The sequence below is a fragment of the Helianthus annuus genome, chromosome 12 (genome assembly GCF_002127325.2).
Source record: "Helianthus annuus cultivar XRQ/B chromosome 12, HanXRQr2.0-SUNRISE, whole genome shotgun sequence".
Classification (NCBI taxonomy): Eukaryota; Viridiplantae; Streptophyta; class Magnoliopsida; order Asterales; family Asteraceae; genus Helianthus; species Helianthus annuus.
Window position 1 is genome coordinate 52,671,967 of NC_035444.2, and position 72,089 is coordinate 52,744,055.

Sequence of the window (72,089 nt, forward strand, 5' to 3'; positions counted from 1 at the left end):
ATCGCCCCGTGTCCACTGAGCACAGCCCCGTGGTGGGCGATGGAAGCTTCTACAACTTTGTCTTTTCTGCTGACACTTGGGCACGCCCCCGTGCTCACTGAGCACGGGGCGTGTTCAGTCTTCTGTCTTCTTGTTTTGCTTGGGAAGATGCTGTCGGGAGGTCAGGCATGCCACGTTTGTTCCTTTTCTTGTATTTATGTTAGATTTAGTTGCCTTTTTTGCTTCTTTTCTCTATTTGGGCTCATTTAATCCTGAAAATACAAAAGGAAGGCAAAAGCACATTTTTTCCAACATTAGTACTATAAAAGGGTTAGTTTTATGCCACAATTGATGTAATTTATATGTTGCATTTTGTGCACATCAATGCCCTTCCTTCTCTATGAAGAATATCAACCCGGTAACCATCTTCACCAAAATGGAAAAGCAATGGATACTGAAGCGCGAGATACGAAGGATGAAGCTCGCTAATACGTTGTAAACAATCTTTCTTTGACTCAACAACTACATCACGATTATCAAGAGCTTCCTCAATTTTTCCAACAATAAGCGCAACAACTTCGGACGACGTCGGTAGGTTGTATGTACGACCATCTTTAGACCTATTTGCCTTAAGACGTAATTTTAAGTCAACTTGAGGATTATCAACAAACCGATCTCGTACACGTCTATATGTTTTCACAAGCTCATTATTTGAATCTAAAATCACCTTAAGGTACTCTATGAGTTCAGTGTCAAGCAAATCAAAAGTTGCGGAAGCTGGTTTGTTTGAGTTACTGTAAAGCAATTGTAAGACAAAAGCGAAAGTATCAGTAAGTGTTTATATAACACAAAACCAAAAATAAATAAAAAAATAAATAAAGAAATGGTTTCCAGGGATACCTAAATACGGTTTTGTGATTACAAACTTCATTATCTGTGTCGTATATATAAAGCTGCGCAAACTTTGGTTCACCACCTTCTTTAGGAAGAAGACTTCCCAGTGTATGATAATTCTCACCACTAATTCGGTATACATACGGAGCATTTCCTCTATTAATTTTCGAATCAACTTTACCACCCATTGAAGTGAACGAAAACATAGAATTAAAACGACGAATATTCAGTAAGAAATGCTTGCTCTTGTCGTCTAAACTCTTAAAAAGACTTTGATATTCCAGACACGTCTCTTTAAAATTAGGAAGATGTACTTTTCCATAAGCACAACAAAGCATATAAGTTGTTCTTCCTGAGTAAACCTTTCCTTTTCCAGCCTCAACTTTCCACAACTTAGCATTACATATGTCGCATACAACTACTTGATCACCATGATCCAAATAATCTATTATTGAAAATAAAAAAAATATATCATTTTGTGCTATTGGATATGAAATTAATATAATGACGTTCTTCAAGTAGAACTTAAAGTAGTAAGTGTGTAAGGTACTTACTGTTAGAAACTCCTTTATATGGATCTTCAGCTAATTGTTCTAATTGTTGAGGAATAATATGATCGTCGGAAGATAAGTCAACCATTGGAATAGGATATACATTTCTACCCTGATTAGTAGAAAACCTTTGTTTACCTCTTTGTTTCCTCTTTACACCTATATGTTGATACCAACGAAAAATAATAAAAATGTCAAAATCAAAATAAAGAAATGTGAAATACATAAATACATACCACCAACCTGAAGTAGATGCTTCAGACGGAGTTGTTAAAGGTGTGGTTGCGCAAAAACGTGGATCGATGATATTGATATAAGACAATGAACGCATTGGTGTTACGATCCGGCATTCATTTGTATTAGATGCTGAAACATTGAATGACCGATTAACTTCCTTTGAAATGGAAGATTGCTTACTCACATTATTTCTTTTATTATCCAAATGTAATTTCCTATATTTTCTTCGTTCAGCTGATTGTTGATGCTCAACATCATTAGAAGGAACTGAAAAAAATATGGATATCCATAAAATATCAAATTATACAATAAAATTTGTATTTTTGTCTAAAAAACCAAAGAATTTACCATTTGTAATGTTACACAAATTATAAATGAAAAAATGTATTCATATGTAAAAAATTATAGAATTTACCATTTGTAATATTACCCAATGGACTTCTTCCAGTTTCAACTGCAACAAAAAAGTCTAAGTTACCGTATGAAACATGTTTATGTATTACATATTTGTGTATTTAAAAAAACTCATAATCATAATAAATAAAATTAAATATGTAAGTAAATAACACCAACCTGATGTATACGCCTCGTACCTTAAAGGTGTGGTTGGCAAGATACGTCGATCAATGTTATTGATATAAGAGGATGAACGAATTGGTGTTACAACACGACAATCATTTGTATCGGATACTGAAACATTGGATGATCGAATAATGCTTTATCTTGTGTTTAATTTGTTAGTCACATTATGTCTCTTATTATCTTCATGTAGTTTCTTTAATCTTCTTCGTTCAGCTGATTTTTGATGCTCATTATAAGCAACTGAAAAAAAAAATTGATATCCATAAATTATCAAATTATACATTAACAAACAAATTCCTTTCTAAAAAAAACCAAATAATTTACCATTTGTAATGTTAAACAAATTTTAAATGCAACATTGTATTCGTGTGTACAAAAATAAAAAAATTTACCATTTGTAATATTAACCAATGGACTTCTTCCAGCTTCAACTGCAACAAATAAAGTCCAATTTACCAATCAAATATGTTTATGTATTACATAATTTTTTATTTAAAAAGAAAAAAAACACATAATCATAGTAAAAAAAGACAAAACAGACTTACACGCCACATAGGGATTTGTTAAAGGTGTGGTTGGCAAAATACGTCCATCCATCGTATTGCTATAAGAGGATGAACGAATTGATGTTACGACATCGCAAACATTTGTATCGGATAGTGAAACATTGGATGAACGAATGACGTTTTGTGAAGTGGACGATTTATTATTTGCATTTGTTCTTTTAGTATCCAAATACAGTTTCCTTAATTTTCTGCGTTCAGCATAGTCTTGATGCTCAACTTTATTAGGAGAATAAAATGCATATAGGATTTTTTTAACTATTTATAAAAAAATCAATTCATATCTAAAAAATTGCAAACATTACCATTCGTAATGTTAGACAAAGGACTTCTACCATCACCACCTGCAAAAATTTAAGTAAACATTACGTAACATACTTACATATTATATTATTTTTTATTGTATTTGTAAACAGAAATAAAAATAAAGTACATACTCTTGGAAGGTTGAACACCAATAGGAAGTGGAAATGAAGGTAAAGTTTGACGTTTTGCACGTTTAGGCATATCCTAAAATTGTATCATACATAACATACCAATGTATTAAAATAGGTATTAGAATAACTTAAACGTATAAGTATAATGCAAGAAGATAAAACTTACGTGTATGAGAAATGACCAAACGTTAAAACTTCAAAAATGATGAATGTGGTGAGAGAGTTTTCTGATTAGACTTGTAGAATCTTTAGTATAAAACATTGAGCGTGTATTATGAATAAGAGTAGAGGTTCTTATAGTATTTGAAGTGATTATAAAAAACGAAACTATAAATTTTTTAAAAAAAATTCAGTTATAAATGTAAAAAAGGAAAGAATTTAAATTAAAATTAATTGGAGCTAAATCTATAAAATTTAATGGCGGATATTTTTTCTTAAAATTTCATATTGTCAGTTATACAATCTAAAAAAGGAAACAAATTCATACAAATTTTTATCTTTAGATAAATTTAACAAAAGTGAAGGTTTATTATAAATTTTTATATTATAAGATTTAAAATATTGGGGATTGTTAAAAATATAATTTTAGTAATTACTTAATGATTACAACAAATTTATTTACATAAATTCGGTTACTAAAATCTTTATTTACAATTTAAATATTAAAAAAATATTAATAGTTTTAAAAATTATACTTTGTAAAAAAATATAAAGTAACAAAAGGTAAAGTTTAAAGAAGTATAAGTAATAGGAAACATTTCAAACCAACCATAGGTGTCAAATAAAAAACCAACCATATGTCTCAAACAAAGAACCAACAAACCATGTGTCAAATGAAAAACCAACCAACCATATGTTTCAAAATAAAAAAAAAAACAAACCAACATACCATATGTTTGAATCCAAAATAAAACAAACAAACCAACCATGACAAATCAATCCAAACCAATGTAACACGCAAACGAAACCAAAGCAGCAATATTCGGGAAAAAATAAATTGTTTTTGTTAAAACTACTTCAATCATGAACTACTTCTCCAACTTTGGAACCAGCGGAATCGTTTCATCATCAACTTGAACATCCGAGACACCAGCCTTTTTAACCTTTGTTGATGATAGAGAGGTGCTTTCTTCAACTTCATACACGTCAGCAAGGTTACGTTTCAATTCCGAAGACGAAGTGTTAGAACAATCTTTAGATGTGCAATCGGGTGTGAAGCTATTACCAATAGAATCCGCAGCATCCTGAATGATATATTGAAAATTAGAAAGTCTATAAAATATTTAAAAATATTATTATTTTGTAACATTAAGTTAAAATACATACCTTTAGAGCAAAAGGGTTTTGAGTTGACATATCACTAAGTGAAACATCAACAGCCGCCTCGTCCACCCCCTACAATTCAAAAAATAATAAGGCTAAGCACAAAAAAAAATAAGAATAAATCTCGTAACGTAACTTTAATTTCAATGGTTTGTATGTGTTAACCTGATCAACTGGAATTCGGCTCTCCAATGACTCAATGATTGCTGCATCATTAACCAACTTATGAACAACATAACCATCAATATGGTTGTCAATATTGAATTGACTAATTTGAATCTTGAAGGCAAACTTTTTATCATTCAAAGATTTAAACTGATAGGGAATGGTTTTCTCTTCCAAAGATGCCTAATATACATGAATCAAAATTTATTGAAAAGAACATAGAAATAAGATTTAAACATTAATAATATATAACTTGTATAAGAATTTAAAAAAAGACTGATGTGAAATACGTTACCTGGTCCACTTTAGACTTCTCAAGCAATTGAATTGCTGTCATACCCAACATTTTTCAAGCTTCACGGTCGAACAAAGTCAAAGAGGCAATAGCTGCATAATCTTGTACTCTTATCGGAATCCTAAAACTAAATGCACAAAAAAGTAATTCACAAAATAAATACATTTTACATTTCTAAAGTAAAATAAAATAATCATAAATATAATATAATTACAAAAAATATAAGTAACTTACATCGGTGTCGCAGTCACAACCTCTTTCGGACATTCAGGATTTGAGCAAACTAAAACCTGTTTAAACTTCGGTTCCTCAGCACCGTCTTTAGCCTCCTCGATGACCAAACTTGTCTCCACCTTCCGATTGCACTCCTCACAACCAAGGTAGTACCAATCGTCTTTATCATCCACACCCATGATCGTACCATGAACTATGACCTCACAAGGCTGAAATTATATGTAAGAAATTAGAGTTATAAAAATGAATTTGTGAAACAATTTTGTTTAATGTATTTATTTAAAATATTAAATAAAAGAGACAAACCTGATCCAAGAGCGTAATATAACGGAAATTGGAAAACGGATGCTTCACTAAAAAGTCATCCGCAACGCTTATGCTTCCAGATGAACCAATTGATTTTTGACCATTAGAAGATGTTTTACATATCTTGTCAACAAACCTGTTTACAATAATGGAAGCAAAAAAAGTTAACATCAATAAGTAGTTCATATTATTTTATAAACTGTTTACTTTATTCTAAATGAACAAATCTCCTCTATGTCAACATTGATAAATAGCCTTGTTATATGGAAAGCATTAGATAGCGTTGTCTTCCCCGTGTAAAAAAAATTAATATCAGATATTAAGATATTCAAGTTCTTATATCATAAAAAAATTATATAAATTTAAAAAATATTTAATGAGTTAATACCTTTATACTTGTTGAAACTACCAAACTGCACAAGCAGAACAACATGAACTTCTTCTTTATGGCTCTAAAAGTAACCAAACATCTTATCGCAGTACTCATCCCATAAAGTGCAGTTTAACTTGATACCCCTACATAAATAGAAATTAAACATATCAGAGGATATCATGTAATAAAAAATGTATAACACTAAAGTTACAATGAAATTAAATTAGAATTTAATTAACGGACTCTTCATCCAGCAATTGCAAGTTCATGTATTTGCTATCTTTTCCCATCTTCGTTTTGGTCATCTATGGTTCAGACCACTCATCTAGATATCCAACAAAATCTGACAAAAAAAATTGATTAATAAAAAATATAATCAGGCTTTAATGGACTCAAAAGATGCTAACCGAATACCATATAAACTTCCATCAAAGTTCTCACACTTTTTAACAGATGTATCAAAGTTTAAGCTAATAGCATGTTCCTTATCAAAGTGTTTGAAATTTGACTTAATGACAGAAAGTTGAGATTTATAAATGTAATAAGACTCGTTTTCATTAAGCAAAATTTCATGTTTTTTCATAAACTTGCTCCAAACAGTTGCCTGCATCCTGGTACCCTAATAAAAACAGGAAATAAAAATGGTAAGTATAGGCAACAATATAAAACTTAAGATACATTTTAAAAAGCAAATGACATTCAAACCAACCTGCTCATCCATGACCACCATTTCAATACCAAGGGTTTCTCCTTCTCTCTTTGGATTCACATGAATCCAAAGTCTTAACACCTTGATTTTGATGGTAAACAGCTTGGATCTCCAATCAATATTGTTCAAGAAAGTAACATTATTTTCATCCATTTGTATGAGATATGAGCCAAACTGAGATGATTAATGTTAGAAAATAATTAGAAATTGAATCAAATGAATGTATTAACTAAATATATATAAACAAATTTCATTAACTTATTTTTGTAAAGTTGAAAAAAAACGTTTATTAGTAAACAAAATTGTGGCCAAAATTAAAGACATTATTATTTTTAGAAATGGGTTTACATTTCTAAAAAAACTACAAATCACAAAAAGATTTTTTGATTCTTACTTATATTACTTAAAAAATAAAACAATAATCATTTACTTAAATCAACAAATCACAATACAATAAAGACCATCAAGTACACTCTACAGTAATGCATGCAAACAACACAAAGTAAGGTTTGTTACCAAAAGTCTTTATGGAAAATATAACTAATAACTTGAAATGATAATAAATTTGTAGTTTATTTTATAATTTGACAAAAAATAATTAATCGGTATAGTTTACATTGGATATTTTTGGACTTTTATTTCTAATAGGTTGTAGTTAATTTTGGAATTTATTTATTCAAGTTAATTGATTAATTAAATATGGCATGATTGTAATGCTTTAAAAAACTTCTATAAAAATGTTTAAAAACCGATTCTTACTTTCCAAAATTAAAAACAAAACTTAGGAATGTTTTATTAAAAACTTAAATAAAACGGCCAGATATAATTTAGAATTTAAAGACAGAAAAATTAAAAATAAAAAACCAATTTGATATACACATTTATTTATTTTTAATATATATCATAAAATTTTAGTTATTTCATTGTTTAAGCTATTAATAATGTATATTTACGAATTTCAAACACAAGTTTAATAAAATCAATATTTTAATTTCAAACCTTTTAATTTCAATAACCAACTTTTTATTTATTTATACAAAAGTAGCATATTGAACCTAAAATTTTCAATTGTAGAAATTTAACCATTCAATGAAGGTTACAAAAACTTTAAATTGATTTAAATGAAAAGTATTTTTAATTTTATATACTTAAATAAGATGGTAAATCTATGCGTGTAAAAAAGGAAACAACATAAATTCAAACAAATTAGAGGTAAACCTATAGAATGTGACCAATTTTTTTTAAATACTTTTTAATCGGTTACACAATTAAAATAGGAAACAAAATCATATGAAACTTTATTTTTAGATCAGTTTCTTTTTAAAAAGTAGCGGTTTTTCAATTTTTTCAAACAAATTACGTTAATGGACTTTAATATGATCACTAATTTTCTTCATTATCAAACTAAAACACATAAAATTTCAAGAAATGTTGATTTCACTAAAACATAGGATACTAAGCACAAACAGGTAGCAAAAAACGGAAACCACGTCTAGTCATATAAGCATTATAAAACTAAGTACTTCGGCCACAAACATAAAATGCCCAAAAAAAAATATATCAGCAACATCTACCATGACATCAGTTCAAAGTAACAACCACACCAAAAACATACCACTAAATGTATTCTAACCATCAACAGTTTGTGCAAAAAAATACTACCAAAACATGCCATGTACCTTCACCAACTCAGTTATAAAGCAACATACCTTTAGTTTTAACAAATACCATCTGAAAAAGAAGAACCAAATACCAACCGTTTGTCTCTAACAAACTCTCTCATACCGGTAACATTGAATCGCGGACAACCTTGCGAGAACTCCTTACCAATAGCCACATTGCAAGTTTGACCAGCGTTGTCCTTGATGGTCAACTCCATCTTTCAATCCAAGCAATGAGTTTGTGCCCACTTCTTCTTCAAACGCTACAATTTAGAATATAAAATTTAATAATAGATACCATTAAATCTGGTTTTCCTACAACTAATGAGTTCAACTGGATTAACGAAACATACATTAATATTATGAAAAAGTAAATAATACAAACTTACATAATGGTTGTCAACAACAAAAGTAACTGGTACTTCATCATCAACACTCTGTTCAAATACAGGTGCAGCAACCGCATTAGGCACCTCATCATCAGACACTTCAATTAAGTCATCAGTTAGCTCTTTTTTGATAACACAAAGTTCAGGAGGGTAAGTAAGAAGGGCAGGCTTACAGCTAAAAACACTCAAATCAAACGTCTTAAAATCAACCATTTCAAAAACCAACAAATGATCATCCGTTATCGACATCTCCTCCTTGATTCGACTCCAACCTATGGTAATATAAAGCTCATGGTCTAAAACTTCCATCCGAACAACCCATTTACGATTTCCAGCAGAACGAACCAAAACCGGATCTGAAGGACATGTATTCAGCATCGAGTGATGAACAAACAACCTGTTCACATACTACACAAAGAACAAAACAATATTAGGATCAATGGTATACACGAAATACAAAAAAATGTATTAATGCAAGGATAAAAGAATTTAAAAATGTATATGTTCAAGTACCATGCAGTCGTCTTGGTCTTTAAAATCATTTTTAGGTTTGTAATAGAAGTAGTTAGAAGGCGCAAGAGAAATGTCTTGATAAAAGTGAAACAGCCGGAACGAAGATAAAGCTTCTTCATACTGACAAACAACCCACGAATCGTTCGGTAATTTCAATGACGTGATGACATCAAACCAGCCATTGTAAAAGAAATAGTCGCCTGCAAGGTTGAACACTTTGACTTGAAAGGTCCTCCCATCGAGGGTCCTGATGATTGCATTCTTCTCTGGATAACCAAACTTCTTAATCCAGTCACCATAGCCAACAGGAAGTTTCTGCAACGAAAAAGATAACTATCGTTAAATGCAATTATAAAATCAGTAATAAAACATCTAAATTCTTTTTTTTAAATGATTATAATATCAACACTCATCAACAATTTTTTGTCGCTCTTCCACACGGGCAGCGAATCCGTACACCATCTCGCTTCCAAAGTTGTCTTCTTTCACAACCCCAAATTGTATATCAAAACAGGTACATGTAACAAATATAGGTAACAAACGACAGTCAATTACTACATAAAATAAGATATCAAACGATATCAAAAAAGTATTCAATTATTACATATTTATTAAAGTAATAAAGAAACACAGATATTAAAAAAACGGTTGATTTTAACATAAGATTTGCCAAAATATAAACCATCAAAAAGCTGCACCGGACTTTCGAATACAGATTCAAACTTAAATGTCAACAAACTAAACAAAACAGCACCGTTACAACTAATCGCCTCAACATCTAGTACTCCTAATTTAGCACTAACAGAACTCAACATTACATACACTCTATCAGCAACTCATTAATATAAACAACAGTAACATTTGCCTAAGGTACTCGGTAACATATATCCGTTGAAACTCAAAATCGAAATCGACTATTACAGACCATATAAAAGAAACTGAACAAAGAAATTAAACCCCTAATCAGCTACGAATAACAGTAACATCAACAAATCAGAATACATGAACAAAGAAATTGAAACCCTAAAACACAAAAAAAAAACAAACCGTCGAACATCAAAATCCACTATTACATACCCTAAAAAAAGACACTGTACAAAGGAATTAAAATCCTAATCGGCTATGAACAACAGTAACGTCAAAAAATCACATTAGATGAACAAAGAATTTAAAACCCTAAAACAAAAAAAAACCGTCCAACATCAAAATCGACTATTAGAGACCCATTGAATCTAACAAACAAACAATCAAACAAAAAACAATGAATCGGAAAATCGGATCAAATCAATCGAAATCGTGTGTAAAAGATAGGGTTATCGGAATCAAGCATGAATAATGTCGATGAAGACTATTATCTAATGAAGATTGCTTATACCTCTTCACTAAATCACCGATTTGATCAGGGCCGATTTGATTTCCTGCAAAAATAAGCTTATTAAAACCTATAATCCATCATGAAATTGTCACACCCCAACCAATGGCGGAAACATCGGGATGAGACGAAGTGTGAAGATTGCAAGAGACTTCATAACACTATTTGTGACAATATTTAATAAACCGATTTCATTTCATAAAGTAAATTATCAACATTACAAGAAATTCAAATACATCAAGTTCAAAGAAATACATAACAACATAAACAAAATTGATACAACATATTAAACCTAAACGTCTATATGTGTATCTAGGCATCAACGCTACTTCTTTTCATAGCATCATCATCATCAACCTGTAACATGTTTAAAATACAATTCAATGCAAAAGCAAAGGCGAGTATACAAGTTTAAACATAAGTATAACTATAAGTTTAAAAGTCTAAAACGAATCCACATGGCAACTTAGTCTATACGAGATCAACCTAGCGTGGCATGCAATATTTCTAGCCAACCTCTGTTTACGCAAGAAAGTTTAATTAATTCAACATGACCCAAGTTTAAGGGGGGCGGTACGTTACTCCTATAGCGCTATACATGTCGAAGGGAGGCTCGTGAGAGCTAATGACTAAAACATATCACATAAGTATGGTCCACGTAAGCATCAAGTATCATAACATAGTATTCATGTATAAGGATTGTTTTGTGCATTGCATAAAGAATAAGTTTAAGTGTAGTTTAATAATAAAACATGTTACACCCCAAAAAGTGGTAAACATAAAAAGGGGGTTGCGAGTATACTCACGGTTTTGCAAGTCTTCTACTTGGTAATCCCGCGAGTGAGTTGATTGATTAGGAGTTTGGAACACCAAGTCCTTCTACACAAAGGAAATATAGGTGTGTGAGTTTGGGCATTCAGAAGATTTAGGGATTTTAAGAAGTTAAAACACAAGAACATATGTATTCGAAAGTAATCATCCTTCAACATTAAGTACTTGTTCTTGACACTATGAAACCTCAAGGGTTAATGTTTTCATGAGTAGTATACTCATTAGAATCGTAACAAGTCTTATGTCTTAGATGATGTATTCTACTACTTTGACGAATGAACACAAGTCTATCATCAAGAGTTCGTATAGTAAATATATGTATAAGTATTATAGGTATTATTTAGTCCATTAATCAAGTATGAGGTAGAAGATAATCTTCATTTAGGTACATTTATTGTGTCATAGAATTCATGTAGGAGGTAGGAAGAACAAGCTTCCATTTAGGTACCTCTTATGGTTCACCACTACACTTGATGTAATAACATACAAGGAGGGTCATGAACTAATATGAATACAAGAATAAGAAACATCTACACTATGAGAAATCATCAAGGGATGTGGGGATTTTAGATTGGACAACCCAAGTTAGTCCACAATCACACCTTTATCAAGCTTGAAGCTTGAACACCACTTCTGGGTCAAAAACCCTAAACAAAACAGAAAGTATTTGAGGATTAACCTCTGATTTTGTATGTCTCAGCCCCGTTTTTAAGCTTAACTAACCATAGAAGTGGTTATAAGCATAAGGACGTGGGTTTGAGTGAGTTAAACTCAAGTTTGAACAAGGATTAGTAAAGATAAATGAAAACAGTGAACTTTGGAGCCTATTTGCCGGAGTTCCAGGGACTTATTCACTGTGAAATACCCATGGAATCGAAGCCAAGGTCAATCCAAGCACATAGGAAAAAGAATGGACTAAATCGGACAAGTATTGAGTGAGTTATGCTCACTTTAGTGAAGGCTGGACAATCTGTCCGAACTTGAGTTGTTGCTGCGAATTTAGAGACTTTGAGAGTGGTTTTTGAGAGTGTTTAAGGGTTGTAAAAGTGAGAAAGTGGCTGGGATTAAGTGGTATTTATAAGGAAGGATTAGGGTTTAAGTTAGTTGGCATTTAACATAATTGGTTGAGGGTTAAAACAAGAGTTAATTACACAAATAGGTCCCGTGGTTTATACCTAATTTCTCCTTTGGGTACTAACTTTATTTTTTAACAGATTTAGGTTCTATGGTTTCAATTTTGTAACACCTTTGGGTACTAACACCAAAATTAGTTAATTAATGACTAAAATACCCTTGCATTTTTTTAAGTTTATCAATGTAACACATTTGGGTACTAACACCTAATTTTATTTAAGTTTAAATCAATTTTACAAAATATATTTATTTTTTATATTTTCATCTTTTTATTATATCTCTTAATTAACATAAAGTCTATTTATTTTTTTTATTTTCATATTTTTATTAAATTTCTTATTTAACATAAAATCTACTTGTTACACCAGTATTTTTTTAAATAGATTTTTTAAATAAAATCAACTAGCTATATAGTTTTACGTAAATTAAATTTCATACTAGTTTTAAATAATGTAAACCTTACTTGTTTTCAATTTTGGATATCTATGATTGATAATAATAATAAATATCTTTCATGTAAAAAAATTAAGCCATTTTTAACTTTTTTTTTTGTTCATTTACATTTTAGTATTTTAGAAAGATATTTAATTTACATAAAATCTACTTGTTGCACCAGTAAAATCTACTAGCTATATAGTTTTATGTAATTAAATATCTTTCTAAAATAGTAAAATGTAAATGAAAAAAAAACGAGTTAAAAAAAGGCTTAAATTTTTTTACATGAAAGATATTTATTATTATCAATCATTTCAATCCAAAATTGAAAACGAGTAAGGTTTACATTATTTAAAACGAGTAAGAAATTTAATTTACATAAAACTATATAGCTAGTAGATTTTATTTAAAAAAAAATACTGGTGTAACAAATAGTTTTTATGTTAAATAAGAAATTTAATAAAAATATGAAAATAAAAAAAATAAATAGAGTTTATGTTAATTAAGAGATATAATAAAAAGATGAAAAAAAAATAAATAAATAGATTTTGTAAAATTGATTTAAACTTAAATAAAATTAGGTGTTAGTACCCAAATGTGTTACATTGATAAACTTAAAAACATGCAAGGGTATTTTAGTCATTATCTAACTAATTTTGGTGTTAGTACCCAAAGGTGTTACAAAATTGAAACCATAGAACCTAAACCTGTTAAAAAATAAAGTTAGTACCTAAAGGCGAAATTAAGTATAAACCACAGAACCCATTTATGTAATTAACTCTTAAAACAATTAAAAAAGAAAATTGCATTCGGCCCCTTGGTTGCGTTTGGAACTAGCAGGTTCCAATCTTCCTTTGTATCATTTTTGTGGCAATTTACTATGTAAGTTAGATAATGTTCATATAAATTATGTTTGGTTAACTAACTATATCAAATATGTAATACTGAGTGGTGGGGTTGAGCTACTAATTAAATCAAAACAAGTAACAACAGCCGCTGTTAGCAGCCTTGAAGATATTTATTATTATTATTATTATTATTATTATTATTATTATTATTATTATTATTATTATTATTATTATTATTATTATTATTATTATTATTATTATTTATTTTTTTTAAATGATAAGCATACAACATCAACTACACGGTTGATGTTTAAGCCGCCACCACCACCACCACCGCCGCCGCCGTCGCCGCCGCCGCCACCACCACTACTACTACTATTATATTATATTATAATAGAATTATTATTATTTTATTATTATTACTACTACTACTACTACTGCTACTACTGCTGCTGCTGCTGCTGCTGCTGCTGCTGCTGCTGCTGCTGCTGCTGCTGCTGCTGCTGCTGCTGCTGCTGCTGCTGCTGCTGCTGCTGCTGCTGCTGCTGCTGCTGCTGCTGCTGCTGCTGCTGCTGCTGCTGCTGCTGCTGCTGCTGCTGCTGCTGCTGCTGCTACTACTACTACTACTACTTACTGCTGCTGCTGCTACTACTACTACTACTACTTACTGCTGCTGCTGCTACTACTACTACTACTACTACTGCTACTATTATTATTATTATTAGAATTCAACCACGTATTTAATAGTTAACAAGCACGTATAAGTTATGAGTACTAGTATGTCGGGTATCGGTTGCGCGTATGAATTCGAGATTGGTAACATATAACCCAAGTATTGCAACACGTATAAGCATGTATATATAAAAACAAATAGCATTCCATATAAAGGATTCATTTCATTACGATCGAAGTCTCGGATTTACAATGGTTTGAAACGAAATACGAAATACAAAAGGAACAACTTCCAAAAATAGAAATAAAAGACACGTTTCTAAATAAGGAAAGTTACGAAAAAGCGGAGCGTTACAGAAATACTCTAATTAGAGAGTACCGTATATGATTTGTCTTCAAATCCGTTGAATCTTGAACAAAATTATTGGATCGATGTTAGTCGCCGTGTTCGCCGTGTTCGTCAGAGAGGAAAAGAGAGAAAAATCGATTTAGGGTTTTGAGAGGAGAGAGAACATGATTAGCGTAAATGAGATCGTTTGTTCAATCCTCAACTATGAGGTGTGCCACATGGATGATATTATTTGGCTTGCACCATTAGGTGACATGTGTCCCCCAATGGTTTGCTTTATTAGATATATAGATTCACACATTTGAGGTCACCTACTATTTGATAGATCTTTTTATAAAACCAACTTATTATTACACGTATCAAATCAAAACATCAAAAGTTATTCTATGTTCTGACGCATTTACATAAGAAACACATATTTCAGGCAAAGATAAATTTTTAATATCAAAAAACCTACATGCAAACAAGTTCTAAAACGACACTTCAACCTAATTTAACGAAAAATAATAGGAATAATAGATTTTAATAATCCCAACTATATGTTGCTGGCCGGCAACGGTCCCAACTTTAAGAATAACTGGTGGTCCCACCTTTTCACATATTATAAATCAATGGACCTTTACTAACAGAACCTTGGTTTCTTTTTGTCCCCTTTTACTAACAAATTAACCTGGATGTCATTGTAGGTCCAACGGATGAACATCACAACATCCCCAGTCTTCTCTCTTAAGCAAGCGGCGCCAAAGCCTCGATTCTAACACATCAAACAAATTTGAATTCAAAATTGATGAATTAAAAAGAAAGTTTAAGAAGAACATGAAGAATCAATGGTGTTATTATGATAGAAGAAGTGATTTGCTAACCTCGCGTTAGGGTTTAGAAGAGATAACGACTACTCGTTGTTAATTTCTCCCAGATCTTTCACTTTCACGATGGTGGTGTGCAAACCCTAGGTATGAAATAAGAGGAAAAAAGTGTGTATGGAGATGAGAAGCATGAATTCAAAAATTGAATCTGTATAATTGACCGCCTATTGTGTTCAACATGCTTTTAATATAGTTGAATGCATTAAGTGTTTGTATCATGTGCTTGAAATACTTGTACATGTTGAAAATGGGTGAAAAGACCATACCGTCATCCTAACATACATTATAATATAGTATAGAAGTATAGATAGATTCTTTTTTACCAACACATAACTTTTTTTTCGAACGTCGGCTATTTTATTCAAATAGAAAGGCGAGGCCAGCTAGGCGCTAAAGATCCCAAGAACGAAAAGCCAAACAAATTACAAGATCAAATCACCTACATATAAATGCATACATGTATGTTGGGTGAAGTTTCTTTAGAAAGTATGTTTTGTCTAGAAAGTCTATGAAGTGTTACGAGCCATTGAATGAATTATATTAATGGTTGAGACTAAATGAGTCAATTATTGTAATATGTATATGTGTGTTACAACTTATAGTTATTGGTTAATTTATTGGATTAAGGGTATAAAAGTAAATTTAGGGTGTCTTAAATTCATGAAACCCACTTGCAAGTCACATGTAAGACCCCCCCCCCCCAATCATTCACTACTACAAAACAGAGCTTTAGACGGGGTGATATGGGTTTTAAGACGGTGTTTTCAACACCGTCTTAAAGTACACCGGTTTAAAATCAAGTCTTATTAGATGGTGTTCAATTTGAACACCGACTTAAACTTGATGAACACCGTCTTTTGGTGTTCAATTTGGAACACCGACTTAAACTTGATGAACACCGTCTTTTGGTGTTCAATTTGATCCCCATATTAAACCTGATGAACACCGTCTTTTGATGTTATTATATAAATCGTCGCTGTTATCCTGTCGTCGCAATCGCCACTATATCCCTGTCATCGCTGATGCTTAAAAAACGTTCTTTTTTTCTTGTTTTTTCAATACAAACCTGCCAATTTCCGGTTCATGACACACAAAAACTAAATAAACATAAACTAATAAGCATAAATGTAAGCATAAATGGTTGCCTTTCAAAAAAACATAAGCATAAACGTCACAATCCGGGTTCGTTTTAAGTCACCAATTCACAAACACATCATAAAACCACCTAACATATAATTGTACGTCATATCCGTGTCATCATCCGCTTCTTCATCAGATACTTAGTCAAATACTTTCCAAACTTAGTCGGATAACTTGAACTCAAGTTAAGTTAGGAAGTAAAGGTCCTTGAAGTGGTAGAAAGGGCTCATTTACACCAAATACTTTCTAAGATGATAGTTGACATGATGTCGTGGTCACAATCAAATTTAATCCAAATACTACTAAATAGATAGCGGTAAGTGGGTATCGAACACAGGGAGTTTGTTGAATATGTGCTATTTAAATTGTTTCTCTAAGTTAACTAAAGTAAACTAATTGCAATGAAAGTAAAATTCAAGATTTGGTTTGTTTGATTTTAAAACTAAGATTACTAATATAATTGCAAAAATAGAAATTTGCTTTGTAAACAATTTAGAGACAAATGACCATCTTTAGTTTTCGGTTTGCTTCGACGTTTATGCTATCATTCCACTAAAAAGAACTACATAGACATAATTCATGTGTGAATACTTGTTGTGATAAAAGGGAACTAAGTACTCAGATTCCTAGAACGTGAGGTTGTTACCCGATGACCAGTTAACCCTTACCCAATCCTAATTCTACCCATGATATCTCGATTGCCAACGGCACCAAGAACGTATGGTTTCAAATTAGATTAACATAAGAATCAACAATTTACAAACAATCAATCACACACCATAACAAACAATCATAAAGACAAAGTTTGTTATTCTAGAAATTAGGAAATCAAGCATAAAGTCTAATACAAACCTTCAACCAAAGATAGTCATTAAGAGTTTAGCGACTCATGGCTTGAATCATCATCCTCACACAATTTTCAATGTTCATAACAATTAAAAACACAAACCGAATGATTGGAAATTGTTTTCAAGCACCAAGAACACTAGAAATCGCCCCTAGAATTGTGTGTAACCGAATGGGAATGATTAGAAATGAAAAGACACCATAAATTCGTATTAAAAGGTGGAAATTACACATTTACGCAGGTCTGCGCCGTAAGCTAAAAACCCAACACTTGGAAATATTTTCACCACAAGTGTTAAAAATGTATTTTTAACTTGTTTTCAAAAATGTAAATTTCGCCATGATTTTTATTACAAAATTTCTAAGTGTCGGAGGTGGGATTTTCACAAAATAAAACTTGCTAAAATATATATTTAGAATATATATTTTCATAACAACACTTGTGAGATTTTTATGATTATTTTATGAACTATACAAATATTATTTTTAGGGTAAAAATAATATTACCGAATGTTAACGATTCCAAAATAATACGAACGCCTTCACAATAAATATTAAGTTACAACGGTATTATTAATACCACCCGATCTTTAAAACGTAACTTACGCATTTTCGGAAAAATACTAGTGAACGCGTATTTTGACAAAGGTATTATTTTTGGGAAAATTATGTGAAATAAAATATAATATTTTTGGGAAAAATATTTATATTTCAAAGTTAGAATTAAAATATATTTTAAGTGAGACTTAATAATATATTCCGAAGATACAAAAACGCGCATGTATTAAAACCCCCATCCTTGGGAAGGAATATATTTACCAAATATTTGCAAAGTGTAAACACGAAATAGTTGTCTAACTATCTCCCAAAGACATTAAACCTTAAGCTAAGGCACGGCCGTCCGTCTAATAGAAGTTAGTACGTGTAGGTCGTCGCACAGCAGTTTGATCAGGAGATTTACTTGATAGAGACGCACCACTGTGAGTTCATCTCCCCCTTTTCTCTTAACTGTTTTCAGTTTTCTAAACTGCGGGGGTGAAATACATGTTACTATGATTACAAGTACTTTTTACATGGTATGGTTAGCGTAAGGAGGGTTGTTATTTAGATCATGTGAGTGGGTAGGCGCAACTTGAGGCCATTAATCCTCATTGTAGGACCGAGGGACAGTAACGGTAGATCTATCGGGGTGTAGCGAGCCCAGCCCCAGGCCCAGCGTAACGGACCTCGGGGTGACTTTGTACCCAACGCAAAATATGCTAGGTTTGAGTCTTCCTACTTGCACTTCACACATATCAATGGCCTTGCAAACCATTGGTGATCTCTTTTTCCTTATTTGCTACATACCAAGATTTTATACATACAAAGGTTTTATTACTCACTTACACATGAACTCACAATTTTTGTTGATATTTCCAACTTACATGTATTTCTGGGAATTAAAGATCTGGCGCGGTATGTTACGTTTTCCCGCTGCATAAGAGTTACGAGGTCATCAAGTTTAGGAGATGTGACTTTTACCTAGACGAGTCACAGTCCTTAAACTGTGTTTATTTCATGTTGGTGTTTGTGTCTTTCAGACAATGTTTTATGTTGTTAGGTTGTAACTTCCGTTGCATGTGTCAACGCTTCAAGACAATGTTGTGTTACTTATGTTTTAAAACCTAATTCAATGGATGATCTTGCATGGTTTTATTTTCATATAGCTTTGTTATGATTAAGCTATGGTATTAAGAAGTCACACCAAATTAATCACGCTTCCGCAAAGCCAGGGTGTGACAGCTTGGTATTAGAGCTCTGATCATAGCGAACTAGGATTCGTTCTCGAGTCTAGACTATGATCACTAGGGCTCTCACGAAAACATTTTTACACTGCATGCCACTTAAGTCCAGATCCAAAACGTTTTTACGAACAAATGTTGAGCACATTTTCTTTATTAGTTATAGGCTCAGTCTGGGAGGCCGAGGCTCGGTCTGGGAGACCGAGGTAGTTGTCTAGTGGGACTAGGAAGAGCAGTCTGAGAGGCTGGGAGAATTGGCTAGTAGGACTAGGAAGAGCAGTCTAGGAGGCTGGGAGGCTAGTGGGACTAGGAATATCAGTCTGGGAGGCTGGGAGGCTAGTGGGACTAGGATAACTATTTGATTGCTTAATTAGTGACTAATGTGTTTATCTGACTATATGATTGATTATTTGTGAATATTTGTGTTTGTATTACAGACACCATGGATTTATCAGGCACTGGTGAGTCGGACACTACGGGTCCTATGCCCATCGTATCAGACGACCGAGAGTCATCGGAGCATGAGGTACACACTTCAGATGTTACCAGCACAGATAAGAATGATTTTCAACCCTTCGCGCTACCCGATGTTGTCGCCGAGCCCGCTGATAGCCCTTTTGCCGGAGATTTGCCGCTCGTGGAGATCCCTGCCCCTATACCTCTCGCCGCATTCCCTGTTCTTGATATACTACTCGACGCCGACGCTGATGACGACGTCGATTTGTTTGATGACGAGCCCCTAGAAGATGATATTGAGGGCGAGGCCCTTATAGCTGACGGTGGTCTTTTGCTGCTCGCAGATGCTCCTGCTGAGGAGTCACCTACTCATTCACCCGTCCCAGACTCTTTCGAGTCTGTGGCCTCTGCACCGTCGCACACTCAGGGTGCGCAGCACTATTCTCACGATTCAGATCCTGATAGGGCATCATCTGCTGCACCTGCCCCGAGTTTCGGCTTTGATCACGACCTTGATGAGGATTCCGACCCTGTCTTTCCACCTGGGTTTGATCCGGACCAGGAGATTGAGTTTATACACCTGGATCAGCCTATGGAGGACCCGGTTGACCCAGTTGACCCTATTGACCCTGCGTTTGCTGACCACGCAGATTTTGAGATGGAGTTCGATGACCCAGAGCCTGCCATGGCCCCCGAGCCGGTAGCTGCTCCTGACCCTGTGTTTGAGCAGGACCCTATTCATGCTGGCATACCCATTGTTGACCCTGTGATTGCTGATCTACCCGTTGATGATCCCCCTGTTGACGTTCCACTATTGGAGCGTGATCATGTTGATGCTGCTGCTGCTCAGACTGATGTTCCTCTTATCGCTGATGTACCCCCCGAGCCTGATGTTGTCGCTCCTCTACCTGATCCTGTTCCTTTGGAGCCCGATCATGCGCTATTCGCGACCCGTATTGATCCCCGTTATGCGCACACCCAGAATGGGTGGATTGACGCTGATGATGAGCTCCCACCTTTTCCCCCACATACCACCGATGCACGTCACATGGATTTCCCTTTTTCATTCGCTCAGTTCACACCTCCAGCTCGACCTGGAGAGGGTTCCTCAGCTCATCCCTTTGGACATGTGCCGACATCTATCACAGTTATACCATAGTTTTCTTCTGCTATTCCCCATGTTCCACCATTTTCTGTGCCACCTGGTACCCCAGCGAGTGAGCCATTCCTTTGAACGTCACCACCTATTATGCCACCATCCGACCCCTACCATCCTTTTCATATGGGGTATTCTATTGAGGACATTCTTATGTCGTTTGTTGTCCAGCAGGAGGCACTCACACGGCGTATACAGGAGCTCGAGAGAGCTCAGCCACCGCCATGCCAGTGCCAGGGCCAGACCCACCCTGCTACTCCGCAAGCCCCTCGACCGTTGTCACCGGACTCTGCCGCACGTCTTTTGGCACTCGAGCAGTAGATGGCTTCCTGGTTGCGTTCCCAGAGAGCCATGGAGGAGGACTGGCTCCATTTGCGTCGTTTATTCTATTCCCATTTTCCCTCTCCTCCACCGCCATCAGTGTAGAGCTCTTTAGTACAGCACGCGTGGACTTTGGTGAGAAGATGGCGATTGCTCTGACCGCACAGCATTTTGGAGACTGCATTCTGATCCTGACTTTTGTTGACATGTATATGGATGTATTGACACTGATTTGATATTTTTGGACTGGGGTGATGTAGCCCTTAGTCGTTGATGTTGTATGATACAGTTATGTACTTGTACACTTTACCATGTGGTCTCGATATATGGCAATGCAATCGCAATATTCTCATCATATATGATGTTTGATTGATTATTTATGTTTTATAACATGGGATGTTGTGTGATTGATATATTTATAACATGGGATGTTGTGTGATTGATATAATTGTAACATGGGATGTTATGTGATTGGTCTATTTATAACATGAGATGTTATGTACTATTACTATCATTATATACGTACGCTTTACTATGGCCTGACCCACGTGAACATATCGTTTAGAAGATGCCGCCGAGACGTCAACCGCCAATGCCGCAGAGCTTCAGCAAGTCATCGCTGCTGCCATCGCACAGTACGCCGCATCTCAAGGAGGGACTAGTGGAAGCAATTTTGGCAATACTGGCAACAACAATCCGCCTCATGGGTGCACCTACAAGCAGTTTCTAAACTGCAAACCTGTCAACTTTGATGGCACCGGAGGTGCTGTCGTTTTTGTTCGTTGGGCCGAGAAGACGGACTCAGTTCTCCGCATGAGCAAGTGTGCTCCAGACCAGCAAGTTACCTACATCTCTTGGCTATTCCTGGACGGAGCCCTGTCCTGGTGGAATTTACAAGTCCAAACTTTTGGAGAAGTCGCTGCATACGCAATGACATGGAACGAGCTGAAAGAGCTCATGCGCAGGAAGTACTCTTCACGTGCGGAGATACAAAAGTTGGAAACTGAGTTTTGGCATCTGAAGATGGAAGGTCCGAAAATCGCAGAGTATGTTCAAAGGTTTCACGACCTGTCACATGTGGTACCTTATATGGTCACTCCAGAGTTCAAGCGGATTGAGCGCTTCATTTGGGGTTTAGCTCCTCAAATCATAAGTATGGTGACTTCTTCCAAGCCTGAAACAATCACTAAAGCAATTGATCTGAGCGTGGCTCTCACAGAGGAGGCTATCCGCCTAAACAAGTTTTCTGATGCTGAGCCAAAGAAGAAAGAGACTCATGTCGAGTCGTCCGGGGGTAACAAAAGAAAGTTCTCGAACTTCAAACAAGGCACTAGTGGGGTTGATAAGAAAGGAGAGTCAAGCACGCCAGCTCAAGATACAGCTGGTACTGGCAGGAAAGGAAAAGGATATATGGGTACCCATCCCAAGTGCAACACCTACCAGCGTCACCATTCAGGCCGATGTGGTTTAAAAGTATGTGAAGCATGTGGGAAAACTGGTCACTCAAAGGATTCTTGTTGGGCTACTGTTGGCCGGGGAGGCCAAGGAGGAATTGGAAATAGAAACAATAACCGAGGTGGAAATGGAAATCGCCCACAAGGAAACAATGGAGGAAATGGGAATGGAGGCAACAATGTGAATCAAGTTGGTAATGCGAACCGAAACAACAACAATCAAGCTGGAAATGGTGGAGGAAACGGGCAAAGACCTGGATGCTTTAACTGTGGTGATATTGGGCACTATAAGAGGAACTGCCCAGAATTGAACCAAGCCCATGGAAGAGTTTTCAATATCGAAGCAAGGGAAGCGCGTCAGGATCCCAATGTCGTTACTGGTACGTTCCCTGTAAACCAACACTATGCATCCGTTTTATTTGATACTGGTGCCGATTATAGCTTCGTATCGTTAAAATTTAAGAATATGCCTGGGTTAGCCGCTAGTAAGTTAGATATTCCCTACTCAATCGAATTGGCTAATGGAAAGTTAGTAGAAGCCAATGAAGTTGTCAGAGGTTGTGTAATCGAATTGAGAGAGCGTGAGTTTGCTTTGGATCTACTACCAGTCCAGTTGGGAAGCTTCGACGTGGTAGTAGGGATGGATTGGTTATCAAGCAACAAGGCAGAAATTGTTTGTCACGAAAAGGTCGTTCGCATCCCAACCGAAGATGGTGAGACAATTGTGGTTCATGGAGAGAAGCGTGATACGCCTTTAGGAATTATCAGCTGCTTGAAAGCGCGAAAGTGTTTGCAAAAGGGATGTGCTGCCTTCTGGCACACATTGTAGACAAGAAAGCTGCTGAGCCGAAAATCGAAGACATCCCTGTTGTGAGGGAATATCCAGAAATCTTCCCAGAGGACTTGCCTGGATTGCCACCTCAGAGGCAAGTGGAGTTCCGCATCGACTTAGTTCCAGGCGCCGCGCCTGTCGCTAAGGCACCTTATCGACTTGCCCCGTCTGAGATGCAGGAATTGTCGACACAACTTCAAAAGTTGTTAGACAAGGGGTTTATCAGACCAAGCTTCTCGCCTTGGGAAGCTCCGGTCCTGTTTGTCAAGAAGAAGGACGGTAGTTTTTGAATGTGCATTGACTACCGGGAGTTGAATAAGTTGACGATCAAGAATAGATACCCTCTGCCAAGGATCGATGATTTATTCGATCAGCTGCAAGGTTCAAGCTTTTATTCAAAGATCGATTTGCGATCAGGTTACCATCAGTTAAGGATACAAGAGGAAAGTATCCCGAAGACAGCCTTCAGAACTCGTTATGGACATTACGAGTTCCGAGTTATGCCATTTGGGTTGACAAACGCGCCTGCAGTTTTCATGGATCTAATGAACAGAGTTTGCAAGCCGTACTTGGACAAGTTCGTGATTGTGTTTATCGACGACATTTTGATTTACTCAAAGACAAAGGCTGAGCACGAACAGCATCTAAGAGCAATTCTGGAACTGCTGAAGAAAGAACAGGTGTATGCCAAATTCTCTAAGTGCGAGTTTTGGCTACGTGAAGTCCAATTCCTTGGACATGTAGTAAATGAAGGTGGGATTCACGTGGATCCAACCAAAATCGAAGCGATCAAGAATTGGGAGACGCCAAAGACGCCAATCGAGATTCGACAATTCTTGGGTTTGGCTGGCTACTATCGAAGGTTCATTGAGGATTTCTCAAAGATCGCTCAATCATTGACGCTCCTCACACAGAAAGATAAGAAGTTTGATTAGGGAATCAAACAGGAAGAAGCGTTCCAGCTATTGAAAGATAAGCTCTGCAATGCGCCAATCTTAGCACTACCAGAGGGTACAGATGATTTTGTGGTATACTGTGACGCCTCACGTCAAGGTTTGGGTTGCGTGTTGATGCAACGTCAGAAAGTTATAGCTTATGCATCACGCCAATTGAAGGTACACGAAAAGAACTATACCACACATAATTTGGAACTCGGCGCAGTGGTATTTGCTTTAAAAATCTGGAGACACTACCTATATGGTACGAAATGTACAATCTTCACAGATCATAAGAGCCTACAACACATATTCAACCAGAAGGAGTTGAATATGAGACAGAGACGATGGGTTGAGTTGTTGAACGACTACGACTGCGAGATAAAGTATCATCCAGGGAAGGCGAATGCGATCGCCGACGCACTAAGCCGAAAAGAAAGGATCAAGCCTATAAGGGTTAGGGCTTTAGAGATGATTATCCAAACAGATCTTTCCTTGCGCATTCGTGCCGCACAGAAAGAAGCTCTTAAGGAAGGAAACCTTGAAGAAGAACATCTCCGTGGGATGGAGAAGCAATTGGTGCCAAACGAGGAAGGAACGTTATGTTTTATGAAAAGGATTTGGGTTCCTCTGTTTGGTGATTTGAGGAAAGTTATTTTTGATGAGGCACACAAGTCACGGTACTCTATCCATCCAGGAGCGGATAAGATGTACCAAGATCTTAAAGATTATTATTGGTGGCCTAGGATGAAAGGCGATGTTGCTGTTTATGTGAGTAAATGTTTAACATGTGCCAAAGTGAAAGCGGAATACCAGAAGCCTTCAGGACTTCTGCAACAACCTGAGATTCTCAAATGGAAATGGGAACAAATTTCAATAGGTTCTATTACAAAGTTGCCAAGAACGCCAAGAGGTCATGACACTATTTGGGTAATAGTGGACCGATTAACGAAGTCTGCGCACTTCTTACCTATCAGAGAGAAAGATAATACGAGCAAGTTGGCTGAAATTTACATGAGAGAAATCGTTACGCGCCATGGAGTACCTCTCTCGATCATCTCTGATAGAGACGGAAGGTTCGTATCAAGGATTTGGCAATCCTTCCAAGAAGCTTTTGGCTCGCAACTGAATCTGAGCACTGCATTTCACCCACAGACCGACGGACAAAGCGAGCGGACGATTCAGACTTTGGAAGATATGCTGAGAGCATGTGTTATGGATTTGGGCAGTAGCTGGGATAAGCATTTGCCATTGGTCGAATTTTCATACAACAACAGCTACCACACTAGTATTGGTGCCGCACCATTTGAAGCTTTATATGGCCGCAAGTGCAGATCACCCCTCTGTTGGTCTGATGCAGGTGATAGACAATTGGTTGGTCCTGATGTGGTACAGGAAACCACAGATAAGATTGCACAGATCCGAGATCGCATCAAGGCGGCTCGTGATCGTCAGAAATGTTACGCGGACCGAAGGAGGAAACCTGTAGAGTTTGAGGTAGGTGATATGGTTTTGTTGAAAGTATCACCCTGGAAGGGTGTGGCACGCTTCGGAAAGCGTGGAAAGTTGAATCCGCGGTATATTGGTCCGTTCAGAATTTTGGAAAGAATTGGGTTAGTAGCGTACAAGCTGAATTTGCCTGCTGAACTGAATGGCGTTCACGATACATTTCATGTATCAAACTTGAAGAAGAGTCCAACTCAAGATACCGTTGTCATTCCCACCGACGAGATTCATGTTGACGACACGCTCCATTTTGTTGAAGAACCTGTTGAGGTTACGGATTGGAAAGTGAGCGAAACCCGCCGGAGCAGTGTCAAGTTCGTCAAGGTTCGTTGGAACGCCAGGCATGGTCCTGAATACACCTGGGAGCGTGAGGACCGAATGAAAGAGAAGTACCCCCACTTATTATCTAAGACCTCTGCAACCAGAAGCAGAACTTAAAATTTCGGAACGAAATTTTTCTAACGGGGGGAGAATGTGACAACCCTCACCAAATCAGGTATCCGTATAACTTGATTAATATTTAATTACTGCTTAATTACTGTGCTTGCTTGAAATTATGGATAAACTGCTACCTGAATAGTGATACATGAACATACTTGCATCATACCTTATTTGCTGTCACTCCATTATTTACATACAGAACTTTAGTGACAACCTTGATGCACAAAAGCACAGTAGCACAATGAACGGATAACCCATTTAACATCCTGATATAGCCAGCATTAGGCAAACACTGCCTCTAAGGCCTGTATGAGCCTGAGATAGTTTACTACACTAGTAGAGAGTGTAGGGATATGAGGGTTGTAGAACTGCGTCACTAGGTGATAATTACAGTGACCGGATGTGCCTAAAACGTACTTTAAGTACAAAATTCAGCACTTTAAAATAAAAATTCAGCATTAAGCTAACTAATAAAGTGCCAAAACATGAGAAAAATATTACTAGACACTTTCCAAAGTGTCGGGAATAAGTTGTGTCACTAAAAATAATATTAACGACACTTTAAAGCTTTATTAAGCACTTTAACGGATCACTATCCAAACGAACAACCGGACTATACCCGGAACATAAAAATATTGTCATCAACATTGTTTCTCTTTTTCTGAGCCAGTTAGGGTCCCCGAATACCCTAACACCCGTCACAACTTACTACATGCTAGTAACCAAGTTAACCTCCAACTTAACTTAACTTTATCCTAATTACCTAGTTGAAAATCTAACCAAATACCCCCCCCCCTACCGAATTCGGTCACCATATGGTGACACATTGTCCTTTGCATGATTATTTTAATCATGGTTGTCTAATATCAAGTGAACATGAAATCCATTGGTTAATCTTGAAAGACTTTGTCTATAAGTATCAAGCATGGTCCACTAATCACTTCACCACACTTAGCAAATTCACTCCACCCTCTCCCTCCCTTGCCCATTTCGGCCGAAAACAACAAACATCCCACCACCACCTTTCGATTTCATACAAGACATTCCAAGTATCTACAAGGGTTAAGGATTGCGTATAAGGAAGCTCGATGCACTCGGATTGCGAAGGACCTCGCTACATTGCTTTTATCCACTTGTTTTTCGACTAGTTTCTTCTCTAGCCTCGAGCTAGTAGTAAGTGACTCTAAACGCTTTCTTGATCTATTCTAAAGTGGTTAAAATGAACTTTGTCGGTTAAAAATCATGAACATACAAGATTACATATGAAAAGTTTACAAAAGTGATAAATATGTTGGATAAAAGCTATGAAGTTGTGTAAAACTTGTAAGACTTGCTTTATTTTGATTATTTAGTGTTGATCTATGATTGTAGTAGCTCGGATCGTCATCTAACCCGGCAAAGTCATGTCCATAAAACATGACCTAGAATATGTTTAAGTGTGAAAGGGGGTTAAATGATGAACACTACTACACATTAAGCATGAACTTGTGTAAAGACTATATTTCTTATGAAATAGACTTGTAAACTAGTAGATCTACGGATCTACAAGTGGTATTTTCAAAGGACCAAGCGTCAAAGAAATCATGTTTTCTAAAACCGAGTTTTACATGAACAAGAGTGATTTTTGTAAACACACAAGTGTGTAGACACTTGTGTAACACAAAGTTTTGACAAAAGAACTATTTTTGTAAATATTGACAAGAAGTTGTAAAGATGTAACTTCTTTAAAAACGAGACTTTCAAGAAACCGGATTGATTTATAAAAAGGTCTACTAAAAATATGGGGAAATTACTACATATTTTAGATAAACCACAAGTTCATGTATTTTTGTGATTTATATCTATTTTGACTAGTTTGATGGTTTGAATATTGTTTGTTAATGTTGGAAACATTGTTGATTTGAATTGTAAAAGAAAATGATACGCTTGAAAGCGTGGCCACCTCCAGTTACAGGGGAAACTCTGGCGAAATTTTTCTAAAAACCCAACACTTGGAAATATTTTCACCACAAGTGTTATAAATGTATTTTTAACTTGTTTTCAAAAATGTAAATTTCGCCACGATTTTTATTACAAAATTTCTAAGTGTCGGAGGTGGGATTTTCACAAAATAAAACTTGCTAAAATATATATTTAGAATATATATTTTCATAACAACACTTGTGAGATTTTTATGATTATTATGTGAACTATACAAATATTATTTTTAGGTTAAAAATAATATTACCGAATGTTAACGATTCCAAAATAATACGAACGCCTTCACAATAAATATTAAGTTACAACGGTATTATTAATACCACCGGATCTTTAAAACGTAACTTACGCATTTTCGGAAAAATACTAGTGAACGCGTATTTTGACAAAGATATTATTTTTGGGAAAATTATGTGAAATAAAATATAATATTTTTGGGAAAAATATTTATATTTCAAAGTTAGAATTAAAATATATTTTAAGTGAGACTTAATAATATATTCCGAAGATACAAAAACGCGCATGTATTAAAACCCCCATCCTTGGGAAGGAATATATTTACCAAATATTTGCAAAGTGTAAACACGAAATAGTTGTCTAACTATCTCCCAAAGACATTAAACCTTAAGCTAACGCACGGTCGTCCGTCTAATAGAAGTTAGTACGTGTAGGTCGTCGCACAGCAGTTTGATCAGAAGATTTACTTGATAGAGACGCACCACTGTGAGTTCATGTCCCCCTTTTCTCTTAACTGTTTTCAGTTTTCTAAACTGCGGGGGTGAAATACATGTTACTATGATTACAAGTACTTTTTACATGGTACGGTTAGCGTAAGAAGGGTTATTATTTAGATCATGTGAGTGGGTAGGCGCAACTTGAGGCCATTAATCCTCATTGTAGGACCGAGTGACAGTAGAGGTAGATCTGTCTGGGTGTAGCGAGCCCAGCCCCAGGCCCAGCGTAACGGACCTCGGGGTGACTTTGTACCCAACGCAAAATATGCTAGGTTTGAGTCTTCCTACTTGCACTTCACACATATCAATGGCCTCGCAAACCATTGGTGATCTCTTTTTCCTTATTTGCTACATACCAGGATTTTATACATACATAGGTTTTATTACTCACTTACACATGAACTCGCTCAACAATTTTTGTTGATTTTTCCAACTTACATGTATTTCAGGGAATTAAAGATCTGGCGCGTTATGTAACGTTTTCCCGCTGCATAAGAGTTACGAGGTCATCCAAGTTTAGGGGATGTGACTTTTACCTAGACGAGTCACAGTCCATAAACTGTGTTTATTTCATGTTGGTGTTTGTGTCTTTCAGACAATGTTTTATGTTGTTAGGTTGTAACTTCCGTTGCATGTGTCAACGCTTCAAGACAATGTTGTGTTACTTATGTTTTAAAACCTAATTCAATGGATGATCTTGCATGGTTTTATTTTCATATAGCTTTGTTATGATTAAGCTATGGTATTAAGAAGTCACACCAAATTAACCACGTTTCCGCAAAGCCAGGGTGTGACAAAATATATCCATCACACAACATCCCATGTCATAAAACATAAATAATCAATCAAACATCATATATGATGAGAATACTGCGATTGCATTGCCATAAATCGAGACCACATGGTAAAGTGTACAAGTACATAACTGTAACATACAACATCAACGACTAAGGGCTACATCACCCCATTCCAAAAATATATCAAATCAGTGTCAATACATCCATATACATGTCAACAAAAGTCAGAATCAGAATGTAGTCTCCAAAATGCTGTGCGGTCAGAGCAATCGCCGTCTTCTCACCAAAGTCCACCCGTGCTGTACAAGGTCGCCCTACACTGATAGCGGTGGAGGAGGGGGAAAATGAGAATAGAACAAACGACGCAAATGGAGCCAGTCCTCCTCCATCGCTCGCTGGGAACGCAACCAGGAAGCCATCTGCTGCTCCAGTGCCAAAAGACGTGCAGCAGAGTCCGGTGACAACGGTCGAGGGGGCTGCGAAATAGAAGGGTGGGTCTGGCCCTGACACTGGCATGGCGGTGGCTGAGCTCTCTCGAGCTCCTGTATACGCCGTGTGAGTGCCTCCTGCTGGAGAACAAACGACATAAAAATGTCCTCAATAGAATACCCCATATGAAAAGGATGGTAGGGGTCGGATGGTGGCATAATAGGTGGTGACGTCCAAAAGAATGGCTCACTCGCTGGGGTAAAAGGTGGCACAGAAAATGGTGGAACATGGGGAATAGCAAAAGAAAACTGTGGTATAACTAGGATAGATGTCGGCACATGTACAAAGGGATGAGCCGATGAACCCTCTCCAGGTCGAGCTGAAGTTGTGAATTGAGCGAATGAAAAAGGGAAATCCATGTGACGTGCATCGGTGGTATGTGGGGGAAAAGGTGGGTGCTCATCATCAGCATCAATCCACCCATTCTGGGTGTGCGAATAATGGGGATCAATACGGGTCGCGAATAGCGCATGATCGGGCTCCAAAGGAACATGATCAGGGAGAGGAGCGACATCAACACGCTCAGCGGGTACGTCAGCGATGAGGGGGCATCAGCCTGATCAGCAGCAACAACATAATCACCCTCTAATAGCGGAGCATCAACAGGGTGATCATCAACAGGTAGATCAGCAATCACAGGGTCAACAATGGGTACGCCAGCATGAACAGGGTCATGCTCAAACACAGGGTCAGGAGTGGCTACCGGCTTGGGAGCCATGGCAGGCTCTAGGTCATCGAACTCTATCTCAAAATCTGCGTGGTCAGCAAACGCAGGGTCAACAGGGTCAACTGGGTCAACCGGGTCCTCCATAGGCTGATCGAGGGGTATAAACTCAATGTACTGGTCCGGATTAAACCCAGGTGGAAAGATAGGGTCGGAATCCTCATCAAGGTCGTGATCAAAGGCGTAGCTAGGGGCAGGGGCAGCGGATGATGCTCTATCAGGATCTGAGGCATGAGAATAGTGCTGCGCACCCTGAGTGTGCGATGGTGCAGAGGCCAAAGACTCGAAAGAGTCTGGGACTGGTGAATGAGCAGTTGACTCCTCAGCTGGAGCATCTGCGAGCAGCAAAAGACCACCGTCAGCTATAAGGGCCTCGCCCTCAATATCATCTTCTAGGGGCTCGTCATCAAACAAATCGACGTCGTAATCAGCGTCGGCGTCGAGGAGCATATCAAGAACAGGATAAGCGGCAAGAGGTATAGGGGCAGGGATCTCCACGAGCGGCAAATCCCCGCAAGAGGGCTATCAGCGGGCTCGTTGACAGCATCAGGTAGCGCGAAGGGCTGAAAATCATCCTCATCCGTGCTGGTAACACCCGAAGTGTGTACCTCATGCTCCGATGATACTCGGTCGTCTGATACGATGGGCATAGGGCCCGTAGTGTCCGACTCACCAATGCCTGATGAATCCATGGTGTCTGTATCATAAACACAAATATGCACAAATAATCAATCATACAATCAGATAAACACATTAGTCACCAATTAAGCAATCAAATAGTTCTCCTAGTCCCACTAGCCTCCCAGACTGATCTTCCTAGTCCCACTAGCCTCCCAGCCTGCTGAGAAAATCATTTTTTGCACCCCCCCCCCCCCCCCGCACGCGGGTAGGACTTGTGGTAAAACATGTCATAAAGCTACAATGGAGTAGTTGTAGGATCGCTTTCAGACCCGAACGAGTCGAACAGAAGAGTTTATCTCTAAAAACGACGGAAACAGACGTGTAGAGTTCAATTCAGCAAGATTCACACTATAAACTGTTGTATGATTGATATAAAGACGTTTTACAACCTGACAACACTTCGGCAGCACTTCGTTGCACAAGCCGGAAAGTTACAAATGGTGAAAGTTTGAAAACTATTTATAGGCAAGGACCCTTCCGTTTGAAACTCTTCAAACGGACAGGACATTTCAAACTAAACCCCTTTTCAAACTTTCAGCTGCTTCAAACTTTCAGCTTCAAGTGTAGTGAACCGAGACTCGATATAAGACGAAGACGACAGATGCATGCACACCAACAGTAGTAAATGCTTTACCTTATAAACAACCACTCACTTTGTCCCCACACCGATGTGGGACAAAGTATTTATAAAAAAAAAATTATATGGACTCTAGATATGAATATAAATATATATATATATATATATATATATATATATATATATATGCATGATATTATAAATTAACTGCATAGATGGGATATATAAAAAAAATTATATAAACATCTTGCGCTTCGGGTACGAAAAGCCCACCGCTTTTGCGCTTTGCGCTTCGCGCCTCAATTTTAGACCTCGTCGCCTTTGTGCGCCTCTCGCTTTTTAAAACCAAGATGTACAGTTACCAAACATAAAGCGAACGAGCGAAACTGCATCAAAAAACGAACCTGCGTTTTAAGCTGGAAAATGGCAAGAAATCAATTGTGGTGTTGTGGTCATCAGAAATTTTCCTCTGTTCTCCTTACCACTTGCTCCTGAACTGCAAATTCGAACCAAAGCTCATTCTAATAAATATTTATGCATATGTTCTTTTATATTTGGTGAGAACAAATATATGAGAGAACTGAACATGAGACATTTAGTCCAGTCGAATCATGTATATCAAATTTTGATATCCATCAATAAATATATTATCTTTTGTTATTTAAAATCAGACAGCTATACATTAGATACGGGCATCAGTGCATAGGGGTGTTCAAAAACCGTTGAAACCATCTAAACCGACAACGCTGAGTCAAATAGGCCGGTTCAGTTTAATAATAACACGTTTGCGGTTTAAAGTTTGGAAAATCGGCTTGGGTGGTTCGGTTGACGGTCAATGTTTTGGGAACGACTGTATAAACTGAACCGGCCAAAGGCCATAGGTAAGCTGTTTTCATATAAGTCTTAATTGTGGTCTGAAGTTACTTACTTTATATCACTCCCCTGCGTAAGATGTGGATAGAAGGATAACCTTGTACGTGATGTCTAGAAAAACATGAGAAAATGAGTATTAATCATAATAACTGAGAAGTATGAAACATTTAAGTGAATAAACAATAACTGATTAATACAAGAAACTAAAGAATGTATTTGTGATGGATGTTGTTTTGATTGATGAGTGGTTATGGGTTCAGGTCAAAATAAATCTTTCTTTAGTAAGGTTAGTTGGATTGACCCATTAACACTTTTTTTGTCCATTTCTTAAAAGTTTGTAATTTATTATAAGTAAATGTAAATATTTGAAAACCAAATTTGGTGGCTTTCAACCCATCTGCAATAAAACACATCCTACATAAACTCAATTATAAGCAAACGGGTCGATACTGCATACTAGGGATGAGCAAATGGTATCGGGTACTGGTTCAGAACCGGTATCGGGTACTGGTTCAGAACCGGTACGGGTACCGAATTTCCGAACCGACTCGATTTTCGTTACCGATTCGGTACCGGCTTTTACCTTCAAATACCGGTCCGTACCATTTATCGAAACTAAATTATTAAACAAGTACTCAAAGATTTGTCAAAAATCAGCACTTAACAGACTACTTAGATGCTGTTAAAAACAAGTAAGAACATACTAATCAGTCACAATTGGCAATAAGAAATCAACAACAGAGTTGCACATAATACCATTTATCGAAACTATATTATTAAAAAAACAGAATGCTTAAATCATTCAACAAGTGCTTCCAAATTGGTGTTATAAAAACAAATAACACGTCGTTAGGTCAATCAGCCATCTAAACATCCAATCAGTTCATCTAATTCTACGAAATAAATCAGGTGATGCAATAAAATTGCTAGAGTTTATGTGCAAACCTGTAGACCAGCTCTAGCAGACCGAGACATCGGTCTCTTCTTATCCTTTTCCTTGTTAGCTGCAGCCGCAGATGTTTTCCAGCCAACAGACCCTTACCACCCTTTCCAGCCATTTTCTCTAAATAACAAAGAAATAAACAAGCAATATGTTTATTAAATCGTGACATGTGATATAAAAATTAGTGTTCGTTACAGTTGATATTACTTTATGATATAGACTAACTCAAAGGATTTGTGTTGGTTAAACACGTCTGGTTTATACGAAACCCTAAATCAAAGATCTAAGTGTATAACAAGTGTATATAACATGAAAAGTGAATTCTCATCAAAATCTGAAAACAAACAACTAGATTATGAACTTATATGAAAACAGACATCTGAAATTTTGAAAATATGAAAATAACAATTAAAACTCAATCGATTTCCGATTAACATGAAAAATGATCAGAACGTAACTGTTTACAATCAAAAATTGGACTGTATAACAAGTGTATATAACATGAACTACGAATTCAGATCAAGATCTGAACACAAACAACTAAAATTATAAAATAATAACATAAAAACTCTATCGATTACGAATATCTGAGTGTAAAACAAGTATATAACATGAAATGCGAGCTCAAATCCAGATCTGGAAACAAACAACTGAAATTATGAACATAACAACAAGAAAACCTCTACCGATATCGAAGATCTGAGTGTATAATAAGCGTGTACAACATGAAATGCGGATTCAAATCTAGATCTGAAGCTGAAATCATGAACATCACAACAACGAAAACACTATGGATTTCCGATTAACATGACAGAATGATCAGAATGTAATTGCTTCAAATCGAAGATCTGAGTGTATAATAAGCATCGTCTCCGGTGGCGTGGTGGTGGTCGGAGCGTCTCCGGTGGTGTAGTGGTGGTTTACACTCAGGTGGCATGTGGGTTTTGGAGGACTCCAGTGAGTATGTTAGGGTTTCTACCATACATGTTTCTTAAGTTCCTTGTTTTTATGTTTTCTTGAATATTTTAATCAAGGTGTATGATATTTATAAGACGGTGTTCAAGGCAACACCATCAAAAGGTTGCATAAAATAGTATAAGTCAGTGTTTAAGCATTTGACAAGGTTTTTTTGAATTTTCTTGAATATTTTAATCAAAACAGCACAATGGTCATATGGATATTGATTTTAAGACGGTGTTTTTGCTTTAACCCGTCCAAAATAAAACTTCAACACCGTCTGATACTCCATTTTGTAGTAGTGATTTTTAAACATCAATAAATTTTTATACGTAAATTGTTTTTAAAAAAAGTCACACAAAAAAAAAACAAACGTTTTTTATCTTTAACATGAGTATTATATATATATAGGGAGCCGCTAAAATAAGAACCACTCCCAGTTGTAAGAACCGTGAGAACCACTCTCAACCAATCAGTTTATGACAACTATAAGGGTATTTTGGTCTTTTACCCCCAATGTCAAATCCTCACACTCTCTCTCTCTCTCTCCATTTATTGTCACTAGAACTTGTCTCTTTCATCTTTCTTATTTCATTTAGTCTCCCTCTTCAATTCTTTAAATCAGTTTCATTGAAGTTCTCTCTCTCTTCAAATATTCATATGGGTTCTTTCATCTGAAGTTCTCTCTCTCTCTTCAAATATTCATATGGGTTCTTCATTCATCTCTTCCGATCTACCTCAAACACCCCCTCCCCTCCGGTGAATGCCTGCCAACAACCTGAAACAAATCCGACCACCACCGTCTTCATCTCTTCCGATCTACCTCAACCACCGCCTAATCCTGGATCTGAGAAAGATGACGGCGGCGGTGGGATACCGGCAGCGGGGGTGGCCTTTGAAGGGTGTTTCTCTCTCTAGTAAGATATGTGGGTTTGTTCTTGTTTGCTTTTTGATTAGTGATTTTTTGCCTGATGAACTATCTGGGTTTGTTCTTGTTTAATTTTTGATCATTGATTTTTGTTTGAATCAGTGAACTATGATTATGTGTTCATGATGTTTCTTGTTTGACGGGGGTTCTTGATTTTTTGCCTAATGAACTATGTGGGTTTGTTCTTGTTTGATTTTTGATCAGTGATTTTTGTTTGAATCAGTGAACTATGATTATGTGTTCTTGATGTTTCTGGTGATTTTTGATGTTTGGGGGGTTGATCTCAGTTGATACAGGTTTGAATCTGTTTTGAATATGTTTGAATGATGTTCTTGTCCCTTTTGAATGTTTAAATCAGTTGAATCTGGTGCCTTATTGAATCGGCAGTGATGATGCAAAAAAAAAAAAAAAACTGACGATGGCGCGGCAAGGATGGTGGAGGGTAGGTTTTTAAACCTGCAACCCCACTTTTGCAGCCTCTGATTATCGGAAAATCTGAGCCAAAATTTCGTTTTTTTCAAGAATCCGCTCGTTCTTTATATTTTTGTTTGTTTGGGTTTTTTTTTTTTTTTGAGTGTCGATGATGATAGCAAACTATCTGAGACACCTCCCGAGTGTGCGATTTTCTGGGTGTGTTCGGTTTTGCGTAAAAAACAGCTTTGTAAAAAATAAAGTTAAACCGTAAACTTTTTAACGTAAAACCGTAAGACGTAAAACGTAAAACGTAAAAAGTTTTACGTAAAGCGTAAAAAGTTTTTCGTAAATCGTAAAAAGTTTTAGGTAAAACGTAAAATCGTAAATTTTTTTTAGTAAAACGTAAAAAGTATTACGTAAAACGTAAAAAACCGGCGCGTAAAACGTAAAAAATGTTAACGTAAAAAGTTTGCGTTTTCTGGGTGCGTTCGTGTTGCGTAAAATTGTTTTTGTAAAAAAAATTGTTAAACCGTAAACTTTTTAATGTAAAACGTAAAAAGTTTAACGTAAAACGTAAAAACGTAAACTTTTTAAACGTAAAACTTAAAAACGACGCGTTAAAAATGAAAAAAACGTAAAACGTAAAAAAAACCGCGCGTTAAAACGAAAAATACGTAAAAACGTAAAACGTTAAAAAACGGCGCGGTAAAACGCAAAAATTTTAACGTAAAACGTAAAAAAAAACGGCGCGTTAAAACGTAAAAAACGGCGCGCAAAAAAAACGATGCTTGAAAAAGCCCGGCGTAAAAATCGGCGCGTTAAAAAAACGACGATTGAAACGTAAAAACAGCGCGTAAACCATAAACAACGGTGCCTAAAACTTTAAAAAAAAAAAGCGCGTAAAGTTTTTAACGTAAATGTCGGCGCGTTAAAAAAATCTGATTTCAAAAAAGTTTTTAAACCAAAAAATCAGTTTAATAATAAAAAATTATTAAGACTAAAAAGTAATAAATGAATTGGACAAAAAAAACATTTAAAAATAATATATATAAAAAGACAAAAAAGCAATTTTACCTAAATACCCTTTAATAATAAAATATTAAAAAACAAAAAGCTTTTAATACTAATATTTTTCTACTTTTAATCTTATCCATCCATCTAGTTGATCTAAGGGCTAAAAAGTGGTTCCCATGGTTCTTACAACTAGAGGTGGTTTTCATTTTAGTGATCCCCTATATATATATATATATATATATATATATATATATATATATAGTGTGAGGTTCATTGGGGAACACTAAAAAAGTGGGGAACAGTGGGGAACCGACTCAAACGAACTCCGATTGGACTCATTCCAGCGGCGTTGGAACCGTCTCGTCGAACCCTAACTAGGATCTCGTAACCCTAAACCTTAAATCATAACCCCTAAACCCTAAATATATTAGGGTTTGGTTTTTAGGGTTTAGCTTTAGGGTTTAGAGTTGAGCTTTAGGGTTTAGGGTTTAGCTATAGGGTTTAGCTTTAGGTTTAGCCTTTGGGGTTTAGCTTTTAGGGTTTATAGTTTAGATTTTACGTTTTAGCTTAGGTTTTACCCTTATTTTTTTATCTTTATGGTTTAGAGTTTAGGAGTTAGGATTTAGGGTTTAGGGTTAAGAGATCTTAATAAATACAAACTTGTGGTCCTCAAAACTACACACACGACTTTTTTTTTTGAATTTTTTTTACAAATGTGTTTATAATACACGCATCTACGTTTATGAAAAAAAATTTTGGTCCACCTCGCCCCATACGGTGTAGTTCTCACGGTTCTTACAACTCGAGGTGGTTCTCATTGTAGCGGTCCTCTATATATATATATATATATATAGGGGGAGGTTCATTTGAGAAGAATGTTCTTGCAAGAAGAAAAATAAATTAATCTAAGCCCTACATTTTTATGATCAATGGTTGTGAATCAAGATATCATTTTTGTCCTCTTTTAATTAATTCTTTAATTAACAAGGGTATGATAGACAATTTGATATAGAATACTAATAAATATTATCAAGAGTTACTCAAGTCTCATTAATGACACAATAATTTCTTCTTCACCACTATTAATGTGCTAGGTCATACACCAATTTTATTAGGAGTGACAAAAGTATTTAAAAGTGTTAAGAAACAACATCAAAAAAAGGGGAGGGTTATCTTGATGTGCTAGGTCATACACCAATTTTAATGTGTTAGGTCATACACCAATAATTTCTTCTTCACCACTATATATGTATATATAGGGGAGGGTTATCTTGAGAACGCTAAATATTGCGAGAACCGTGAGAACGAATGAAAAAACCAAGCAAAACTATTTTTTTTTTAATACAAAACTCATTGTAATTAAGAAACAACATCAAAAAAACAATTTACAACGTCAAATAGTTCTTTTTCTCCTTTCAAAATCACTCTTTTTATATTTTTTACACATGTGTAAATATACCAGATTTACACATGTGTAAATGGCAAACTTACACATATGTAAATTTTCTTTATTTACGAATTCACGTAAATTTAAACGTGTAAATTAAATTTCTAACATTGTATTCGAATAATAATGATAAGTGTAGAAAAAAATTTTGAATTCGAATTGTTTTTGACCAAGTTCTCGCGGTTTTTTCATTTGTTCTCATGGTTCTCACAAATATTTAGCGTTCTCATTTAAACCCTCCCCTATATATATATATATATATATATATATATATATATATATAGGGAGCCGCTAGAATGAGAACCACCCCGAGTTGTAAGAACCGCGAGAACTACACCCCACGGAGCGCCGTTCGCCATGATTTTTTTTACAAGTAGATGTGTATATTATAAACACAGTCGTAAAAAATCATGGCGAACGGCGCTCCGTGGGGTGTAGTTTTTTACACCACAAGTTTGGTGTTTTTTAATTTTTTTAATTTTTTCTTTTTTTTCACCAAACTTGTGGTGTAAAAAACTACACCCCACGGAGCGCCGTTCGCCATGATTTTTTACGGCTGTGTTCATAATATACACATCTACTTGTAAAAAAAAAATAATGGCGAACGGCGCTCCGTGGGGTGTAGTTCTCGCGGTTCTTACAACTCGAGGTGGTTCTCATTCTAGCGGCTCCCTATATATATATATATATATATATATATATATATATATATATATATATATATATATATATATATATAGGGAGGGGCTCATGCGAGAAACCACCCTTATTGTGAGAACCTTGAGAACCAATGTGAACACAACCTAATATAGCTAAAAAAACCTAACCCCCCTCCCCAAAAAAAACCTAACCCCACCCCCCCCCACCCCAAAAAAACCTAAACCCCCCTCCCCCACCCCCCAAAAAACCTAAAAAAATCTAAAAAAAATCTAAAAAAATCAAAAAAAAATCTAAAAATTTTTTTTGAATTTTTTAATATTTTTTATGTTAAAATCGCTACTTTTAGAAGCAAAAAAAAATTTTTTTTTTTTAAAAAGTTAATTTTTTTTTTAAATTTAAAAAAAATTATTTTTGGCTTCGAAAAGTAGCGATTTTTTTATAAAGAATATTAAAAAATTCAAAAAAAAAAATTTTGTGATTTTTAGCTATTTTTAGGCATTTTTGGTTGTGTTCACTGGTTACTCAAAGGATTCTTGTTGGGCTACTGTTGGCCGGGGGGGCCAAGCAGGAATTGGAAATAGAAACAATAACCGGGGTGGAAATGGAAATCGCCCACAAGGAAACAATGGAGGAAATGGGAATGGAGGCAACAATATGAATCAAGTTGGTAATGCGAACTGAAACAACAACAATCAAGCTGGAAATGGTGGAGGAAACGGGCAAAGACCTGTATGCTTTAACTGTGGTGATATTGGGCACTATAAGAGGAACTGCCCAGAATTGAACCAAGCCCGTGGAAGAGTTTTCAATATCGAAGCAAGGGAAGCGCGCCAGGATCCCAATGTCGTTACTGGTACGTTCCCTGTAAACCAACGCTATGTATCCGTTTTATTTGATACTGGTGCCGATTATAGCTTCGTATCGTTAGAATTTAAGAATATGCTTGGGTTAGCCGCTAGTAAGTTAGATATTCCCTACTCAATCGAATTGGCTAATGGAAAGTTAGTAGAAGCCAATGAAGTTGTCAGAGGTTGTGTAATCGAATTGGGAGAGCGTGAGTTTGCTTTGGATCTACTACCAGTCCAGTTGGGAAGCTTCGACGTGGTAGTAGGGATGGATTGGTTATCAAGCAACAAGGCAGAAATTGTTTGTCACGGAAAGGTCGTTCGCATCCCAAGCGAAGATGGTGAGACAATTGTGGTTCATGGAGAGAAGCGTGATACGCTTTTAGGAATTATCGGCTGTTTGAAAGCGCGAAAGTGTTTGCAAAAGGGATGTGCTGCCTTCCTGGCACACATTGTAGACAAGAAAGCTGCTGAGCCAAAAATCGAAGACATCCCTGTCGTGAGGGAATATCCAGAAATCTTCCCAGAGGACTTGCCTGGATTGCCACCTCAGAGGCAAGTGGAGTTCCGCATCGAATTAGTTCCAGGCGCCGCGCCTGTGGTTAAGGCACCTTATCGACTTGCCCCGTCTGAGATGCAGGAATTGTCGACACAACTTCAAGAGTTGTTAGACAAGGGGTTTATCAGACCAAGCTTCTCGCCTTAGGGAGCTCCGGTCCTGTTTGTCAAGAAGAAGAACGGTAGTTTTCGAATGTGCATTGACTACCGGGAGTTGAATAAGTTGACGATCAAGAATAGATACCCTCTGCCAAGGATCGATGATTTATTCGATCAGCTGCAAGGTTCAAGCTTTTATTCAAAGATCGATTTGCGATCAGGTTACCATCAGTTAAGGATACAAGAGGAAAGTATCCCAAAGACAGCCTTCAGAACTCGTTATGGACACTACGAGTTCCGAGTTATGCCATTTGGGTTGACAAACGCGCCTGCAGTTTTCATGGATCTAATGAACAGAGTTTGCAAGCTGTACTTGGACAAGTTCGTGATTGTGTTTATCGACGACATTTTGATTTACTCAAAGACAAAGGCTGAGCACGAACAGCATCTAAGAGCAATTCTGGAACTGCTGAAGAAAGAACAGTTGTATGCCAAATTCTCTAAGTGCGAGTTTTGGCTACGTGAAGTCCAATTCCTTGGACATGTAGTAAATGAAGGTGGGATTCACGTGGATCCAACAAAGATCGAAGCGATCAAGAATTGGGAGACGCCAAAGACGCCAACCGAGATTCGACAATTCTTGGGTTTGGCTGGCTACTATCGAAGGTTCATTGAGGATTTCTCAAAGATCGCTCAACCATTGACGCTCCTCAAACAGAAAGATAAGAAGTTTGATTAGGGAATCAAACAGGAAGAAGCGTTCCAGCTATTGAAAGATAAGCTCTGCAATGCGCCAATCTTAGCACTACCAGAGGGTACAGATGATTTTGTGGTATACTGTGACGCCTCACCTCAAGGTTTGGGTTGCGTGTTGATGCAACGTCAGAAAGTTATAGCTTATGCATCACGCCAATTGAAGGTACACGAAAAGAACTATACCACACATGATTTGGAACTCGGCGCAGTGGTATTTGCTTTAAAAATCTGGAGACACTACCTATATGGTACGAAGTGTACAATCTTCACAGATCATAAGAGCCTACAACACATATTCAACCAGAAGGAGTTGAATATGAGACAGAGACGATGGGTTGAGTTGTTGAACGACTACGACTGCGAGATAAAGTATCATCCAGGGAAGGCGAATGCGGTCGCCGACGCCCTAAGCCGAAAAGAAAGGATCAAGCCCATAAGGGTTAGGGCTTTAGAGATGATTATCCAAACAGATCTTTCCTTGCGCATTCGTGCCGCACAGAAAGAAGCTCTTAAGGAAGGAAACCTTGAAGAAGAACATCTCCGTGGGATGGAGAAGCAATTGGTGCCAAACGAGGAAGGAACGTTATGTTTTATGAAAAGGATTTGGGTTCCTCTGTTTGGTGATTTGAGGAAAGTTATTTTTGATGAGGCACACAAGTCACGGTACTCTATCCATCCAGGAGCGGATAAGATGTACCAAGATCTTAAAGATTATTATTGGTGACCTAGGATGAAAGGTGATGTTGCTGTTTATGTGAGCAAATGTTTAACATGTGCCAAAGTGAAAGCGGAATACCAGAAGCCTTCAGGACTTCTGCAACAACCTGAGATTCCCAAATGGAAATGGGAACAAATTTCAATGGATTTTATTACAAAGTTGCCAAGAACGCCAAGAGGTCATGACACTATTTGGGTAATAGTGGACCGATTAACGAAGTATGCGCACTTCTTACCTATCAGAGAGAAAGATAATACGAGCAAGTTGGCTGAAATTTACATGAGAGAAATCGTTACGCGCCATGGAGTACTTCTTTCGGTCATCTCTGATAGAGACGGAAGGTTCGTATCAAGGATTTGGCAATCCTTCCAAGAAGCTTTTGGCTCGCAACTGAATCTGAGCACTGCATTTCACCCACAGACCGACGGACAAAGCGAGCGGATGATTCAGACTTTGGAAGATATGCTGAGAGCATGTGTTATGGATTTGGGATAAGCATTTGCCATTGGTCGAATTTTCATACAACAACAGCTACCACACCAGTATTGGTGCCACGCCATTTGAAGCTTTATATGGCCGCAAGTGCAGATCACCGCTCTGTTGGTCTGATGCAGGTGATAGACAATTGGTTGGTCCTGATGTGGTACAGGAAACCACATATAAGATTGCACAGAACCGAGATCGCATCAAGGCGGCTCGTGATCGTCAGAAATGTTACGCGGACCAAAGGAGGAAACCTCTAGAGTTTGAGGTAGGTGATATGGTTTTGTTGAAAGTATCACTCTGGAAGGGTGTGGCACGCTTCGGAAAGCGTGGAAAGTTGAATCCGCGGTATATTGGTCCGTTCAGAATTTTGGAAAGAATTGGGTTAGTAGCGTACAAGCTGAATTTGCCTGCTGAACTGAAAGGCGTTCACGATACATTTCATGTATCAAACTTGAAGAAGAGTCCAACTCAAGATACCGTTGTCATTCCCACCGACGAGATTCATGTTGACGACACGCTCCATTTTGTTGAAGAACCTGTTGAGGTTACGGATTGGAAAGTGAGCAAAACCCGCCGGAGCAGTGTCAAGCTCGTCAAGGTTCGTTGGAACGCCAGGCATGGTCCTGAATACATCTGGGAGCGTGAGGACCAAATGAAAGAGAAGTACCCCCACTTATTTCCTAAGACCTCTGCAACCAGAAGCAGAACTTAAAATTTCGGGACGAAATTTTTCTAACGGGGGGAGAATGTGACAACCCTCACCAAATCAGGTATCCGTACGACTTGATTAATATTTAATTACTGCTTAATTACTGTGCTTGCTTGATATTATGGATAAACTGCTACCTGAATACTGATACATGAACATACTTGCATCATACCTTATTTGCTGTCACTCCATTATTTACATACAGAACTTTAGTGACAACCTTGATGCACAAAAGCAAAGTAGCACAATGAACGGATAACCCATTTAACATGCTGATATAGCCAGCATCAGGCAAACACTGCCTCTAAGGACTGTATGAGCCTGAGATAGTTTATTACACTAGTAGAGAGTGTAGGGATATGAGGGTTGTAGAACTGCGTCACTAGGTGATAATTACAGTGACCGGATGTGCCTAAAACGTACTTTAAGTACAAAATTCAGCACTTTAAAATAAAAATTCAGCATTAAGCTAACTAATAAAGTGCCAAAACATGAGAAAAATATTACTAGACACTTTCCAAAGTGTCGGGAATAAGTTGTGTCACTAAAAATAATATTAACGACACTTTAAAGCTTTGTTAAGCACTTTAACGGATCACTATCCAACCGAACAACCGGACTATACCCGGAACATACAAATATTGTCATCAACATTGGTTCTCTTTTTCTGAGCCAGTTAGGGTCCCCGAATACCCTAACACCCGTCACAACTTACTACATGCTAGTACTAAGTTAACCTCCAACTTAACTTAACTTTATCCTAATTACCTAGTTGAAATCTAACCAAATAACCCCCCCCCCCCCAACCGAATTCGGTCACCATATGGTGACACATTGTCCTTTGCATGATTATTTTAATCATGGTTGTCTAATATCATGTGAACATGAAATCCATTGGTTAATCTTGAAAGACTTTGTCTATAAGTATCAAGCATGGTCCACTAATCACTTCACCACACTTAGCAAATTCACTCCACCCTCTCCCTCCCTTGCCCATTTCGGCCGAAAACAACAAACATCCCACCACCACCTTTCGATTTCATACAAGACATTCCAAGTATCTACAAGGGTTAAGGATTGCGTATAAGGAAGCTCGGTGCACTCGGATTGCGAAGGACCTCGCTACATTGCTTTTATCCACTTGTTTTTCGACTAGTTTCTTCCCTAGCCTCGAGCTAGTAGTAAGTGACTCTAAACGCCTTCTTGATCTATTCTAAAGTGGTTAAAATGAACTTTGTCGGTTAAAAATCATGAACATACAAGATTACATATGAAAAGTTTACAAAAGTGATAAATATGTTGGATAAAAGCTATGAAGTTGTGTAAAACTTGTAAGACTTGTTTTATTTTGATTATTTAGTGTTGATCTATGATTGTAGTAGCTCGGATCGTCATCTAACCCGGCAAAGTCATGTCCATGAAACATGACCTAGAGTATGTTTAAGTGTGAAAGGGGGTTAAATGATGAACACTACTACACATTAAGCATGAACTTGTGTAAAGACTATATTTCTTATGAAATAGACTTGTAAACTAGTAGATCTACGGATCTACAAGTGGTATTTTCAAAGGACCAAGCGTCAAAGAAATCATGTTTTCTAAAACCGAGTTTTACATGAACAAGAGTGATTTTTGTAAACACACAAGTGTGTAAACACTTGTGTAACACAAAGTTTTGACAAAAGAACTATTTTTGTAAATATTGACAAGAAGTTGTAAAGATGTAACTTCTTTAAAAACGAGACTTTCAAGAAACTGGATTGATTTATAAAAAGGTCTACTAAAAATATGGGGAAATTACTACATATTTTAGATAAACCACAAGTTTATGTATTTTTGCGATTTATATCTATTTTGACTAGTTTGATGGTTTGTTAATGTTGGGAACATTGTTGATTTGAATTTTAAAAGAAAATGATACGCTTGAAAGCGTGGCCACCTTAGTTACAGGGGAAACTCTGGCGAAATTTTTCTAAAAACCCAACACTTGGAAATATTTTCACCACAAGTGTTATAAATGTATTTTTAACTTGTTTTCAAAAATGTAAATTTCGCCACGATTTTTATTACAAAATTTCTAAGTGTCGGAGGTGGGATTTTCGCCACGATTTAGAATATATATTTTCATAACAACACTTGTGAGATTTTTATGATTATTTTGTGAATTATACAAATATTATTTTTAGGGTAAAAATAATATTACCGAATGTTAACGATTCCAAAATAATACGAATGCCTTCACAATAAATATTAAGTTACAATGGTATTATTAATACCACCCGATCTTTAAAACGTAACTTACGCATTTTCGGAAAAATACTAGTGAACGCGTATTTTGACAAAGGTATTATTTTTGGGAAAATTATGTGAAATAAAATATGATATTTTTGGGAAAAATATTTATATTTCAAAGTTAGAATTAAAATATATTTTAAGTGAGACTTAATAATATATTCCGAAGATACAAAAACGCGCATGTATTAAAACCCCCATCCTTGGGAAGGAATATATTTACCAAATATTTGCAAAGTGTAAACACGAAATAGTTGTCTAACTATCTCCCAAAGACATTAAACCTTAAGCTAAGGCACGGTCGTCCGTCTAATAGAAGTTAGTACGTGTAGGTCGTCGCACAGCAGTTTGATCAGGAGATTTACTTGATAGAGACGCACCACTGTGAGTTTATGTCCCCCCTTTCTCTTAACTGTTTTCAGTTTTCTAAACTGCGGGGGTGAAATACATGTTACTATGATTATAAGTACTTTTTACATGGTATGGTTAGCGTAAGGAGGGTTATTATTTAGATCATGTGAGTGGGTAGGCGCAACTTGAGGCCATTAATCCTCATTGTAGGACCCAGGGACAGTAGCGGTAGATCTATCTGGGTGTAGCGAGCCCAGCCCCAGGCCCAGCGTAACGGACCTCGGGGTGACTTTGTACCCAACGCAAAATATGCTAGGTTTGAGTCTTCCTACTTGTACTTCACACATATCAATGGCCTCGCAAACCATTGGTGATCTCTTTTTCCTTATTTGCTACATAATAGGATTTTATACATACAAAGGTTTTATTACTCACTTACACATGAACTCGCTCAACAATTTTTGTTGATTTTTCCAACTTACATGTATTTCAGGGAATTAAAGATCTGGCGCGGTATGTTACGTTTTCCCGCTGCATAAGAGTTACGAGGTCATCCAAGTTTAGGGGATGTGACTTTTACCTGGACGAGTCACAGTCCATAAACTGTGTTTATTTCATGTTGGTGTTTGTGTCTTTCAGACAATGTTTTATGTTGTTAGGTTGTAACTTCCGTTGCATGTGTCAACACTTCAAGACAATGTTGTGTTACTTATGTTTTAAAACCTAATTCAATGGATGATCTTGCATGGTTTTATTTTCATATAGCTTTGTTATGATTAAGCTATGGTATTAAGAAGTCACACCAAATTAACCACGCTTCCGCAAAGCCAGGGTGTGACAAAATATATCCATCACACAACATCTCATGTCATAAAACATAAATAATCAATCAAACATCATATATGATGAGAATATTGCGATTGCATTGCCATAAATCGAGACCACATGGTAAAGTGTACAAGTACATAACTGTGACATACAACATCAACGACTAACGGCTACATCACCCCAGTCCAAAAATATATCAAATCAGTGTCAATACATCCATATACATGTCAACAAAAGTCAGAATCAGAATGCAGTCTCCAAAATGTTGTGCGGTCAGAGCTATCGCCGTCTTCTCACCAAAGTCCACCCGTGCTGTACAAGGTCCCCCTACACTGATGGCGGTGGAGGAGGGGGAAAATGGGAATAGAATAAATGACGCAAATGGAGCCAGTCCTCCGTCATCGCTCGCTGGGAACCCAACCAGGAAGCCATCTGCTGCTCTAGTGCCAAAAGACGTGCAGCAGAGTCCGGTGACAACGGTCGAGGGGGCTGTGAAAGAGCAGGGTGGGTCTGGCCCTGACACTGGCATGGCGGTGGCTGAGCTCTCTCGAGCTCCTGTATACGCCGTGTGAGTGCCTCCTGCTGGACAACAAACGACATAAGAATGTCCTCAATAGAATACCCCATATGAAAAGGATGGCAGGGGTCGGATGGTGGCATAATAGGTGGTGACGTCCAAAGGAATGGCTCACCCGCTGGGGTAAAAGGTGGCACAGAAAATGGTGGAACAGGGGGAATAGCAGAAGAAAACTGTGGTATAACTGGGATAGATGTCGGCACATGTCCAAAGGGATGAGCCGATGAACCCTCTCCAGGTCGAGCTGAAGGTGTGAACTGAGCGAATGAAAAAGGGAAATCCATGTGACGTGCATCGGTGGTATGTGGGGGAAAAGGTGGGAGCTCATCATCAGCATCAATCCACCCATTCTGGGTGTGCGCATAACGGGGATCAATACGGGTCGCGAATAGCGCATGATCGGGCTCCAAAGGAACATGATCAAGGAGAGGAGCGACATCAACACGCTCAGCGGGTATGTCAGCGATGAGGGGGGCATCAGCCTGATCAGCAGCAACAACATGATCACCCTCCAATAGCGGAGCATCAACAGGGTGATCATCAACGGGTAGATCAGCAATCAAAGGGTCAACAATGGGTACGCCAGCATGAATAGGGTCATGCTCAAACACAGGGTCAGGAGCAGCTACCGGCTCGGGGGCCATGGCAGGCTCTAGGTCATCGAACTCCATCTCAAAATCTGCGTGGTCAGCAAACGCAGGGTCAACAGGGTCAACTGGGTCAACCGGGTCCTCCATAGGCTGATCCAGGGGTATAAACTCAATGTCCTGGTCCGGATCACACCCAGGTGGAAAGAAAGGGTCGGAATCCTCATCAAGGTCGTGATCAAAGGCGTAGCTAGGGGCAGGGGCAGCGGATGATGCTCTATCAAGATCTGAGGCATGAGAATAGTGCTGCGCACCCTGAGTGTGCGACGGTGCAGAGGCCACAGACTCGAAAGAGTTTGGGACGGGTGAATGAGCAGGTGACTCCTTAGCTGGAGCATCTGCGAGCAGCAAAAGACCATCGTCAGCTATAAGGGCCTCGCCCTCAATATCATCCTCCAGGGGCTCGTCATCGAACAAATCGACGTCGTCATCAGCGTTGGCGTCGAGGAGCATATCAAGAACAGGATAAGCGGCAAGAGGTATAGGGGTAGGGATCTCCACGAGCGGCAAATCCCCGGCAAGAGGGCTATCAGCGGGCTCGTCGACAGCATCGGGTAGCGCGAAGGGCTGAAAATTATCCTCATCCGTGCTGGTAACATCCGAAGTGTGTACCTCATGCTCCGATGATACTCGGTCGTCTGATACGATGGGCATAGGGCCCGTAGTGTCCGACTCACCAGTGCCTGATGAATCCATGGTGTCTGTATCATAAACACAAATATGCACAAATAATCAATCATACAATCAGATAAACACATTAGTCACCAATTAAGCAATCAAATAGTTCTCCTAGTTCCACTAGCCTCCCAGACTGATCTTCCTAGCCCCACTAGCCTCCCAGCCTCCCAGACTGCTGAGAAAATCATTTTTTGCACCGCCCCCCCCCCCCCCCGCGGGTAGGACTTGTGGTAAAACATGTCATAAAGCAACAATGGAGTAGTTGTAGGATCGCTTTCAGACCCGAACAAGTCGATCAGAAGAGTTTTCCAGCCAACAGACCCTTACCACCCTTTCCAGCCATTTTCTCTAAATAACAAAGAAATAAACAAGCAATATGTTTATTAAATCGTGACATGTGATATAAAAATTAGTATTTGTTACAGTTGATATTACTTTATGATATAGACTAACTCAAAGGATTTGTGTTGGTTAAACACGTCTGGTTTATACGAAACCCTAAATCAAAGATCTAAGTGTATAACAAGTGTATATAACATGAAAAGTGAATTCTCATCAAAATCTGAAAACAAACAACTAGATTATGAACTTATATGAAAACAGACATCTGAAATTTTGAAAATATGAAAATAACAATTAAAACTCAAGCGATTTCCGATTAACATGAAAAATGATCAGAACGTAACTGTTTACAATCAAAAATTGGACTGTATAACAAGTGTATATAACATGAACTACGAATTCAGATCAAGATCTGAACACAAACAACTAAAATTATAAGATAATAAAATAAAAACTCTATTCGATTACGAATATCTGAGTGTAAAACAAGTATATAACATGAAATGCGAGCTCAAATCCAGATCTGGAAACAAATAACTGAAATTATGAACATAACAACAAGAAAACCTCTACCGATATCGAAGATCTGAGTATATAATAAGCGTGTACAACATGAAATGCGGATTCAAATCTAGATCTGAAGCTGAAATCATGAACATCACAACAACGAAAACACTATGGATTTCCGATTAACATGACAGAATGATCAGAATGTAATTGCTTCAAATCGAAGATCTGAGTGTATAATAAGCATCGTCTCCGGTGGCGTGGTGGTGGTCGAAGCGTCCCCGGTGGTGTAGTGGTGGTTTACACTCAGGTGGCATGTGGGTTTTGGAGGACTCCAGTGAGTATGTTAGGGTTTCTACCATACATATTTCTTAAGTTCCTTTTTTTATGTTTTCTTGAATATTTTAATCAAAGTGTATGATATTTATAAGACGGTGTTCAAGGCAACACCATCAAAAGGTTGCATAAAATAGTATAAGTCAGTGTTTAAGCATTAGACAAGGTTTTTTTGAATTTTCTTGAATATTTTAATCAAAACAGCACAATGGTCATATGGATATTGATTTTAAGACGGTGTTTTTGCTTTAACCCGTCCAAAATAAAACTTCAACACCGTCTGATACTCCATTTTGTAGTAGTGATTTTTAAACATCAATAAATTTTTATACGTAAATTGTTTTTAAAAAAAGTCACACAAAAAAAAAAACAAACGTTTTTTATCTTTAACATGAGTATTATATATATATATATATATATATATATATATATATATATATATATATATATATATATATATATAGGGAGCCGCTAAAATAAGAACCACTCCCAGTTGTAAGAACCGTGAGAACCACTCTCAACCAATCAGTTTATGACAACTATAAGGGTATTTTGGTCTTTTACCCCCAATGTCAAATCCTCACTCTCTCTCTCTCTCTCCATTTATTGTCACTAGAACTTGTCTCTTTCATCTTTCTTATTTCATTTGGTCTCCCTCTTCAATTCTTTAAATCAGTTTCATTGAAGTTCTCTCTCTCTTCAAATATTCATATGGGTTCTTTCATCTGAAGTTCTCTCTCTCTCTCTTCAAATATTCATATGGGTTCTTCACTCATCTCTTCCGATCTACCTCAAACACCCCCTCCCCTCCGGTGAATGCCTGCCAACAACCTGAAACAAATCCGACCACCACCGTCTTCATCTCTTCCGATCTACCTCAACCACCGCCCAATCCTGGATCTGAGAAAGATGACGGCGGCGGTGAGATACCGGGGGCGGGGGTGGCCTTTGAAGGGTGTTTCTCTCTCTAGTAAGATATGTGGGTTTGTTCTTGTTTGCTTTTTGATTAGTGATTTTTTGCCTGATGAACTATCTGGGTTTGTTCTTGTTTGATTTTTGATCATTGATTTTTGTTTGAATCAGTGAACTATGATTATGTGTTCTTGATGTTTCTTGTTTGATGGGGGTTCTTGATTTTTTTCCTAATGAACTATGTGGGTTTGTTCTTGTTTGATTTTTAATCAGTGATTTTTGTTTGAATCAGTGAACTATGATTATGTGTTCTTGATGTTTCTGGTGATTTTTGATGTTTGGGGGTTGATCTGTGTTGATTCGATTTTTGATGTTTGGGGGGTTGATCTCAGTTGATACAGGTTTGAATCTGTTTTGAATATGTTTGAATGATGTTCTTGTCCCTTTTGAATGTTTAAATCAGTTGAATCTGGTGCCTTATTGAATCGGCAGTGATGATGCAAAAAAAAAAAAAAAACTGACGATGGCGCGGCAAGGATGGTGGAGGGTAGGTTTTTGAACCTGCAACCCCACTTTTGCAGCCTCTGATTATCGGAAAATCTGAGCCAAAACTTCGTTTTTTTCAAGAATCCGCTCGTTCTTTATATTTTTGTTTGTTTGGGTTTTTTTTTTTTTGAGTGTCGATGATGATAGCAAACTATCTGAGACACCTCCCGAGTGTGCGATTTTCTGGGTGTGTTCGGTTTTGCGTAAAAAACAGCTTTGTAAAAAATAAAGTTAAACCGTAAACTTTTTAACGTAAAACCGTAAGACGTAAAACGTAAAACGTAAAAAGTTTTACGTAAAACGTAAAAAGTTTTTCGTAAATCGTAAAAAGTTTTAGGTAAAACGTAAAATCGTAAATTTTTTTTAGTAAAACGTAAAAAGTATTACGTAAAACGTAAAAAACCGGCGCGTAAAACGTAAAAAATGTTAACGTAAAAAGTTTGCGTTTTCTGGGTGCGTTCGTGTTGCGTAAAATTGTTTTTGTAAAAAAAATTGTTAAACCGTAAATTTTTTAATGTAAAACGTAAAAAGTTTAACGTAAAACGTAAAAACGTAAACTTTTTAAACGTAAAACGTAAAAACGAAAAACGTAAAAAGTTTTACGTAAAACGTAAAAAGTTTTAACTTAAATCGTAAAACTTAAAAGCGACGCGTTAAAAATGTAAAAACGTAAAAACGTAAAACGTAAAAAAAACCGCACGTTAAAACGAAAAATACGTAAAAACGTAAAACGTTAAAAAACGGCGCGGTAAAACGCAAAAATTTTAACGTAAAACGTAAAAAAAACGGCGCGTTAAAACGTAAAAAACGGCGCGCAAAAAAACGATGCTTGAAAAAGCCCGACGTAAAAATCGGCGCGTTAAAAAAATGACGATTGAAACGTAAAAACAGCGCGTAAACCATAAACAACGGTGCCTAAAACTTTAAAAAAAAAGCGCGTAAAGTTTTTAACGTAAATGTCGGCGCGTTAAAAAAATCTGATTTTAAAAAAGTTTTTAAACCAAAAAATCAGTTTATTAATAAAAAATTATTAAGACTAAAAAGTAATAAATGAATTGGACCAAAAAGACATTTAAAAATAATATATATAAAAAGACAAAAAAAACAATTTTACCTAAATATCCTTTAATAATAAAATATTAAAAAACAAAAAGCTTTTAATACTAATATTTTTCTACTTTTAATCTTATACATCCATCTAGTTGATCTAAGGACTAAAAAGTGGTTCCCATGGTTCTTACAACTAGAGGTGGTTTTCATTTTAGTGATCCCCTATATATATATATATAGTGTGAGGTTCATTGGGGAACACTAAAAAAGTGGGGAACAGTGGGGAACCGACTCAAACGAACTCCGATTGGACTCATTCCAGCGGCGTTGGAACCGTCTCGTCGAACCCTAACTAGGATCTCGTAACCCTAAACCCTAAATCATAACCCCTAAACCCTAAATATATTAGGGTTTGGTTTTTAGGGTTTAGCTGTAGGGTTTAGAGTTTAGCTTTAGGGTTTAGGGTTTAGCTTTAGGTTTAGCCTTTAGGGTTTAGCTTTTAGGGTTTATAGTTTAGATTTTACGTTTTAGCTTAGGTTTTACCCTTATTTTTTTATCTTTATGGTTTAGAGTTTAGGAGTTAGGATTTAGGGTTTAGGGTTAAGAGATCTTAATAAATACAAACTTGTGGTGCTCAAAACTACACACACGACTTTTTTTTTTTTTTTGAATTTTTTTTACAAATGTGTTTATAATACACGCATCTACGTTTATGAAAAAAAATTTTGGTCCACCTCGCCCCATACGGTGTAGTTCTCACGGTTCTTACAACTCGAGGTGGTTCTCATTGTAGCGGTCCCCTATATATATATATATATATATATATATATATATATATATATATATATAGGGGGAGGTTCATTTGAGAAGAATGTTCTTGCAAGAAGAAAAATAAATTAATCTAAGCCCTACATTTTTATGATCAATGGTTGTGAATCAAGATATCATTTTTGTCCTCTTTTAATTAATGCTTTAATTAATAAGGGTATGATAGACAATTTGATATAGAATAGTAATAAATATTATCAAGAGTTACTCAAGTCTCATTAATGACACAATAATTTCTTCTTCACCACTATTAATGTGCTAGGTCATACACCAATTTTATTAGGAGTGACAAAAAATTATTTAAAAGTGTTAATGTCCTACAGATATATTATTATGTGTCGCAAATCTATGAAAAATGTTGTGGTCCTACACATTTTGTTGCCTACACCCAAACATTTTTTTATGGTGTAGGAAATGTTGTGTTTATGGTGTAAGAAAAGTTGAATGTGTAGGATCATGTACATGATTGTTTTTATTGTGTAAGATGCACATTTTTTAATAGGATAGACTCATTAAATGACTAGAATTCATTAATTAGAATAACAAAAATAAAGGATAGACTCATTAAATGATTTGTTCAAATTACATGTGTACCCTTTATTCTTTTTATTCTTAATTTGTAATTTCTTCTCATTTGAACTCTCCACTATATATAGGGGAGGGTTATCTTGAGAACGCTAAATATTACGAGAACCGTGAGAACGAATGAAAAAACCAATCAAAACCAATTTTTTTAATACAAACCTCATTGTAATTAAGATACAACATCAAAACAAGAATTTATAACATCAAATAATTCATTTGTCATTTCAAAATCACTCTTTTTTAGATTTTTTACACATGTGTAAATATAACAGATTTACATATGTGTAAATGGCAAACTTACACATGTGTAAATTTTCTTTATTTACGAATTCATGTAAATTTAAACGTGTAAATTAAATTTCTAACATTGTATTCGAATAATAATGATAAGTGTAGAAAAAAAAATTGAATTTGAATTGTTTTTGACCAAGTTCTCATGGTTTTTTCATTTGTTCTCACGGTTCTCACAATATTTAGTGTTCTCATTTAAACCCTCCCCTATATATATATATATATATATATAGGGGAGGGTTATCTTGAGAACGCTAAATATTGCGAGAACCGTGAGAACGAATGAAAAAACCAAGCAAAACCATTTTTTTTAATACAAAACTCATTGTAATTAAGAAACAACATCAAAAAAAGAATTTACAACGTCAAATAGTTCTTTTTCTCCTTTCAAAATCACTCTTTTTATATTTTTTACACATGTGTAAATATACCAGATTTACACATGTGTAAATGGCAAACTTACACATATGTAAATTTTCTTTATTTACGAATTCACGTAAATTTAAACGTGTAAATTAAATTTCTAACATTGTATTCGAATAATAATGATAAGTGTAGAAAAAAATTTTGAATTCGAATTGTTTTTGACCAAGTTCTCGCGGTTTTTTCATTTGTTCTCATGGTTCTCACAAATATTTAGCGTTCTCATTTAAACCCTCCCCTATATATATATATATATATATATATATATATATATATATAGGGAGGGGCTCATGCGAGAACCACCCTTATTGTGAGAACCTTGAGAACCAATGTGAACACAACCTAATATAGCTAAAAAAACCTACCCCCCCCCCCCCCAAAAAAAAAAAAAACCTAACCCCCCCTCTCAAGCTAAATGCTAAAAAAAACTAACCCCCCCCCACCCCAAAAAAACCTAAACCCCCTCCCCCAAAAAACCTAAAAAAAAATCTAAAAAAAAATCTAAAAAAATCAAAAAAAAATCTAAAATTTTTTTTTTAATTTTTTTAATATTTTTTATGTTAAAATCTCTACTTTTAGAAGCAAATTTTTTTTTTAAAAAAAATTAAAAAAAAAATTTTTTTTGGCTTCGAAAAGTAGCGATTTTTTTATAAAAAATATTAAAAAATTCAAATTTTTTTTTTGTGATTTTTAGCTATTTTTAGGCATTTTTGGTTGTGTTCGCATTTTTAGCTATTTTTTTTTTGATTTTTTTGAAGATCATGCGAGAACCACCTCTTATTGTGAGAACCGCGAGAACCAATGTGAACACAACCAAAAATGCCTAAAAATAGCTAAAAATCACACAAAATTTTTTGTTAATATTTTTTTATATAAAAATCGCTACTTTTCGAAGCCAAAAAAAAATTTGGCCACTAAAAGTAGCGATTTGAGCATAAAAAATATTAAAAAATATTTTTAGATTTTTTTTAGATTTTTTTAGATTTTTTACGTTTTTTGGGGGTTTAGTTTTTAGCATTTTAGCTGGGGGGGTGGGGTGGGGAGTTTAGGTTTTTGGGGGGTGGGGGAGCGGTGTTTAGGGGTTTTTTTTTTGGGGGGGGGGGTTAGGTTTTTTTGGGGTTTTAGTTTTTAGCATTTAGCTTGGGGGGGGGGTTAGCTTGGGGGGGGGGGGGTTAGGTTTTTTTTTTTTTTTTTTTTTTTTTTGGGGGGGGGGTTAGGTTTTTTTAGGTTTTTTTTAGCTATTTTAGGTTGTGTTCACATTTGTTCTCGCGGTTCTCGCAATAAATGGAGTTCTCACATGAGCCCTCCCTATATATATATATATATAGGGTAGGGTTCTAGAGTGAACACTAGGTTGAGAGTGAACTGTGTGAACTAATCTGGGCCATTGGATTACATCATCTAGAGATTTTTAAACAATGACAAGATTGTAATTATAATGTTGTAACTTCCCTTTATAATAATTGATAGAAGGGTATTTGCGTCTTTTGTAAATTGCATTTATTAAACAATATAATCAAAATCCCTAAAATCTCGCTAGTTTCCGTATATATAAGATACACATGTGTTAGTGTATACACATGTGTACAATCTCGCTAGTATCAGTTTATACAAGATACACAGATGTTAGTTTATACACATGTGTATATTCTCGCTAACTATCAGTTTATATAAGATACACAGCTGTTAGTTTATACACATGTGTACTGTCTCGCTAACTATCAGTTTACAAGATACACAACTATTAGTGTATATACATGTGTAGAGTCTTTTATACATCTGTGTATTATATTCAGAAATGGTTACATATATGTGTATATTAACAACATATGGTATATTATGCATGCACACGAGTAGATTTGTATAAAAATTATGAAAATTAATGAAAACAAAACATATCACATGTATGCAAAAGTAAATAACTTCATCACATATTCAAAAAAAAAGTTAATATCCAAAAATAATTGCAATATTAATCACACATAAATTTTTCAATATTTATTGAAAATTATAAAAAGTTAAAAACAATATATTGTGATATCTATTTATGAGGATAATAAAAGAAAAATAGTACTGAAGTTAAAATTTAAAAAAATCTATGGATAAAGAAATGATGAAGAAATAAATAAAAATGAGAGAGAGAAAGAGAGAGTTAAGAGATGAGAAATTTAAGTGATTTTAATTAAACATACTTGGCTAATGTCAATCTTACCCTTTTAATCAAAAAAGTGATTAAGGGCCAAGATTAGTTCACTCAGTTCACTCTCAAGAAGTTGTTCACTCTTGAACCTGATCCTATATATATATATAATTACGTTTTAACTAGTTGATCTATTTTACTAGGAATTGTGTGTTTTATACGACGGGCTGGTTTAGACTGCGGGGTATGGGGGAGCTTAGATTGGGGCTTGGGTTGATATGTGGCGAAGTTGGGCTCCACCAGGCCACCCCAAAAAAGTAGGGTGTGGGAGCCGCGTGGGCTAGCCGGCGTGGGTGGACATGTAGAAATTTATATATTTTTTTATATTTTGACATTTATAAAATAAAACACACCACTAAATTAATTTAAAAAAAAGTTACATAAAATCATAAGAAGTTAAAAAAAAACTTAATAAATCCTAAAAAAAAACAACTTAATAAATCCTAAAAAATAAAAAAGAACTTCATATTAAATTCTAAAAAATATTACAAAGCACGGTAAATATTAAAGTGGGGAACCCAACGAAATTCCGGGTTTCCATCGTGCCTGTACTCGATTTTGGCGATCTCCACTCGATCGTCGTGGCTTAGGTCGCCCGTAGGGACATGGTCAAAGCATGCTTTAAACTGATCCAGGTTCGGTTTTAGCTCACGCCACTTATGTTGACACGCGTTCAAGTTGTGACGCGAGTTTCCAACATGTTGTTGGTATTCCTGAAACACTCGTGTGCAGTAGGCGGTTTCACCAAGACATAGCGTTCGTTGTGCGTCAACGATTGACGTCACTAGCGCTATCTCCTCCTCCTCCTCGGTCTAATGAAACATTTTCGCTTATTGGGTTGGTTTTGGATGAAGATTTGTGTTTGAAGAAAGTAGATGTGAAAAATATTGATGTTTGGGGTGCGTATTTATAGGTAAAAAATAGTAATTTTTTTTTTAAAATTTGAGTTACATAGCGGTAACCGCCATGGCCAACGGCTAGCCCAAACGGCTATGGGTAACGGTCTGATTTTCCTAGTCAATCCCAGCCAGCCACATCGTCGCCCTAACCCGCCCCACGCAAGGCTTCATAGCCATGCAAGCGGGGCAACGCCGTTACCCACGCTGGCCCGGTGTGGCTAAAGCGGCGTTGGTTGGCTTCCTACGCCCCAAACCCAAGCCCACACCCCGCGGTCTTATAGTTTGGATTATATATCTTTTAAAGTTTAGATGGTCTGTTTTTTGGAATGATATATTTTATCAGTGACGGATCTAGAAAATCTTTATAGGGGCAACGTTTAAAAAAATGGATTATGGAATCGAAAAAACGTCAATTTTTTTCCAAAATTTACACTAACGCCGGAGCGACAAGGGTTAGTAGGGGCTACCCCTATTAACAAGCTAGGTTTGTCCCCGTGTTTTATAGTGAGGAATTGTGTGTTTTAATGGGGTGTTTGGGTGAGGGTATGTCTTTTAAAGTTTGGATGATTTTTTTTAATGAATGATGTGTTTTATAGTTTGAATGGTGTGTTTTATGTTTTACAAAATCTGATAAAACACCATTTGATCATTACAAAATACGTATAACAAAATATTTTCTAAATCTGAAATAATAAAACACTATCTTAACAAAATAATCTAACACGTTTTGTTCTTTATCTTAACACCTTTTTCAGACGGTAACATTTCATCATGTCAGGGACTATTGTAAAAATAAATTATACTTGGGAACTATTTTGTCAAAAAGAAATTAAAAAAAAAAGATAAATAAATAAAATAAACCCCTCCCTCTCTCTAAAGTCTCCCCTATCTTTATCCTCTCTCTTTTCTCTTTCTCTCTCTATCAAACATCTGATTTGGGCGGTTGTTAGATTATTTCAGAATCTGATTAGTTTTTTGGGTGTGATTATTTCAGAATCAGATTTGTTTTTCGGGTGTGAATTAGATGGATGGGGAGGTTTGCATCTCGGGTTCTCGGGTAACACGGATCCGGAACCCGGGAGGCGTCGTAGAATAGATGGGAAGAAATGGAGGTGCTCTATAGATGTTATTCCGGATTAGAAATCATTTGACTGATCGACATTTGATGCAACAACGTTAACACTCCGAACATTTTCCACAACAGCCATTGATGTTTGATGGATCCAAATTGAAAAAGATCAAACCTTTTTCACCGTTGGAGTTTAATTTGATATGGGTATTGTTGCTGTTATCAAGCGAGCTGGTATCGCTGCTAAAAAAGAGGCTCCGGTTAATTTCCTAACGGACCCGAAGGAGGGGAGGTCTTCCCTTCGACCAGCCGATGTGCTGGTTTTTGGATGGTCCGGGGGTAAGCATGCTTGCATTGATCTCACGGGGGTGTCGCCTCTTGCCGGTTTCAGGGGCAGTGGTTTTGTTTCAGGGCAAGCGACGCAGAAGGCTGAGGCGGGGAAAATATCCAAGCACGAGCAGGCCTGCATAGATAATCAACATGCCTTCCTTCCTTTCGCGTTCGATACCTTTGGTTGTCTGGCCCCTGTGGCGTCCGGTTTCTTGAAGCGGGTTCAAAAGGCAGCACTTGCACATGCGACAGTGTCTGTAGGCCATAGTTATGTGTTTAGCCGAGTAGGATTTGCAATTCAAAAGGGGGTGGCGGCGCAGCTTGTTGCCCGTCTACCAACCCATGATTTGTAATTTGCTCTAACCTTCTAATAAATTCCGTATACGATCGTAAAAAAAAAAAAAAAAAAAAAAAAAAATTAAATAAAAAATAAAATAAAAGATTGAGTGAAAAAATTCATTTTTTAGAGATAGAGACGTTCCTGCAATTGAGCTTACAAGATTTTGTTACAAATTAACCAAGAATCAAAACATAAACCATACCCATTTCTAAAATGGATCAAATTCAAAAATCCAGAGGCCAGAAACGAAATTTGTTATTTTTTTCAGTAAAGATTGATTATTATAGATATTTATGGGTGGTTGAAAAAGTGTTGCAGAGAGAGATTGATTTATTCGTCAATGTTCAAGAAATGGTGGTGGTGGTGTTGGTGATGGTGATGGTGGGAGGTGGGAGATAATGTTGGTGGTAGATGTGTGGGAGACGGCGGATTGTTGTGGTGGGAGGTGGTGGCGGATGATGGTTGAGAAGGATGGCGGATGGTTGTGGTGGTGGGAGGTGGGAGATGGTGGTGGTAGATAAAGGCAAAGAAAGAAATAGAGAGAGAACTGTGCGTGTTTACAGGGAGAGATTTTAATTTTTCTATGGGGAAATGGACTGTATCACCCTAAACTATGCAAAATTGGCCAATACCACGCCCAACTTTCAAGTTGGCTCCCACCACCCTCTACTCGATATTTAGGTGGCAGTGTCACCCCTTCGTTAAATAATCACTAACTCTGTTTGTTTTTAATCCTACGTGGCAAGGGGATGATGAGATGGACAGCCTACGTTGACTCACCCATTAAATACCCATTAAATAACCTCTGTATTAGTTTAATTTTCCACAAATTGATTGATGAACTAATATCCCAATACGTTCAGATTTAGTATCACACTGGAACTCGTTTGTACAAGTTGTGGTGGGAGATGATGTTGGGAGGTGGGAGATGATGTTGGTGGTAGATGTGTGGGAGACGGCGGATTGTTGTGGTGGGAGGTGGTGGCGGATGATGGTTGAGAAGGATGGCCGATGGTTGTGGTGGTGGTAGGTGGGAGATGATGGTGGTAGATAAAGGCAGAGAAAGAAATAGAGAGAGGACTGTGCGTGTTTATAGAGAGAGATTTTAATTTTTCTAAAGATATTAGTTTTTTAAATTCATTTTGTTTTATATATTAAAAAGCTTTATAAATAAATGGGTCTAAAGACTAAATTACCGTTGTTTGACCAGACTTAACAAAAAAATTAACTGGGTTAAGGCCAAAAGACGTAACGTGTAACAATTTTTCCTATAAAGGGCAAAAGCTGTCAAAATTCATTAAAAAGAACACCGCCTGCAAAATGGTGTTAATATAAAGGACAAAACATGTAATTTTTCCTTAATTTTATAAAGATTGTCATGGGTTTTAGGATCGAATTATAATCAGAGTTTCCATGAAAATCTCACATAATTAAAACTGAATTATATATTTCATAATTAATATAATTACACAATTGTCAATGATCTCTAGATCAAGTGGTGGAAGACTTATATTTCTTTTGAGAGATGTAAGTTCAACTTCCACTTGGTGCAGAGTGAGGCATTGGTGGACAATGATAGGAGCATCCAGGGAAACCTGGGTTCGATCCTTGAGCCAAACGGGTTTTACCGGTAATTTCACCGTCGTGCCTACGGGCGGGTGGATTACCGGGTTTTCCCCGGAATTGGTGGTAGACTCGGGGTACTCTTGGAGTACTCCGTTTGGTCCAGTGGTTGCCCCAAGAATGCTCGGGATTGATTCTGTTGGCCGTTCAAAAAATATATATAATTACACAATTCCTAAAATTGCCACATGTGCTTCATATATGGCTTCTTAGACTTCGTTGAAAAATTCCACTTTGTAGTCGACTCTCACCCTATGTATTACATATATAGAAAACTTAGGGATGATGAATAGTGCTTTTAACTATTGTTATACATATTTTTTTAAATTTCAATGTTTATTACGTTATTATTATTATAATTGATTTTGAGCATATTTTATTTTTCTCTAATAATTTTAAAGATATGTTGTTTTATAAAACTCGGAGTATACCAATGCTTTTTTTATTTACGTGTTAATATAGTTTTTTTTTTCAAAACCGAGTTTTGAATAGTAATTTAATTAAATGCTCAAAGCACAAACTTACATCTTAATAAACTATCTCGCATTTAGTTTTTTTTTTCAAATTTACATTGTGGACCGAAACTGACTGACTTCCCGTCACGCGTATCGAGGCCGAATCGATTCAGGCTGAACAATCAATATTTTTTTATATCTTAAGCTATAGTTAGTGCCCGTAACATACCTGTGCCGTGACGAACCGAATCGATTTCGATCCAACAATATCGGTACTGTAATATACCTGTGCTGTGACGAACCGAATCGATTTCGACCCAACAATATCGGTACCGTATGGGTACAAGTGCAACTGTTACCGATATTCATTTTTATGGGTTTCGGTCAATATAAAACATGTGTCGATATCAGAGTTTTTTATATGTTTTCTTTTTCGGTTGCTATACTAAGTATCGATCGTACTTTTATCGTAATTCACTGAATTAGTGTCGACGAAGTAAGAGTACTAGTTAAACCTATAGATGTATGTGTTGAAAACAATTGGATCTCATATTTTGATTAATGATAAAACTAATATTCGTTTTACCCATATTAACATATTTTATGTGTTCAAATCGAAGGAAGAAACTATAATCCATTATGGAAACTATAATACCAAAATGAACTAATCGTCTAAGAACATGCATTGCTATTTAGGGATATTTCTCCTAATAATAACTAGTAGTAAAATCCAAGTGCAAACATAAATGGTTTTTAGAAAATCATGCATAATACATTTTAATAGAAAGTATAGATAGATATATAGATATTGTACCAAAACTTGTTATTTATTATAGATAATAGACAACTATAAACATAGATCATCGGTTAATATATCAGTTACATACGACTATTTTCATTCTCCTATCCAAAAAATGAGTACACACCCATTGACAATGTAAAATGTTTATAGACATAAGTACATATAAAAGATGTCTACGAAGCTAAATTAGTACCACAAAGGAACCAAATGTACAACCACAAACAACCATCACATCAAACATTGTTTATAAACCTCCAATCAACACAACACTCATGAAGAGGGCTTAATCTTTGTCACGAAATGCACAATTTTAGTCAGCTTTAACAACTGAGCAGACTTGTGAAATTCAAACGAAAGTTTATCACCAAAAACAATATTTTGGTTCTTCAGATAACCAGGCTATCCAACAATACCGTAGCTAAATCCAGTATTAGTTTTTTGAGATATTGTAAATCATTCCTGGACTTCACCTTTTAAATTTTGGATCTTAACAGGCTTAAGATTATCCGTATCCAGATCCAATGCAGATGATACATCTAATGGCAGATGCTAAAAAATAGAAAATTGAATAATGAATTTTATAAAATATTGATATATAACTGAAATTGTTGAAATAACGAAACAAAGTAAGAACTGCAAAAACGTACAAGGTTGTGTTCAGCTTGTGTGGTGAAGTGTAAAACTGGCTCTGAAGTGGATGATGCTAAATGAACCTTTTGAGCTTTACACGGTCTATCAACAGCTTGTTGATCCTCTACAATGGTCTTGCCACGAAGATTGCGCAAAAGAATAAAAAATGGGCAGTGTAAAACTAATAAACGCTTACATTAGATACAACACTTGGAGAGGCAGAAGTGTCATCAACAGAAAAATCTTTAGAGTGAAGTTGAGGATCATTAACATCAGCAACTATTTTTACAGAATGATCTTGAGACTACAAAAAATTTTGAAAAACCTTGTTATACTTATTGTACAATAAAATATATCTGTATATGTTTATATACAATAGATAAGAAAAGAAGGAAAATTTAAACTTACAACACTTTTAACATATGACTCATCAACCAGAGCTGCTACCTTTGCATCGAATATGCCATCATCAACAAACTATATTTGCATGAATGATCATATATAAGAAACCGTATTTTAAATCATAATAATAAGTAAATATTACATGTGTATATATACATTAAAAATATCTTCAAAACTCGTAAACTATGTAGAATTACCAACCGTGGCTCCAGTCTCAACATCATCTAAAGCAGCTTCACTAGAATCCAGATCTTGTTTGTGTTTAGTGTACAATATGGCATTTCAATAGTTATTAGCATAATATAATAAAAGTTACTTATCAACATCATGTTATCAAATAGATGTATATTAACATCAAATTTTTATTCCGCAACCAATAAATCAAACCCGTTATCTCCATAAACCGAATCATCCAAAACAACAACATCAACTTTCTTGAAAGAAATTTCAGTTCCATTTCGAGATGGAAAACAGAAAGCTCAAACGTTTTAGATGCAATCATGGTGAAAACCAACCACGATTCAACTGCTATTGGAACTTCTTCAATCACTTTTAACCATCCATCAGTAAAACCGCATCCATCGGTCCATCATTTCATCATCACATTCCAAAACCTTTCGCCAACATAGATAGTTGTCATCCCATACTCGTAATTTTTACCATAGAATTGTTTCCAGAATTTATCAGCAATTAGCTATAGAAGAAGTAAAAAAATATTTAGTGCAGACTTACAAAATTGATATGAACTAATGATCAACAGAGGTTACAACGCGTTAGAAAACCATCGTTAAAAGCAGGGTTAGTCAACAGGGGTTCCAATATTTACACACAACCTAACCACTGTTGTCTATCAACTGTTACATACCTCTGTTGCTTTCCAACAGAGGTTTGCTAACAACTGTCATCCATTATCCCCAACAGACGTTGCAACGTGGACAGATGTTAACTATCAGATGTTAGTCAACCGATGTTAAAAGAGTTAGTCAACAAAAGTTAAAAAGGTTAGTCAACAGACGTTAGGAGGATAAGGAAACAAACGTTAAAAGGGCAAATAGATGTTAGCAAGTTGTTGAGCTAGCAAAGTCAAAAAAAGTTAAAAAGGTTAGTCAAGGAAACATACGTTAAAAGGGCAAACAACTGCTTATAAGAAGAGATCCTAGAAAAGCTGATGATAACACCCATCTAATAATGTATTCGAACTGGCAGCTTATCATGGATGAAGCGGGAATGTTTATGGGCAAAGTGTTGAGGTTTGAGATGGTTGAAGAAAAAAGTGTGCCAGGAGATAAAGTACACTTTGAAGTTTGTTGATATGGTTTCTGAACATCGTTTTAGGGTTTAATAGTTTATGTTTTTGTTGGTATGTTTGATGGGCAAATTTCCTCTTCCAAAATTAACTGCATGTAGGATGAAGTTATGTGGTGGTGGTGTGTGAAAGTTATATATTCTCCAAAGTTTGTGGATTTAGCTTTTTATGTTTTGCATCTAAACATTACTATATGGGTATCTTCCAGTTGGTATGTGCTGCATCACGTTTTCTAGTCGCTCAAGGGAAAGAGATATAAGATTTAAAATTAAAAAAATACTCTACAACCTCTAATTCTAAATAATAGTCTTTTGAACATCTGCTCCTACCAAAGGGATAGACTCAACATCTGTTTCGCTAAACTCTGCCAAAACAAAAGGTCTGTTGAAGCAAACAACCTCTGCTGATGAACACAAAGACTGTTGAAGCAAAGGTCTACCAAACACAACCTCTACTGATGAAGCCAAATGTATGATGAATCTAAGCTTTGCTGTGCAACAACAGATGATGCAATTCAACAGAGGATCTTTAACAGGTGATGATCAATAGATGATAAGGTCTGTTGAAGCAAAGTCTGTTCAACAGATACTAATGTTACTCAGATCCTAACAGTGCTTAGGCCCTAGCAGATGTTAGGAGTCTGTAAGAGTGCTTAGCCTCTAACAGATGTTAATGTATCTCAGATTCTAACAGTTTTCCCACTAACCAATTGATTAAATTTACATACATTCACTAACAATAATATACAACCCTACTGCTTGTGCAATACATGAATATCAACAATAATTTATAATCTATAATAACGATAATATATAACAAGAAAAGGTCAAACTTTTAATTATAGACATTACATACCAAATCCATCAGTTTAGATGTTTCAAATTGTAGCCAAACTTTTAACCACAGTAGGTTGAAACAACAGTTCACAGACATAAATAAAAACCACAAGGAGTCTTCAAAATAAGTGGCTTCTACTTATCTCTCATAAGAAATGTTTTTTCATAAGCATCTAATTGTTAACCTTGGATAGCTTCTTCCGGGTTCTTCTCACATTAGAGGATAACTCACCAACATTTACAACATCAACATCTTGGAATGTTCGCTTTCCATTCGGACTTGGAACATAATCCTTTTCGATTTCAACGTCTGAAGAGTCGGCCGTAACAGAGAAAACATCCTTGCAACATATCACAAAACAACTATTGATCTCATTTAATAAAATAATGAACTCTAAAAACATATTAAATGTACTTTCAAAAATAAATACTCACCTTTGAAGTTCGTTCAGCAGACACTTGGGAACATTCTGAAAGGTTAACATCATTGACTTCAGTTACTTCTTGAGTAACCTAAACGATCGTAATATATGATATTATATAAAAAAGTGCAAAATCCAGTTTTTGAACCTCAAAACAAAAATAAATAGATTGAAAAAGTAATTTTATATACTACCTCATCAGCATTTTCATCACCATTATCATCTCCACCAACCAACTTAGCAATTATTACTGGATCATCACATGTTTTTTTGCACAGTATAAACACAATAGTCATTTTTATGATTGAATTCTGAAATATCAATCTTAAAAGCAACCTTCTTATCAACCAATCAAAATAACCCATGCGGGAAACATTCAGTATCATTCGCCTTCACCTGCCTTTCTCTTATGTCACTCGCCGCTAATCCAAGAAGCTTCTGAACATCTCTATCAAACATAACAAAAGAAACACTACCACTCTCATCTTGCACTCGGACTTGCACTTTGAACCTGAAATATATATAAATGCCTAAGTAAGCTCCCAAATTATATTGAAATATCAGTCTTAAACTGTTATTTATATAAATAAAATGTTAAATAATCATCATTGCTTACTTTGTCGTGATGGATGTAAATTCACTACGACATTTGGGACAAACCAAAGAAGTCGCAGACAATTGAAGAATATCATCCGAAACATTTTCAACATTTTGTAAGTATTCACTTTTAGCTATAACCTTCTTGAAACACTTACGACAGGCAAGATAAAACCAACCATACTCTTCTTGCACAATCTTAATTGTCGCAACCACAACACAAGACATTTCCTGTAAAAACAATATATCCACTTGTAATCTATAGTTTGACAAACATGCAGGTGATAAACCAAACAAATAACCAAACTATATAAAAAGCTGTGAAACCTTTTCTATCTCACTAATCTCATCAACATGTTTCTTCACACCATCTGTTAGGATCCGAGGCTCTCATGATTGTGTTTGTTGTATGAACTTGACAGATCAATGAATATGTGACAATGTAAAGTGCAGCGGAAATGGATACAAACTGTATAAACACAATCAAGGAAGAAAATAGTTTGATAAACAAGTGCTTTTCATTGAGTCGAAAGATTGAAAATACAAAGCAAATGATTACAACATGTTTACATAAACTAAGCTCCCCCTCAGCCAGATACTCCAGGGTTGGTTGCACAAGATGAAAGGATGAATTGAGGAGAAGAAACTCACTCAAAATGATCAAATATAACAGTACAGAGTACTGTCATATTTATAGGCAAACTAAACTACTGATGTACCTCAGCTGACGTCACCATGATAGTGACATCTAACGACCTAACAAACTATAAACACTGATCTATACAAAACTACTGATGTCTAACAACTGATTGATAATACAATACAAAACAAGTCTAACACTGTTCACGTTCCACTGTTGTAGCCTAAGCACTGGTTACTTGAATCATCAGTGCTTTCTTCAAAAGGTGATCAGTCTTTGAATGAGCAGTGTACTTATGAGACAGCAGTAGATAGAGCTCAGTGTTTGCCTTCAGCAGTCTTTAAGAGTATCATCAGTGTTTAGTTTCATCAGTTGTTGTAGTGAGCAGCACTTAAGATTCATCAGCTGTTAGAATATCACTGTCAAGGGGAAAGCAGAGAGTAAACTGCTACTTATTGATAGTCCACTGATGTGATCCGGTTTTGGGTTTACATTATCTGTTCCTCTGTTAGGGTTCAATCCCAACAATCTCCCCCTGGAACAGATAATGCCAAAACCCTTCATTATTCAGGACCTTTATTACTCATCAAGAGTGCTGTAGCTTGATTCTTAAATTCAGCTTCAAATTCCTTTGCACTCTGGTCATCCTCATCCCTACACAGTGAAAGTTCAAGGAGATCCTGCAAATCTTCAACACTAAGGCCTAGTGCTTCTTTTCTTGATATGTACTTCACTTCGCCATTGGCTCTGACCAGGGTCAATACGTGGGTCTTTTGATCAGACATCCACTTTAGTATTTTTAAGCCAAGTGGGTTTCTTGGGAGAGATTTATTTTTTGATGAGTTGAGGGAAGATGGCCTTGAAAACACATGCAGACTTTCAGACATTCTTTTGAAAGCTTCTTCAATGACTTTGTCTGCTGCAGCTATGTCTTCTGCAGTTTCTTGTTCAATAAGTTCTTGTCTTTCAATTTCTGTCTTGTCTTTTGCAGTGTTTGGAGATGCAGGTTTGTTCAGTACCTTCATAAAAAGGTTTTGAAGCTTTGATGAGCTGTCTTCTTTCAGACCCATTTTTAAGATGGTGTCCTTGAGATACTCTGCTTCCTTTTCTTTGACCTCTTTTTCAGTCAGCCGTTTACCTTCATCTTGATTTGACCCAAGAGTAGGATTGTCTGCTGATTTTATCATTGTTTTGAGGTTTTCAATTTTCTGTTCAAGCTTCATCATTTGTTCTCTTTTCTTTGAAGCATCTGAAACAGTTTTCTTTCTTTTCTTTAGCCTCCCATAGGCTTCATCAGTCTGCTGCCTAGACCATTTTGATATGGCTTCAGCAGTGTCCATCTTAGCATCCACCAGCTCCTTTTTCTTTCCTTTGTATTCAGCAGTGAGGTCAGCAATGAGCTTTTTGTATTTGCTCCAGTTTGGAGCATTCTTCCTTTTTGAAGGATCATTTTTTATTCTTTGAATCCTTTCTGCCTCATGCTTTAAAGCTACTAAAGGCCATTCTTTAAACTGTTGTTCTTCAGCGGGATAGAATTTCTCATTCATGATGAAGGCTAGAAGTTGTTATCTTAACTTCTTCTTTTGATCAGCCTTTTCTTTGTTTAACTCTTATGCAAATTCTTCTATCTGCTTTACCTTTGAAAGATAGAACTCCAGTCTTTTAGCAATGCCTTCTTCGCTTAGACTTTCATTTTCACTGTCAACCTTAGCTTTTACTTTAGCTTGCCTTGCCTTTATTTTGAGGTAATCATCCATATCCTCTAGTGGCATGTAGCCTATGAGTGAGGAGAATCTTCTTTTAGAAGGATCTTCTTCAGTATAGAATTGCCTCATCTCATTTTTTAGAGCTTCAATTTCCAGTGGATACTTTGCAGTATTAGGATCATGTATTTCCTCATTGGCAGGTATTGGCTTTCTTTTTCTACTGAGGAGCTTTGGTTGTGATATAGGAAAGGTGATAGCAGTGGTGGATGATTGACTAACAGCTGCTGAAACAACTGGTGTCTCAACTGCTGTTGTCATTACAACTACTGATGTATCAGCAGATGTCTTCTGCTTTTGAGCAGGGGTTATGATGGCAGTTGTTTGAGTGGTGATCAGTGGTTGACTAACAGTAGTTGAAACAACTGGTGTTTCAACCATTGTTGCCATTACAGCAGATGTTGTAACATCTGTTGTCTTCTGCTTTTTGGCAGGGGGTGATGATGATTTGGCTGTTTTTGATGGTGATGGTGGTTTTTGTGCTGTAGACACAGTTGGTGGTGGAACAGTGGTTGTGATGGCATGTGATGGAGTGGTGTGTGTTGGAGGTGTGTGTGTTGATGATAAGGCAGCTGTTTGGCTACTGACAGCAGTTTTTGTAACTACTGATGTATCAGCTGTTTGATTTGAAGATTTTGTATCAGCTGTTTTTGTAACTGCTGATGTATCTTCTGGTTCAATATACATCCCATCTTCAATTCCTTTCTTTCTCAACTTGATTTTCTCCCCCTTTTTGGCATTATCTGCAAGGGGTGTATTCATGAAGAGGATTGAGGATGGAGCTTTTCCACTTTGGGCAGTCTTTTGTATACTAGCTTTTATAGCCTTGATGTCTGCTTGAGTGTCTTTGAACCTTGATTCCACCATGTTGGTCAGCATTTGTACTTGAATAGCATGCTTTTTATCAGCCATGTGTTGCTGTTTTTCAAGCATTGGTTGGAAAATATTCCAAAGCTCATTTGCAGCAAATGCATGTTGTGCAGGTGCTTGAGCAGGAGCAGCAGTAGCCTGTGCTTTCCGAGCTTTTAAAATCTCTTGCACCATATCTTTAATCTCAGCAACTGAATCTTCAAGTTTGTCAACTCGTTTCGTCAATTCCTGATATTTTGAATCATCACCTACATTTGTAGGATCATCTGAATCCCCACCAGTGGTGGTTGTACCAATGTGTGACTTTGGAACAGAGTCCCAAAAATCATCCATTGATGCCCCTTTTTCTTGGTACTGGGGACTTCTTTCTTCAGCACTCGATAAACCTTTGACGGTACCAGTGGTTAAAGTTAACTCACTGGTGGTTACCGAAGTTGCCATGGAAGAAATTGCCTTTAAGGGAGTCTTATTGATGTAACAACTGTCCAACTGAAGATCTGTTGATCCATCAGTTGTAGTTGCTGCTCCACTTGAACTACCACCGAGAGTTACTTGTAACTCAGGGGGTGTAACCTCCTCAGCTGTTGCTGGGATAGCAAAGGTATAAGCATCAGACCCAGTCACTTGTGGAGGTATACTCTCAGTAATGGGTGATAGAGAGGAACTGGTTTGTGTCTGTGCAATATCAACTGCATGCAACAGGGGTATTATTGATTGTGGCATTATGATTGGTGAGGGTATGGGTGTTGAAAGAGACATGTCCTTGGGATCAGGACTGTGGAAGATGGATCCGAGTGGGTCCAGAGCTTCATATTGTGGGGTCCCTGTGCTTACAACCTGATCCTTTTGTGAGGATGCAGGAGGAGTTTTAGGCTGGGGTCGAGATCTTTCTTCCAACTGCTGTGAGGAAGTAGCAGCAGTGGTTTCTTGTGACTTTTGTGTTGTCACTGGCATTGACTCTGGGATCTCATCTTCCAGAGTTGCCTTTGGTGTGGGTTTGGTGGGTTTTCTGGATATTTTCTTTTTGGTCTTTTTAGTGGTGGCAGGTGTGGGTTTCAAAACAGTGGGTGTGCTGTTTTGATCACCTGGAGCAGTGGGCTCAGTAGAGGTTGCCTGAGGATCAGTGGCAGTTTCTAAAACTTGCTCAGGCACCTTTGCTTTTAACTTTATTGGTGCCATCATTCTTGAAAATGTTTCAATTGTTAAACAGTTTATTTTGAAAGAGACACCTTGTTTGGGCAAATCTGCATCTTTCTCAACAAATTTTTGTTCAAAATAGTAGCTTAGAAATCTTGGAAAGAGCAGAAATGCCTTATTATCAACGTTTTTTACCAAATCATCAAATATTTCCTGGGAGTAGTTATAGTTTTTATCGTTTAAAATTGCATACCCCAGGCATTGGATTTTTGTTGGCATTTCATTAAAAGACGTTGTTTTATTAGAAACACACATTAGTAGTGTGTGGAATAAAAATCTGGGTGCTGAAGGGAAATAACCCTTTTGTAGGGTATCCCTATTCGGTTGTTCTGCATAGCCCCTGTTCATGAAATCCTTTTTCAACTCGTCTTTAGTAAATGAGGTTTTTCCTTTCAAATCATCGAGTTTAAAGATTTCAGAGATGGATTTTGGAGAGATTTGTACCTTCTTACCCTGTATCGAGGAGTTGATGGCTGTGATGATGTCTCCTTGTTTTTCGAGGGTGGCATTTTTCCAGAACTCTCTCTGGGTATCAAGGTAAAT

At 36.5% G+C, this 72,089-nt stretch overlaps 2 protein-coding genes and 1 long non-coding RNA gene across 6 annotated transcripts; all 3 read right to left on the minus strand.

Moving 5' to 3' along the window:
• Positions 1-4,777: 4,777 nt before the first annotated feature.
• LOC118484702 lies at positions 4,778-5,347 on the minus strand. The gene is made up of 3 exons (XR_004874091.1): positions 5,261-5,347; positions 5,027-5,153; positions 4,778-4,914 (listed from the first exon to the last, which is right to left on the minus strand). It is a non-coding gene; the product is annotated as an uncharacterized LOC118484702 (long non-coding RNA).
• A 2,978-nt stretch (positions 5,348-8,325) lies between these two features.
• On the minus strand, positions 8,326-9,100 carry LOC110896721. The gene is made up of 2 exons (XM_022143889.2): positions 8,699-9,100; positions 8,326-8,572 (listed from the first exon to the last, which is right to left on the minus strand). Exons 1-2 carry the CDS (start codon positions 9,074-9,076, stop codon positions 8,531-8,533), a joined length of 420 nt encoding a protein of 139 aa, XP_021999581.1. The 5' UTR covers positions 9,077-9,100; the 3' UTR covers positions 8,326-8,530.
• A 6,168-nt stretch (positions 9,101-15,268) lies between these two features.
• On the minus strand, positions 15,269-35,401 carry LOC110894976. 4 transcript variants are annotated; one of them, XR_002566814.2, is made up of 6 exons: positions 35,068-35,401; positions 34,384-34,501; positions 33,494-33,549; positions 32,970-33,061; positions 15,716-15,801; positions 15,269-15,606 (listed from the first exon to the last, which is right to left on the minus strand). XR_002566814.2 is itself a non-coding variant. In XM_022142237.2 (5 exons), the coding sequence occupies exon 5, from the start codon at positions 31,755-31,757 to the stop codon at positions 30,843-30,845; it is 915 nt and encodes a 304-aa protein (XP_021997929.1). In that variant the 5' UTR covers positions 31,758-32,004; positions 32,970-33,061; positions 33,494-33,549; positions 34,384-34,501; positions 35,068-35,401; the 3' UTR covers positions 30,574-30,842. The 4 variants fall into 4 exon arrangements, 2 of the variants coding, with proteins under 2 accessions (XP_021997929.1, XP_021997930.1); XR_004874092.1 differs by lacking the exons at positions 15,269-15,606; positions 15,716-15,801 and adding an exon at positions 15,811-16,784; XM_022142237.2 differs by lacking the exons at positions 15,269-15,606; positions 15,716-15,801 and adding an exon at positions 30,574-32,004.
• Between the last annotated feature and the right edge of the window lie 36,688 nt (positions 35,402-72,089).

What these genes read in the sequence shown, in the direction of transcription:
- LOC110896721 (XM_022143889.2), bottom strand. Translation starts at nt 9,076, where the DNA reads ATGCTGAATACATGTCCTTCAGATCCGGTTTTGGTTCGTTCTGCTGGA. An exon ending in TTGTTGTTGACAACCATTAT is followed by an intron (nt 8,573 to 8,698) that starts GTAAGTTTGTAT and finishes TCTAAATTGTAG; the next exon opens with CGTTTGAAGAAGAAGTGGGC.
- LOC110894976 (XM_022142237.2), bottom strand. Translation starts at nt 31,757, where the DNA reads ATGCTCCTCGACGCCGACGCTGATTACGACGTCGATTTGTTTGATGAC.